General features: G+C 41.2%; 1 protein-coding gene across 2 annotated transcripts; it reads left to right on the plus strand.

Annotated features, from left to right (window-relative positions):
- The first annotated feature begins 1,519 nt into the window (after positions 1–1,519).
- Positions 1,520–55,422, plus strand: ralba (v-ral simian leukemia viral oncogene homolog Ba (ras related)). 2 transcript variants are annotated; one of them, XM_078403328.1, is made up of 5 exons: positions 1,520–1,625; positions 29,273–29,436; positions 34,187–34,395; positions 52,840–53,017; positions 53,620–55,422. In XM_078403328.1, the coding sequence occupies exons 2-5, from the start codon at positions 29,323–29,325 to the stop codon at positions 53,737–53,739; spliced, it is 621 nt and encodes a 206-aa protein (XP_078259454.1). In that variant the 5' UTR covers positions 1,520–1,625; positions 29,273–29,322; the 3' UTR covers positions 53,740–55,422. The 2 variants fall into 2 exon arrangements, with proteins under 2 accessions (XP_078259454.1, XP_078259455.1); XM_078403329.1 differs by having other exon boundaries at positions 1,542–1,625; positions 29,276–29,436.
- Positions 55,423–72,089: the final 16,667 nt, after the last annotated feature.

Here is a 72,089-nt window from a genome sequence, read left to right on the forward strand (position 1 = left end):
TGTGTTGGTCACTCTGGCACGAACAGCACGCCCAAGCTGATCCCACAAGTGTTCAATGGGGTTGAGGTCAGGACTGCTGGCAGGCCATTCCATCCTCTCCACTCCCAAATTCTGGGGGTAGTCTCCGAGAAACCCTGCTCTGTGGGGGCGAGCATTGTCATCTTGGAGGATAGAGTTCGGTCCCAGACTGTGGAGATATGGGATTGCCACTGGTTGCAGAATCTCATCTCGATATCTCTCTGCATTGAGATTGCCTCCAATGATGACAAGCCTCGTTTTTCCAGTGAGGGAGATGCCGCCCCACACCATCACACTGCCTCCACCAAAAGATGTTACTCTATCGGTGCAGCAATCAGCATAGCGTTCTCCGCGTCTTCTCCACACTTTGACCCTATGATCCAACTGCCGTAGGCAGAATCTGGACTCATCGCTGAACATAACGTTCCTCCACATGTTCAGGTTCCAGTGCACGTGTTGCCGACACCAGCGCAAACGGGTCTGATGGTGAAGGGCAGTCATGGCAGGCCTCCTAGCAGCCCTATAAGACCGGAGATCGGCTGCGTGCAGTCTGTTCCAAATTGTCTGGGCAGAGAGCCGTCGGCCATATCGTCCTGCAAACCTTGACTGCAAATCTGTAGAAGACAGCCTACGGTTCCTAAGTGCTGACAGGGTGAGGAAACGGTCTTCTTCGGGTGTCGTCTTCTTGGGACGCCCACTTCGCGGCCTGTCTCTGACATCCCCCGTTATATGGAACTTGGCCTTCACTTTGGAGATGGTACTAGGGCTCACTCCAAATAATGCCGCAACTTGGTTTTGCGGAACACCAGCTTGAAGTTGCCCTATCGCATGGGCCCTATCCAGATCAGTCAAACGTGGCATGCCGATTCTTGGAGCAGACACCTACTGACCATTGTAGCAGGGCCCATGCTCACAGATGCTGCCAATCAGGTGCCAATCAGGCACCTGATTGTCAGCACCTGGGGGTACCAGAAGCTCAAAACAAGAGTCAATAGCAACAGCAGAATAAGCTGTTTGGCATTGGCAGAGAAAATTTGGCAAAATTTTCATGGGCGCAACCCATATACTCAGCTCTGCTGCTCATCCCACAACTGCATGTTCCTTACAAATGTGGCACCATTTAAAAGGGAAATTAACAGGCTTTCCAACTGTATAAGATTTATTGCCAAGAAGCATTGTTACAACAAAGAAATAATCTACCAAACACAAATTTCCTTACTTTTTGTGCTATGTTTATGTGTGTGTGTGTATATATACACACACTGAACTTTTTCTTGTTTATTATATTGTTTACAGTGTACTATGTTTACACATTCCGTTGTGCTGCTGCAAGTGTGAATGTGTGAATGTTTTATCTGGGACACAAAAGACAACAAAACACTCTTGACTCTTGAATTTGGCTGCTCATCATTGACACTGGGAGGTAAGGGGCGGAACCATTATGCTGCGCCTCCCCCTCTCCCTCCCTCCCTCCCAGAGCGGACTGTTTTTTGGATGCGCACCGTCACTTCCTGTCCGCGACGGCGGGCGCAGCCCCACGGAGTGAAGGAGCGGCTGAGGAGTGCTCTTGCCGCATTCATGGTCTGCCCGCGGATAGCGTCCACTCCGTGAGTAGCCGCGCTCCCCGCCTCCGCTTTCGTGCGACAGCCGGGTTTTGGTGGTTTAATTCAAGGGACATTTTCTTTTTTACTCTTGACACTTCTTGAGGGGAGAAGAGCGGAGAGAGAGAGAGAGAAAAAAACTGGCGACCTCTCCACCGAACTTGATGGCTTGAGTGTTGATTGACGGCCCGCCCGGCCAATGATAGGGTCGGGACGGCCCTCTGGTCGGCGCGGTTGGCCAATAGGCGCGGCCGGTGGGCGGGACCTCGTCGGTCAGCAGGGTTGGTTGTGGCGCTCTCTTTCTTTCAAGGGCTCTTCCTTCCAAAGGAGCTCAAAGAACAACCCGCAGATCGGGCCATTTCAGCAGCTCCACATCATGCATTTCCTTCACTAATTGTGCATTTCTCTTTACCTGCATAAAGTTGACAGCATGCCAACGTGCAAAAGAAACGAAAAGATACTGGAAAGTTTCGCTCCTTTAAATGAATGGGACATCATTCATTCACATTGACTTTGACCTTTTTTTAAACTATCTTTGCAGCATTCATATCGTTTTTTATTGGCCCCAGTGCGTATTTGTTTTCCTTATAAATTTATCACCAGGCTGGCTTATCATTAAATGAGTCAGGTAATTGCTTTTGTGTCAAGTTGTGACGTGCATAGATGCAAAATTCATAAGAATATAATGAAAATTTATGGAAATGTACCATGTAATGTAATATTTTTTATTTTGTATTTCACACACCTTGATCCTATGTGCTTCAGCATAAAACATACTTATTGCTACCATGAACCCTGTCTGTCCACATGGCGAGGGTGTGCCCATATGTTTTTGTTAAGTGAATGTAACTCCACTGTGGTAAGTGGATTAGTAGAATTAAAAAATGAAATTCCGGGAGGTGTGATTTGTACAACCGAGTGATGGTGACATTTCCAAGTGTCTACTCTCCTTTTTCCAGATAAAGATTGTGGTTTTGTTGATGCTGTTAAACAATCCCTGGCATGTTATTGCAGATAAGGAGAATGCGCTGCAGCTAATATGTGATAGTGGTGAAAGGGGGTGCGTATTTAAGGCTACTGTTCAGTCGGATTATTTGCCTTGACTGGCATGGACAGTTTTGCTGTCATTCAATGTGTAATCACATTGTTTATAATGAAATAAGGCATTTATGGATTGTGGACCTTGATCATTCATTTTGACTCGGGACCCTAAAACTGCAGGCACTGGAATCTGGAGCAACAAACTACCTGCTGTAAGATAGACACAAAAAGCTTGAGTAACTCAGAGCGGGGCTGAAGAAGGGTCCTGACCAAAAACGTCACCCAATTCCTTCTCTCTAGAGATGCTGTCTGCCCTGCTGAGTTACTCTAGCTTTGTGTTTATCTTCGGTTTAAACCAACATCTGCAATTCCCTCCTGCACATCTGCTGTAGGAACTGAGTTGAACAACATGAGTGGGTTGGGTGCAGCGAGGTGGGGAGAAAAGAGTCAAACTATCTACTGATATTTGTTTTAACCCCACTGAATCCTAGAACTACCTTGAATACACCTCTTCTTGTAAGGATGCTATTCCTTTCACTCAGTTTATCTGACTCTGCCACTTCTGCTCCCAAGGTCAGTCTTCTGTTCCAGAAATGTCCTTTTTCAGGAAATGTGGTTTCTCTTCCCTGGTTGATGGTGCCCTCTCTTGAATTATTCTTTCTCAAGCATCAGTCCTCCTCTCTCCTCAGAATAAAGAGTTCCTCTAGCACTTGACATTCACTCTACAAACCCCCACATCCAGCGCACCATTTGTTATTTCCTCAACATCCATTTTTGTACCCCCTTCACCCCTCCTCCTGGTCCCATGCCCCCACTACCCACAGATTTTACCAATTGATTGCCTTATTTCCTCTCCATCCCCATCTAGATTTAGTTCTATCTGTCCTTTGCCTCTTCCCTTATGGTTCCAAGTATCACCTTGCAGATCAGATTTCAGCACATAGCCTTTGTGTTGCTTTTTGTCAACTTCCTAGCTTTCTCCACCTTCTCACTTCCCTCCTCCTCCCATCTGGCTTCATGTGCCTGCCACTTCCACCCCTTCGCTCCCTGGCTCCATCTGTCCATTATTGTTTGCTACTCCCACAGTTCAGCAATCACCTACTGGCACCCTCTACTTTTCATGCAAGCTATCTTCCCTTGCCCTCGGTCCTGATGCAGGGTTTTGACCGGAAACAAATCTGCCCCTTTCTGCCCCCCACCTCCAATCGAGATGCTGCTCAACCTGCTGAGTTTGAGTCAAAAGGCCTTCATTGTAATATGTACTGAAAATGGATCAATGAAATTTTTAATTGCAGCAACATTTCGGGTCTGTACACAGTACTCATGGTTAACGTAATAAATGTTAAAAAAGTTCAATAATTTTTAGAAATAAGTCCCGAGTGCAATTGAGACAGATTGTAGCTTAGTTGGTGCTTGTTACTCTAGCCATGTTGAATGTCATTAATTTAAATTCTTTGCAAAATGTGCAATAAAAATAATTGTCTTGGTAGAACAAATCTGTGGTTAATTTGAAAGTGGTAGAATCAAATGTGCTCTGCTATTCATGTCAGACTTCACAAATTTCCATCAAATGTAGTTGCCATTTTGTATTATTTTGCCTATCTTTCAAAGAAAGAAGCTTGCTTTTTAACATGCCATGGAATGATTCAATTCAAACTAAAGATTTTGTTTTCAAACTAAATTGACAGGACCCTATCATATACAGTTATTCAGTGTTTCCTAAGTTGTGTTTGATCTTTCTAGTGATTCATTTTAAATTTGTCCTTGTTTTCAATGAATTGATTTAACTAAATTGGAGTGTGAGTGGAGGAACCAACTTTGGAACTGTGCTTGTGACATGAAATTAAGGGGAAATGGGCCATTTTTCCCATGCTTGATTGATATGCCTTCACTTAGAATTGCAAGCATATAAACAAAAGGCAAGGGAAGAGGCACACTTGGATGTCTATTTAAGGTTGCAAATGCTCACTCAATTCCTTTTTGGAAATGCCTGATATCTGGAACTGTACTTCAGCATAGCTAGGTGAGGATGTTCTTGAAATTAATTTTGAAGGGATGAAAAAGAGAATTGAGATGTTGATATTGGTTTATTGTTGTGTACTGTGGTGCAGTTTAAAAACTTTTGCTTTGTACACTATCCAGGCAAATCATCCAAACATTACATTCAAAACATGCAGAATATAGTTTTATAGCTATAGAGGAAGTGTATATTAAAGAAAAAGTGCAAGGGTTGCAACAAGGTAGATTCGGGTGTCAGGAATATATCCTTGGTTTTGAGAGCTCCATTTGAGTCTGCTAACTGGATGAGTAACTGTCCTTGAAGTTGCCAGTACGTGTTTTCAAGCTTTTGTGTCATCTGCCTGATGGGAGAGGGAATGACTGAGTGTAAGTGGTCTTTGATTATGTTGGTAGATGGCTCATCACATTGAATGTGGTGTTGCTATGGTACGAGAAATAAAATATGATTGATGGCTGAAATGTAAGATTTGAAATAAATTATGCCGGTGATGAGCAGCAGGTCAAGAAAGATTCGATTGAGAATTTGGGTGTAGTCTTTTTCAGACCTAATGTATTGCTAAATAATTTGCCTGAAAATCTCTGCAATCTTTTAATGGTTGGGTCCAGATTTAATTCATTTTCTCAACAAAGCATCAAACTGAACAGAAAACAACTTGAAGCTAACTAATTTTCTCCCTTTATCCAGTTCGACTGAGAGACCTTGGTTGGACCTGAAACAATCATTTTGTTTCTCTTATTACAGGTGTTGTCTTATCTGATCATTGTTTCTAGCATTTTCAGGTTTTCTTTAAAAATCCTAATTGCTTTCCACTTCTGACCTCCTATTGTCGTTATTACTTGGTCAGGAAGCTCCGAAGACACATTCAAAGTGCTGGAGTTACTCAGCGGGTCAGGCAGCAACTCTGGAAGAAAAGATGGATGATGTATTGGGTCAGGCCCCTTCAGGCTGAAGAAGGGTCCTGACCTGAAACGTCACCGATCCCTTTTCTCCAGAGATGCTGCCTAACCTACTAAGTTACTCCAGCACTTTGTGTCTATCTTTGGTAAAAACCAGCATCTGCAGTTCCTTTCTACACAGGGAGCTCTGAAAATGGCCATAGAATGTTGGTATCATAGTCTAATCTGTCATTAATACATAGCTCAAGCAATATTTCCTGAAGGCAACTTAGGAATTGTTTTTTTTCATTGTATCTGTGCTGGGGGTCCTGAGACCAATTAGGATCTCCATTGCTACTTCAACTGAAATAAGCAAGCTCTGTATGGATTGGGGATGAAGCTGAACATATTCGGTTATAATAGGATGATGAGCTGAAAATTCACCTTAAAAGATTTTAATAATCCATATTTAAACCAACATTTTCCTTAATTATTTGTAATATATCTTCCAACATGCACATCTTTGAGGTTTCTTTCAGCATATTGGGGATGCTTATTTGAAATGTATAGTATGGTGTTCATTTTGAAGGCTTTCTTGGTCATGAGGTTTTGCATTTATAATCTATTTATTTCCTACCTTCAAAATGGGTCTGCTGGGGTATAATATAAAAATGCTGCAGGAACCTGACAAGTCGGGCATAGTTTTTTTTCTTCTGTAACTGACGTGACCATGTTACAATCTCAAATGTGCTTTTGATACCAAATAATTGCAAACGGCGGATTTGTGCATTACTACTAACAAGCCAATGAATAACCCGGTTAAAGTACTGAAGTGGACCATCATGCAGAGTTTAACTTGAACCTGATGTTTTATCAGAAACATATTGATTTGACCTGGAACCAAATGTAACTAGTTTCTATTAGGCTCTGGTTAGGGTAGGTTGTAAAGATGGAAATCTTGGGCAGTTCCTTCTCTCCTCCATACTTTGCTCTTGCCATCACTCTGCTATAAGTTAATCTTTGTCTCGTCTGTCCACAAGACCTTTTTCCAGAACTGTGGTTGCTCTTTTAATTACTTCTTGGCAAACTGTAACCTGGCCATCCTATTTTTGTGGCTAACCAGTGGTTTGCATCTTGCAATGTAGCCTCTGTATTTCTGTTCATGAAGTCTTCTGCAGACAGTGGTCATTGAAAAATCCACACCTGATTTTGAAGAGTGTTTCTCATCTGTTGGACAGGTGTTTGGTTTTTTTTCTTTATTATAGAGAGGATTCTTCTGTCATCAGTTGTGGAGGTCTTCCTTGGCCTGCCAGTCCCTTTGCGATTAGTAAGCTCACCGGTGCTCTCTTTCTTCTTAAAGATGGCACAGTTGATTTTAGTGCGCCTAAGGTTTGGCTGATGTCTCTAACAGTTTTATTCTTGTTTCTCAGTGTTGATAAACAGCAATAAAAGTTTCCAAATGCGATGGAAAGACTAGGTGACTTGGATAGATTAGGCGAGTGGGCAAATGCATGGCAGATGCAATACAATGTGGATAAATGTGAGGTTATCCACTTTGGCGGCAAGAACAGGAAAGCAGAGTATTACCTGAATGGTGGCCAATTAGGAAAAGGGGAGATGCAACGTGACCTGGGTGTCATGGTGCACCAGTCATTGAAAGCAAGCGTGCAGGTGCAGCAGGCAGTGAAGAAAGCGAACGGTATGTTAGCATTCATAGCAAGAGGATTTGAGTGTAGGAGCAGGGAGGTTCTGCTGCAGTTGTACAGGGCCTTGGTGAGACCGCACCTGGAGTATTGTGTACAGTTTTGGTCTCCTAATCTGGGGAAAGACATTCTAGCCTTAGAGGGAGTACAGAGAAGGTTCACCAGATTGATCCCTGGGATGGCAGGACTTTCATATGAAGAAAGACTGGATAGACTAGGCTTATACTCGCTGGAATTTAGAAGACTGAGGGGGGATCTTATAGAAACATATAAAATTCTTAAGGGGTTGGAGAGGCTAGATGCGGGAAGATTGTTCCCGATGTTGGGGAAGTCAAGAACCATGGGTCACAGCTTAAGGATAAGGGGGAAGTCTTTTCGGACCGAGATGAGAAAACATTTCTTCACACAGAGAGTGGTGAGTCTGTGGAATTCTCTGCCACAGAAGGTAGTTGAGGCCAGTTCATTGGCTATATTTAAGAGGTAGTTAGATGTGTCCCTTGTGGCTAAAGGGATCAGGGGGTATGGAGAGAAGGCTCCAGGTTACTGAGCTGGATGATCAGCCATGATCATATTGAATGGCAGTGCAGGCTCGAAGGGCCGAATGGCCTACTCCTGCACCTATTTTCTATGTTTCTATGTGCTGAGAGCTCTCTTGTACCTGCATTAAGGAGGCAATTAAACACACCTGAGCAATTACAAACACCTGTGAAGCCATGTGTCCCAAACATTATGGTGCCCTGAAATGGGGGGACTATGTATAAACATAGATGCAATTTCTGCATGGTGAAACAAATGTATAAAAATGGCCTTTATTAAAATCTGACAATGTGCACTTTAACCACATGTGATTTTTTTTATTTTTTATTTTACAAATCTCAAATTGTGGAGTACAGAGGCAAATAAATAAATGATGGGTCTTTGTCCCAAACATTATGGAGGGCACTGTAAATGTGACGAGAAAACAAATAAGTGAACTATCAAAAAATAATGAGCTGAGATCTTTGAAGGTGAAATGTCGCAAGATTGCAATATTAGCAAGTTCTAGTGCACAGTAAAATGGTGGTTAAATTACCAGGCTAATGTTCCTGAAGACTAGATTATTGTTCTGTTGCTGAGTTGCACCAAAGTCGCTGGGAATTTAAATTTGAGTAATTAAGTGATTTTTTAAAAATATGGCATGGAGTACGTCAGAAATGGTGACCCCTTAATTTAAAACCAAGTTCAAAGAAAGAACTCTTGGGATAACATAGTGAACACCGAGTTCAACAATTTCATTACCTTCCGCTGAAAAATAAAACGAGCACCCGCTCTTCAGGATTCAATTGAGGATGGGGAGTTTATGCTATCTTCCCACATACACACAGCCCATGAATAAGTACTTAAATATATAGGAAATCTGTTCGACTTGGAGTATAGCATCATAGACACTGTCAGTGTCCTAAGTTTTTGCTGCAACTTCAACCCCCATAATTTTCTACCAATTAAATGTCTTTAGTATGACAGAGGCTTTAGTTCTAAACCACTTGTACCTGCAAGAAACTAAATTGAAATGACTTGAAAGTTAGATATGCTGGAGTAACTCAGTGTACAAAGGCAATTGTAGATTGAGCACTTGCAGTCTATAGAAGAGTCTCGACCCGAAACGTCACCCATTCCTTCTATCCAGAGATGCTGCCTGTCCAGCTGAGTTACTCCAGTATTTTGTGTGTATCTTCGGTGTAAACCAGCATCTGCATTTCCTTCCTGCACATGATTTGGAAGTTATTGCTTTTGGTTCCTTATTTATTGCATCACTTTTTATTCTGTTCCCAGAATTGAAAGACAGTTCTGCTGCTTCACGAATTTCAGATTGAATTGACATGTTTTCATTGTGTGAACGAGGGCATTATATTTCTGAATCATGGTTCACTATGTTGCGTTTGTGTGGGCAGCTTCATAAAAAGCTTAATACTTGGATACACAGATTTGGCAGACAGGTTTTAATTGCTATCACTATTTACTTGTACTATTAAAATGAGGCTGCTGATCTGTCTATCTTGTAGTGTATTGTGTATAGTTTACAATTGCCTTTGTACAATATTCTCATTTATGAAATGCTGGCTTTTAAATGTTTAAATGATAATATTTTGATTCAATCTCTTTATGCAACCCAGCAGCAAAATAACAATGTGTCTAATTTTTGTGTGGGAGTTTTAACTATTAATGTTGCTCATTCATTGACTGTTGATTAGGCTACATTGTTACACATGCCTGCAATAATTACTTACCACTGCAATGCTGCTACAGAAGTGTCCATTTTATGAATATTAGGTAATATTTGGGTAAATATTGCATTGATATCTTAATGTTTTATCATATATCATATATATACAGCCGGAAACAGGCCTTTTCGGCCCTCCAAGTCCGTGCCGCCCAGTGATCCCCGTACATTAACACTATCCTACACCCACTAGGGACAATTTTTACATTTACCCAGCCAATTAACCTACATACCTGTACGTCTTTGGAGTGTGGGAGGAAACCGAAGATCTCGGAGTAAACCCACGCAGGTCACGGGGAGAACGTACAAACTCCTTACAGTGCAGCACTCGTAGTCAGGATCGAACCTGAGTCTCCGGCGCTGCATTCGCTGTAAAGCAGCAACTCTACCGCTGCGCTACCGTGCCGCCCAACAACCATTTTTCTTAATCATTCCATTACATTTTTGAATTTCTATCAAGTTATAGGATTTCATTGTAAAGAATTCCTAAAGGCAGGAAATGGTGTTGGTTAGACTGATGGGACTGAAGGCTGATAAATCCCCAGGGCCTGATGGTCTGCATCCCAGGGTACTTAAGGAGGTGGCTCTAGAAATAGTGGAAGCATTGGAGATCATTTTTCAATGTTCTATAGATTCAGGATCAGTTCCTGTGGATTGGAGGATAGCAAATGTTATCCCACTTTTTAAGAAAGGAGGGAGAGAGAAAAGGGGAAATTATAGCCCAGTTAGTCTGACATCAGTGGTGGGGAAGATGCTGGAGTCAATTATAAAAGATGAAATTAGGGAGCATTTGGATAGCAGTAACAGGATCGTTCCGAGTCAGTATGAATTACGAAGGGGAAATCATGCTTGACTAATCTTTTGGAATTTTTTGAGGATGTAACTAGGAAAATTGATAGGGGAGAGCCAGTGGATGTGGTGTACCTCGACTTTCAGAAAGCCTTCGACAATGTCCTACATAGGAGATTAGTGGGCAAAATTAGAGCACATGGTATTGGGGGTAGGGTACTGACATGGATAGAAAATTGGTTGGCAGATAGAAAGCAAAGAGTGGGGATAAATGGGTACCTTTCAGAATGGCAGGCAGTGAATAGTGGGGTACCGCAGGGCTTGGTGCTGGGACCGCAGCTATTAAAATATACATTAATGACGGATGAAGGGATTAAAAGTACCATTAGCAAATTTGCAGGTGATACAAAGCTGGGTGGCAGTGTGAACTGAGGAAGATGCTATGAGGTTGCAGGGTGACTTGGACAGGTTGTGTGAGTGGGCGGATGCATGGCAGATGCAGTTTAATGTGGATAAGTGTGAGGTTATCCACTTTAGTGGTAAGAATAGGAAGGCAGATTATTATCTGAATGGTGTGAAGTTAGATCTCAAGTACAATGAGATCTGGGTGTCCTAGTGCATCAGTCACTGAAAGGAAGCATGCAGGTACAGCAGGCAGTGAAGAAAGCCAATGGAATGTTGGCCTTCATAACAAGAGGAGTTGAGTATAGGAGCAAAGAGGTCCTTCTGCAGTTGTACAGGGCCCAAGTGAGACCGCACCTGAAGTACTGTGTGCAGTTTTGGTCTCCAAACTTGAGGAAGGATATTCTTGCTACTGAGGGCGTGCAGCGTAGGTTTACTAGGTTAATTCCCGGAATGGCGGGACTGTCATATGCTGAAAGACTGGAGCGACTAGGCTTGTATACACTGGAATTTAGAAGGATGAGAGGGGATCTTATCGAAACGTATAAGATTATTAAGTGGTTGGACACGTTAGAGGCAGGAAACATGTTCCCAATGTTGGGGGGAGTCCAGAACCAGGGGCCACAGTTTAAGAATAAGGGTTAGCCATTTAGAACGGAGATGAGGAAAAACTTTTTCAGTCAGAGTTGTGAATCTGTGGAATTCTCTGCCTCAGAAGGCAGTGGAGGCCAATTCTCTGAATGCATTCAAGAGAGAGCTAGATAGAGCTCTTAAGGATAGCGGAGTCAGGGGGTATGGTGAGAAGGCAGGAATGGGGTACTGATTGAGAATGATCAGCCATGATCACATTGAATGGTGGTGCTGGCTCGAAGGCCCGAATGGCCTACTCCTGCAGCTATTGTCTATTGTCTAAAGATGGAGCTATCTAAATTAGTTTGACAGATGATTAGCTTTTTTGTTCTTTTTGCATCTACCTATCTTTTAAAGATTGCTGGAAAATGAAAGAAACATGGTTGTTCAGGTAGTATAAGTGTAAAAACAAAATGGAAACAGTTAATGTTTTGGGTTGAAGAATTTCTCAGAATTCCACAACCTTTTGACACTTCATTAATGTGACAAACGCTTAATATTCAGAGGATCATCAGTCCAAGATTCTCATTGAAATCCTTTAGCTAGCTTTAACACTATAGTAATTGTTAAATGTGCCAAGTTCATATACAAAAGCAATATTTTTGCACCTATGAGTAGCTATAATCATAGTCTTGTTTTTGCTTAATATTTTGTTTGGATGGGGGAGGGAATCTTCTGCCCCATTGTAAACTTAACTTTTTTAGTTTTCTTTATCGAAACCGATTAACTTAAAAAGACAGCCTGGCAATGTGCAGGATACTTTGTGCCAATTTTGAACTGGCTCTTTCTGCAGTGTTTAGAAACTAATGGATATTACTCTTTTCATCAAAATTTGCCACTGTTCAGATTATTTAAATAAACCACTTGTGAGCAACATCATTTCTCCATAACATCTGGTACACAGCTTAATAGCTCGTCTGGGGAGTTGGTCACTATGATGGCCGGAAATATCGCTGAGAGGAATTTAAGGCAAGCTTTTCTTTTGAGCATAAAGGTGTGGATAGAGAAAGTAGTTTTGAAATATTTCCATAGTAGAAGTGCATACAATTCACTTAGCTTATTGATCATGTCATTGAATGCAAGGTAAAGAACTAGAACTATGTAACATGCTAGAACTATGTAACATGCTAGGTCAGAGCTGACTACATAGAGGGAGGGGAGAAGGAGTGGGGGGGAACAGGACGTAAACATTTACCCAAAGGATTCCCTGGGCAGGAGAATGTTATTTGGAGAAGCTAGTTTGGGAATGAAGCAGATGGGAGGAGATTTGAATGAGTGAATAAAAGCTTGAGGCCCAGGATGGACCTTTTTCCCCTGCAGAGATATTGATAAGAGAGAGAGAGAGAGAGAGAGAGAGAGTGTGTCATTCGACCACTTACTTTAAACCTTGGAAAGAGATTAAGGAAACAAACTGCATTTGGTGATGTGTATGTGTTCAAAAATGTGTAGCAGCTTGTGGCCCAAGAGCCTACCATTCAATACTCGATGTCAATACTGCTAAAAACACTGCATTGGCTAATCGTGCTGCTTGGTTCATAGCCTTTTAGGTCTCAGCCTGTGATGGCAATGCTATTTAATATTGTCACCAATGAAGCAGTTGCAGTGTGAAGCAGGGACGAGAAGAGGTCAGATACTGAATGACACCTAACGCCCTTAGCCTTCCACCATAAAGGCACAAACAGAGGCTTGATGGAATACTCTGCCTTTGTATCGGAAAGACAAATAATTTCCTCAGGAAGCTGGATGCCAACCAGGACAAAGCAAACAACTAGTGCTAACAAAATAGATAATACTGGAAAACTCTGCAGGTCAGACCGTACATGTGGAAAGAGAAACTCTTTTGTCAGAAATTGATTGGTACACTTCTGTGTATTATCCATCCTACTGACCCATAATGGCTACAGTGTGTACCATCTACAAAATGCAATAGTTATCTAGTGTACTCCCAACTGACAGGATCACTATGCTATCCCACAGTAGAGTTATCCCATATAGTAGAGCTGCTGCTTTTTAGCTCCAGCAATCCAGGTTCAATCCTCGCCTCTGGTGCTTGCTGTGTGGAGTTTTTTAAAACATGCCGGCTAGTAGGTTAAGTCACTTGCGTAAATTGTCACAACTGTGTATATGAGTGGTAGAACTTGTGGCATGGGTAAGTGGGTTTGGTGAAAATGTGGGGAGAATAAAATAACATTAGTGTAAATGGCTGCTTGATAGTGGACCTAAAGGAATGTCTGTGCTATACAAGTTTGAGTGTGATTCCTAGATGCAACACCTCAACGATCAGGGTAGTAGGCAGATTTCCCTCCGCATTGCATGCTATTCTGACTTGGAAACCTACAGTCACCTCAATCCTCGACTCCCTATTAGGCAGCACTGGGAATTCAATCAGCAGAGAGACTGGTTCAAGAAGCCAACTCATTGCCACCACATCAAGACAATGGGGGATGAGCCATAAATGGTGACTTTGTCAGCAATACCAGTTCCTGAGAAAGTAAGGTTAGGACATTCCTAAAACATCACCTATCTATGTTCTCCAGAGATTCTCCCTTATGTATCTATACACTGTAAGGGGCTCGATTGTAATCATGTATAGTCTTTCTGTTGACTGTACAGCACGCAACAAAAGCTTTTCACTGTACCTTGCTACATGTGATAATAAACTAATCCAAGATGCTGTTTGACCTGCTGAGTTACTCCAACACTTTTTCTGCAATTCCATGTTTCTCTGTGATAACTGTGTGCATTGTTTAAGGGCTGTTAAATTGCTGCCAATAAGAATTTCATTATTCTGTTGTTGGTAATATGACTGCTAAACACTATTTGCCTCAACAAATTGCTGAATACAATGGGGCAGGCAGAAGGAGAAAGTGTTAACATTTCTGGTTGAAGACCCTTTTTGTCAGAATTCTTTGAAGGATAAAACATATTCCAGTTGATCTCTCAACAGATGCTTCCTGACCTGCTCAGTTTGCAGCATTTCATATTTTTCAAAGTTCCAACATTTGCATTTTCTTTTCAGTCATGGTTGTAAGTAGGTATTGATTTAAGATTTGAATATGGAAGAGTGTCTGATAGGAAGTGATGATTTAAAATAAAACTAGCAATTCCTGTTAATGTGCAGCAGTTTAGTCAGTGTTTGGAGAAGAAAATGGTTGTTTCAGGTCATGTAATAGTCTGGAAATATATTTTAAGATAGAACATAGCACAGGAATGGGCCATTTGACTCCGAGTCAAATCCAGGAAGTATTCTGGTAAACCTCCTATGCATCCTCTTCAAAGCCTCCACATCTTCCCTGCAATAAGAGTGACCAGAAATGCACACAATACTCCAAATGTGGCCTAACCAAATGTGGCCTAACCAAAGTCTTGTAGAGCTGCATCATGCAGCTGCATCATTGTTGAGAAAGGCCAGAAGATTGGAAAGAGGGGCAAGGCTAGGTCTGTAGTAGGTTAAGCAACGCAGGGAAACACAGTAATAGAAACATAGAAAATAGCTGCAGTGGTAGGCCATTTGGCCCTTCGAGCCATTTAATATGATCATGGCTGGTCATCCAAAATTAGTACCTGATTCCGTTAACCCTAAGAGCTAAATCTAACTCTCTTGAAAACATCCAGTGAATTGGCCTCCACTGTCTTCTGTGGCAGAGAATTCCACAGATTCACAACTTTCTGGGTGAAAAAGTTTTTCCTCATCTCAGTCCTAATGGAGCAGAATAGTGGTAAGAGGTCTAGAAATGTTTAACGAGGGGTTACAATTGTGATAATTAAAAGAAAAGATGCTGGTAATCTGAAGTTGAAAGTAGAATGTGCTGGAAATGCTAAGTAGGGCAAGCAGCATCTGTGGAAATCTCTCCCGAGATGCTGCCTGACCTGCTGAGTTACTCCAGCATTTTGTGAATAAATCGATTTGTACCAGCATCTGCAGTTATTTTCTTATACTCTGTGGAAAGAAAGTCAGTGGCGCATCTTCATCCTGAAACATTAACTCTCTTTCGTCAAGCTGCCCGACTTGACTGTTTCCAGCACTTTTTATAGATAACTGAAGGCATTATATAGAATTTACTTTTGATAAGGATGTAGAGATCGGAAGCAGGTTACTAATTTCCAGCTTCTGCATTATTTTTTGGTGTTCTCTTGCATCTTTACTGTAGTGAGCAAAACATTTCAAATATTATTTGAAGAAATTACTTCAGGAACTTAGAGTTTTGAGGTAGTGTGGAAATGGGCCCTTGGGCTCATCGTCCACTCTGACCATCGATCACCCATACATTACTTCTATGTTATCCCTCTTTTGCATCCTACACATGAGGGACAATTTGCAGAAGTCAATTAACCAACAAACTTGCACATCTATGGAATCTGGGAGGAAACTGGAACACCTGGAGAAAACCCATGTGGTCATAGGGAGAATATACAAACTCACAGTTGGCACGTAGTCAGGATCTTTGGTGCTGTGAGGCAGCAACTCTACGGCTGCTCATTGTTTCACTTTGTAGAATTAGTTTAAAAATTGTCCCAAATTTACACATTGTGAATTTTTCAGTCTTGAAATACAGCCATTGAATTTTTTTTTATGTGAAAGAAAACCTGTAATGGAGCCAGAATATCTTTTTGGTCTTAGTCAGACCTACATTGCAGGGAATTATCAAGATTAGAGAAGGTTAGGATAAAGTTTTAGATAAATCCATATGTTGGAAGGACAGCGATTAAAGTTATAAATCATTTTAAGGATGACTGGGCAAAGAATCAGCAGTAAGCACAAAATTTAATGTGCTTAAATTATGATTTGGAACAGTTTGAAAGGCTGATGGAAGCAATTTCAGCAGTGCCTTTCAAGTGAGAATTAGATAGACTTTGAAAAATAAAATGCTGGGCTGAGAATGGATGGAATGTATTGGATGCATCTTGCAAGGAACTGTTGATCTGAAGAGTGTATTTTGAGTGATTGCAAGTCTCAAACTTCAGCAGGCCTATCAGTTTTTATTTGGATATAATCACTTTTGTTTTAACTTCTAAGTACTTGAATGAAGTGATACTTAATTTTGAACATCTTAACTATGCAGACCTGGCAAAGGACCAAACATCAGCAATGCAAGCATTTAGTGTTTGGGTTTGAACTGGCATATTCAAGGCTGTAATTCATTTGGCTTTTTGTTTTAAACAAATGCAAAAACATCACATGTACATAAATTTGTTGAGATGTTCATAATCTGGAGGTGCACAGATGCACAACAGTTGAGACTTTTTTCCACCTTGAGGTTTAGTCGGAACTGGCAGATATTGTGCAACTGCATTCTTTCACCTGCCCCTTCCAGTTTCTATAAATTGAGCTTCAGAATCTCTGTCTGTCACCAAGGCTGTCTATATCCACCTCTCCAATATTGCCTGTCTCGTGATCATGCCTGTTAACAGGTTACAATCTTTATTTCTTAACTTTTCACACTTGGCTATTCCGGTACTTGATATGCCTTCACATTCTGCCATGGGCAATTAATCTGAAGAAGGGTTTCGACTTGAAACGTCACCCATTCCTTCTCTCCAGAGATGCTGCCTGTCCTGCTGAGTTACTCCAGCATTTTGTATCTATCTTCAATTTAAACCAGCATCTGTAGTTCCCTCCTACACATGGACAATTGTTTGTTTAGTTGTCTACCCCTTTAGTAATACTGCACTCCATTATCAAAACCTACTTATAATCACACCTGTTCTAATATATTGGTTTCAAAATCTGTTGGATTGCTTCTCCGACATTGGGAAATGGTAAAATGTTAAAAGGAGCCATATAAAGCATGATGCTGATTGGAAAATAGGTATGATTTGGTTAAATTAAATATTCATTGATATACTGTAAATCTTTTAGTTGCATTAGTGTGACAGTGCAGTGCTGCCAACTCCTATGTTATTCAGGCGTCTGATGTCACACTCCCAAAACGGTCACAAGAGCAGAGCACTGTTGTGGGAAATTATTATCATCTTGACACTTTGGAGATGGGTGAGTCATCCTAATGATGACTGGTCATTTCTGGCCCAAGATGACTGTGTGATGATGGAGGTTTTGTGATAGAGAAGCCCTGGATAGCAGCACTAGCATAATTATCCCTCTGACTACCTTGCCCTGTTAAGACGGCTCCTAACCCAGCCGTGGTCCGATATTGACCTCTTGAGCTACATTGGAACTCACAATTGGGACTGGAAGCAGCTCCTGCTTGAACTCAAGTGTCTGCATCAGAAGAAACAGCAATGTTGCATGGCTGTTAAATCGTAAGCTTGTTATGATCTTGATCGAGTCAGTCAAATATGGAATAGCACGCTGATTTATTTTCCTGATAAATTTCATTATTCTGCTTGACTGAGTGTGCAGTTATCACATCCTATTTGTCATCCTTTTTTTTGCTCATGCCTTATTTGCTCCACTTAATACAATGTCTTATCCACACTAAATCGCTTTTGGGGGGGGGGGGGGTAATATTTAGATTTATACAAAAATCATTACATTGAACTTCATAAAAGTATTTGCCCAACTGATATTACATTGGTAAACATGAAATCTAATTTGTACAGCATCGCAGAGGATGTAAGGAATGAGTCTTCTGGGATGCCAATTCATTAAGGAATGTTCACCATGCTGGGACGTTTTCAAGCAATTCCGTGGGATCTTTGGCATGCTTAGGTAGACATCCCTGTGGAAATCTGAAAGGTGGTTTCTCTGACAATGTTGTTCATTGGACAACAAGGACAATCCTTGTTAATGTACTGATTTGTAACAGTAATTAAATTGGCAATAAGTCAGTAATCTGAGTGTTTCTAGAAACCAGGAGCTGCGGATGCTCTTTCACAAAAAAAGATAGTGCTAGAGTAGCTCAGCAGGTCAGGCAGCATCTGTGAAGGACATGGATAGGTGAATTTTGGGTCAGGACCCTTCAGAATGATGAGGGGTGGGGGGGGGGGGGGAAGAATGCTGGGGGGAGGAGGGGGAGGATAAAACATGGCAGGTAATAGGTGAACATAGATATATAGGGGGGGGGGTGATAGTTGGACAAGGGCCAGAGATGAAAAGCAGAAGGGGTGAGATGTCTTAGATGGACCTCTCTCCCATGTCCCCTCTGTCCTGTAGTTCTGCCCTCGCTCTTCCTACCCCCAGAAGGAATAAGGATAGAGGTCCTCTTCTGCCACACCATAGCCTCTGCATTCAACACATCGTCCTCTGACATTTATGTCCTTTCCAACGTGATCCCACCAGTCACATCTTCGCATCTCCAACCCTTGATGCTTTCCCCAGAGACTGCTCCCTCCACAATTCCTTGATTCAGTCATATCTTCTCACCCAAACCACCCCATCCTCGGGTAACTTCACTTGCAACCATAGGAGATGTAACACCTGCCTCTATACCTCCTCCCGGGACTTCATCTTGGGACCCCAGCAATCCTTCCAGGTGAGGCAGAAGTTCACGTGCACCTCCTCTAACGTCATCTTCTGTGCCCAATGTTCCGGATTGTGACCACCTGTACATCCGAGGGATCAAGTGCAGGCTCAGTGATTGTTTCGCCAAACACTTGCGTTTGGTCTGCCAAGGCCTGCTGGATCTCCCGGTTGCTGACCATTTTAAACCCCCTTCCCATTCCCATGTCTTTCTGTTCTAGTCTTTCTCCATTGTTAGAGTGAGGCCATGCACAAACTGGGGGAACAGCACTTTGTATTCCACTTGGTTAGCTTACAGCCAAATAGCATGAACATTGAATTCTCTAATTTTAGGTAACCTCTAACACCCCTTTTTTCCCTAAACACCTCTCTTTCCATGTGCCTTACCTGGACTGGTATCTATTCCTCCACTCTCCCTTGTCCTTGATTCCTTCCTTTGGGTTTAAGATTCACATCTCTTCAATCCTTTTGTCTCACACCTTCTGTTTGTTAATCTCTTGCCTTCGTCCAACAATCTAACTCTCAAAACCTCCCTTCACTGTGTTCACCTATTGCCTGCTGCCTTTCTCTTCCAGCTTTCTTCCCCTTTCCCTACCCACAATCAGTCCACAGAAAGACCCTAACCCAAAACATCACCAATCCATGTTCTCCAGAGATTCTGCTGACATGCTGAGTTATTCCAGCACTTTGTGTCACTTTTTTTTCTATGCTTGCTTACGATGTGTTTGCATTCCACTAAATTAGTCATCAGGATGAGCCATAATCCACAATCCCAAGTAATCTCTTGGGTGAATTTAAGAAATTCCAAGGAGCTTCCACAGATGTTTTACAAATGGTCAACCCTTGGGTAGTATCAACTATTTGTTCAATATTGTTGCTGTTTGTGGAATCATATTGCATTAGTTGGCAGTTGTTTTCATTGGAGTTCAAAAGTGAAAGATGATTAGTAAAGTGGCGTGTAAAGCTCTTGGGGATATCTTGAAGGGATCTTTCTCTTTACGCCTCCGTACACTGAGAATGGGATGCTAGATTTAATGCCTGTTGATGCCTGAAAGTAGCACAACATTAGTTAAGGCAAATAAGGCAGCATACGAGATTCAGGCAGTTTATTTAATTCCTGTGAACTGTTTGCACCAGAGTTTATCCCCAGAAGCCCAAAAAGAATAATTTCAGTGAGGGTTCATTGACATCTTATTGTCTTCCTCTGAGTAGTTATGATAATACAGAATCTGAATGATTCATGTGAATAGCTAGATTTGATAGATTTGATGTATCATATGGATGTTACATTGTTTGTAAAAATACTTTTATATTGCGGCACGGTGGCCCAACGGTAGAGTTGCTGCCTTACAACGAATGCAGCGCCGGAGACTCAGGTTCGATCCTGACCACGGGTGCTGTACTGTAAGGAGTTTGTACGTTCTCCCCGTGACCTGCGCGGGTTTTCTCCGAGATCTTCGGTTTCCTCCCACACTCCAAAGACGTACAGGTATGTAGGTTAATTGACTGGGTAATGTAAAAAAAAAATTAAAAATTGTCCCTAGTGTGTGTAGGATAGTGTTAGTGTGCGGGGATCGCTGGGCGGCGCGGACTTGGTGGGCTGAAAAGGCCTGTTTCCGCGCTATATGAAATAATATGAAATATTTTACAAGTAACAATAGAAGAGATTGCCTTGTCAGATTCCAAAGCAAATCTCTTGAATGGCCTCCCACTGTGAACTGATGCCTGCTTTTATAGCAGAGCGTCTGATAATTGCAAGAGGTTATGCAAATGTTTTATTAAGACTGTTTTTTGAATTATTAAGCTGCCTCCGAGTTCCTATATTTCTGAAAATGTTTGCATTTCTGTAACTTCTATCTTAATTTTTATTTTAAAGGAATTATTACAATACAATACAATACAATACAATACAATATATCTTTATTGTCATTGTACCCAGGGGTACAACGAGATTGGGAATGCGCCTCCCATACGATGCACTAATTTAGGTAATTTAGACAGCAGCAACCCAACGAAACGAACAGTTGTAACAGTTTTGGACAGGGTAAAGTGCAAGTTGATCTATGCGTTGTGGCCATCCGGCTCAGCAGGACCGGTTCATAGCAGCTATGGCCCTGGGGATGAAGCTGTTCCTGAGTCTGGAGGTGCGGGCATAGAAGGCCTTGTATCGTCTGCCCGATGGAAGGAGTTCGAACAGACTGTTGCAGGGGTGTGAAGAGTCTTTGTGGATGCTGGTGGCTTTTCTGAGGCATCGTGTGTTATTGGGAGAGTTTGGATAAAATCAGACCATCCTTAACCCAGGGAGCCCCTGTACTTGCATTTACATGCGGTGTATAAAATACCCCAGCCTTGCCTGTCATCACAACTGTTTTTTAGAAAGGCAACTATTTTGGCCATAGTCAGAATGATTTTGATTTATTGAAGTACAAGAACGATATGGCACTATTTAAAAAGGTACCTGGATAACCACTTAGAACCATAACCTTCAAGGCTTTGGGAAGGGGAGTAACATAAGCAAGCTTTTTTGGATAGCATAGATATAAAGGCAGAAATACATTTCTGGTGTTTTTTTTCTTTTAGAGTCATAGTCATAGAGTGATACAGTGTGGAAACGAGCCCTTCGGCCTAACTTGCCCACACCGGCCAAAATGTCCCAGCTACATGAGTTCCACCTGCCAACATTTGGTTCATATCCTCCAAACCTGTCCTGTCCAACTGCTTCGTAAATGTTGGGATAGTCCCTGCCTCAACTACCTCCTCTGGCAGCTTGTTCCATACATCCACCACTCTTTCTTCCCTTTAAATCGTTTTTTTTTTTGTCTGATTATATGTGAAGTATGTTAACATTTTTGAAGATGTGTAATCACCATCATATTGTTCCAAAAATCCCTCAGGCTTGGCATGTGGATCCCATTTCTTGCACTCTCTTTAAGCATGCCAGGTTCACCAGAAATACTCCTTTGTGGTGTTTTAACAATTAATTGAATGTTTTGGTGGAGTCATAGGAATCACATTGAGTGTCCCAAAAATCTGCCAATGCAGTGCCAGAAGTACTGACAATGCCAGACTATTGGTGTTTTACTGTTTTTAATTTTGGTGCAATTGTGTGATTTGCAATTGTTGTACTGCACAGTGCAGAGTAATTACCAGACAGTCAAGTCAATTTTATTTGTATAGCACATTTAAAAACAACCCACGTTGACCAAAGTGCTGCACATCTGATTAGGAAAAAAAAAAGAAACATACAGTGGCAGGCAGCCAAACACAGCCATCTTGAACAAAATGTTTAACTAAAGCAGAATGGTGTCCTGCGGCCGCGCCGCACCGGGCGATGGAAGGCCCCGCGGCCGAGCCGCACCGGGCGCTGTTCAGTCCCGCGGCCGAGCCGCGCCGGGCGATGGAAGGCCCCGCGGAAGACACCTAAAAAAAAAAAGAAAGATTTCCCCCACCCCCCCCCCCCCACATACCCACCCACCCTCACCACCCCCCACACCCCCCCCCCACATGCACAACCAAAACAAAACACCCCACCACCAACACACAAACAAAAAGGACAAAGGACAAACAGACTGCCAGCGAGAGATTCTGTGGGTGGGGGTTATTTCCTATCTTTGTTGAGTTGAGGGTAGGTGCCAAGGGTCTTTTTGGGGCTGTTTGGGGTGATCCAGTGCCGTTCCGTGTTAGGGTTAGGTTTGGGGGGTGGGCACATTGGCCATCTCTGGCGTGCCGTCTACCTTGCAGGGACAGTGTACTACCATTCTGATTTAAACTGTTTGGGTGAAACTGTATGTTCCAAACTTCTGTAAAGGACTGTCCTGTGGGAGTTAACTCTGTTTTATGATGCAGTTAATTTAGTTGTCTTTTACTGCCAAATGTCACTGCACCCATTAAATGTGATTTAATTGTCAAAATTCCATATGTTCAGACAACAAGCTGGTGAGGACATATGTCAGCTGTTTGGGAATATTTGCCTGGTGTGAAGATTATTCCATTTGTGAAGTATTTTAATATTTGAAGTCCGCTAGCTCAATAGAGATCAGTTTAATCTAATGCTGTCATCAACTGTTGAAAATCTTTGAGTGGTGCATTCTGACCTTGGATACACTGCAAAATATTTGGTATTAATTTCCCGTTGGGATTAGCCATGGCTCAGTGGGTATCATAGTTGCAGGATTCTGGCCGTCATAGGTTTATTCAACTCTAGCTTTAGAGATGATCTCAAACCAGAGGCTGATATTGCAGTCAGGTGACCATCTTATAAGATTTTTTTAAAATTGCTCCAGTAGGAAAAATGCTCATGGCACCTTCCTGAACAGCAGTTTCCTGAGTCATAGTCATAGATCATGGAAATGAGCACTTTAGCCTAGTTTATCTACCAACCATGATGCCCCATCTATGCTAGTTACACCTGCCTGTGTTTGGCCCTTAACCCATTAAAACTTTCCTTTCTTTAAACCAGTCCAAAATGTCTCAAATGTTGTTCTGCAGAAGTTTGGTAAGCAGCTGTCATCTTTAAGATTTTGCTGTTAATAAGTTGGTTGGCACTTTCTTTGCATTGCTGTCAATTCTTGCTATGGAAGTTACTGCTGTAGAGTCATTTGCAATGTATTGACGTTATGAAAACTGACTTATAAATGCAAATCTTGAGAAACTTTCATTGGTTATTTTCATATTCCTAAACTGCATTTCTCCGCATGCACACTTGAGTTAAAACTCCACATTGCTAACATCAGATCAGCTTTGAAGGTAAATTCTCATAACAGCCAGCTGAGGAGTTGTTTCTAGATGGGTTCTGAACTTGTGCAACAATCAACTGGCCAATGTTTTTAACCAACATTTTAAATCTGTCACTTCATCGAGCTACTGTCCCCATCTGCTTTAAGGAAGCCTCCATCATTGCAGTCCCATAGGAAAAAGTGGCCTGTCTTGATGAATACTGTACCGTAGCCCTAACATGGACTGATGTGAAGTGCTTTGAAATATTGATAATGGGCCACATTTGTGGCAAGCTTCTGGACAAGCTGGACCCCTTGTAATTTGTGTATAAGAGAAAAAGGGTCTACGGAGGCATCATCTCTCTTGCATTACATTCAGCCCTGCATCTCTTGGCAATGAGAACACAAGCCTGTCCCCATCAACAGAGCTGCTTTAGAGATAGTCAACTGCTTTTGTACTGCGGCATCCATATCACCAACCCAATGTGGTCCTTCATTCTGCAGTGATCAAGAAAGCACATCAGCATAGTTACTTGTAAGAAAATAACTGCAGATGCTGGTACAAATCGAAGATATTTATTCACAAAATGCTGGAGTAACTCAGCAGGTCAGGCAGCATCTCAGGAGATTAAAAACAATTTTTTTTTAGTTACTTGGACATCCGAGAGATTCTGCATGTCCATGATGATTCTGTCTAACTTTTAAAGATAACTTTTATAGAAAATATTCTTAGGGGGTGCATCTCTGACCCCTGGTATGTCAAATTACAAGGGGTATGGAGAGAAGGCAGGTGGTACAGGCTACTGAGCTGGATGATCAGCCATGATCATATTGAATGGCGGTGCAGGCTCGAAGGGCCGAATGGCCTACTCCTGCACCTATCTTCTATGTTTCTATGTAACTGCTCTGCTCTTGAGTGCCGAAACCTGTAGAAAGTGGTAAATTCAAGTTTGCCACGTCCTTTCACCTAGTTGATCTCCCTGATGCAACTAATCAGGAAGGCTGGAAGTATTGTCAAGGATGTCTGCGACTTTAGCCCTTTGCTTCTGCCTTCATGGAGAAGGTACAAGAACTTTATCTCGGATGTCTGGCTCTCAAGATCAGTTTCTTCTACTGCTATCGAAATCCTGAATTAATTATTAGTTTCACGTCCTCTTTATGAAGGTGTTCCCACGCATAAGGGATAAATCTGCAGTAAAGAAAGCGGTTAAGTTAAAACTGGGGCAGGTCACATTACCACAGTGATATCCATTCAGTCTGTCTGGATTATTCTCATCTGATTTGTCAATAAAATAATGTGGGAGTGTTGGGTCATGGTCTCCCTGCAACAGCCTCATAAATCTTCAACGAGAAGGTGTTCTTTCACTTTGCTATGTTGTGAAACTGATCATTTCTAGTTACAACCGATTTTGTTGCTTGCAGTTGTAACAATACTGTTCACAAAATAAATTTGTTCTCTGCTTGCACAACTTGATTCTGAAATGAGTTTTCCTATAAAAGTACCCTCTGCTTTCAGACCTTGTACAAAATTGGATCCATGCATTGATGATTTTAAAAGTGCACATCCAAAATTGTGCAATTAACAGCAAAGAAAGTATAAAGATGAACACATTGAATCTGAACTGAGCCAATAATTAAGAATTTTCTTCTGTATTTGGTTGATATTTGTAGTGGGAAGTGCAGGGTATACTGACTATATTATCAAACATTCTCCAAGGCACTGAAGGGCAGAGTTGTTCCAAATTGCATTTGCCTGGACTGACGTCATTCCCATGATCTTGTGAGATGATCATTTTGATTTTTATCGTTGACTTCATGACCTGTGGTCATATTTTGCCATTAATTTGCTTCTCCCGTGCCCTCTGTGACTTTCCCTGTATCATCTCTGCCAGCCCCTAATTATTGACCTCCAGAAGTTTAGATTTTAAGTCCATTCAGGTGAACTCAATTAATGTCAGTAAAAATCACTACCAATCAGATTATTCTGAAGATGGTACTGCTTAATAACAATGCTGCGGACTTTGCTATTGATCCTGTACCAATTAATGTGCTGCCTCATTCAAACCACTGCTAGCCATTGTATTGCTAAATATGTAGAAGTATTTAAATACACGAAGGCCTGATAATCCATGTTTAATTTGCAAGCCCATAATGGACCTAATAAATTAAGAGTTCACCAGTGATTTTTTTTTTGTTTCCTTTTTCCAAACATCCTGTGACTAAGTGGTAAGGAAAGATTTTCAGTTTTAAATGGAACAAAGAAGGTACAAAAAATGATTTGAACAAAATGCTGGAAGGATCCATCAGAGCAGGCTGCACCTGCAGGAACAGTGAGAGATCCCTTATCAGAACAACACAGAAAGATAATCAATTTCTGAGGGCCATTATGCTAAGTGATGATAGTGTTGCTTGAAATTGAAGGGAAGGGAAACTATCCTTGCAGTAAGAAGCAATGATGCATTTATGGGACTTTGTTAGGCCACATTTCGAAGTATTGTGTGCAGTTCTGGTCACCCCATTACAGGAAGGATGTGGAGGCTTTGGAAAGGGTCCAGAGGATGTTTACGAGAATTAGGAGGTATAAACTACAGGGGATTTTTGGACAGGCTTGGATTATTTTCTCTGGAATACCAGAGTTCGAGGGGACACCTAATAGAAGTGTATAAATTTGAGTACGTGTAAGAAGGGACTGTAGATGCTGGTTTAAAGCGAAGATAGACACAAAAAGCTGGACTAACTCAGCGGGACAGACACAAGCATCTCTGGAGAGAAGGAAAGGGTGATGTTTTGGGTCTCTGAAGAAGGGTCTCGACCCGAGATGTCACCCATTCTTCCTCTCCAGAGATGCTGCCTGTCCCGCTGAGTTACTCCAGCTTTTTGTGTCTTATCTTTTGTATAAAATTGAGGCATAGCTAGGGTATACAGATGGGGTATCTTTTTCCCAGGATGGAAAAAAACAGATATTTGAGGCCTTAGCTTTAAGGTGAAAGGGGCATATTTTAAAGTGGGTGGTGAATGCCTGGAACATACTGCCAATGGTGTGATGCTTGAAGCAGATACATTAATGACATTTAAAAAACTTTTGGATATACATGGAATGGAAGGATATGGGTTATGTGCAGGTAGATAAGTGATGATATTGGCATCATGTTCGGCACTGACATTGTGTGCAGAAGGGCCTGTTCATGTGCCTCCTGATGATGATAAATCCGTAATAAAATCCTGAAAAGTAGCTGCCAATTTACACCTTGAGTCACTTCTGTGACATTTGTCATTGTCTCTGGGGTGCCAGCACAGCCTTTAGCTATGTGCCGAACAAAATGTGCTTCAAGACACCAAGTTACAACTGGTGTAAAACTATTAAATTGTCAGGAACATATGATAATACCATTAAAACACGTGTTAATTATATAAAATTCTCTATCACTGATGTAGCCCTGTATGCTTTTCTTTTTTTATTCATTCCACCAATGAAACATTGGCACAAGGGCAAAAACTATAAACTATATTCGGATTAATTTATTTTTATTCACACCATGGTCTAATGAATGACCTTCTTGATTCAAGTGACACTGATAGTAGTAAACAATAAATCCACCTAATGTAGGATCAGCTGGCTGGTGCAGATATTGTAGTGCAATCTGAAGTAGTATAAAAAATGTGTGAAGTGCAATAAAGGGATACCAAATGAGAGAGTTAAGAGGAAGAGTATGTGGCAGCACCCTTCACGGAGTGTGAAAGAGGTGACTGGTTCATTACTAATATTTGTGGGGTGGAGGTATTATTGAGTCTGGGCTTTCAATGTCCTGTATCTTCTCCCAGAAGGTAGAAGGGGAAAAAAAGTAATGGCCACAGTTGCAGGTAACCCCTACAACTGGGCAGAATTCACCACTCTTTACAGGTTCAGGCAGTCATGAGCAGTTGCCATAATAGGCTGAGATGCATCCTGTCAAAATACTCTATATAGCACAGAGAACATCTATAGCAGTTTGAGAGATTTTGTGTCGATGTGCCAAACCTTCTCGGATGTCTTAATAAATACACTGATGTTTTTTCTGATTACCACATCACCACATCATTGTGAAGGAACCAGGTTAGATTGCTGGTGATTTATGGACGTGAAGAAAGTTGAAGCTATTGACCATCTCTACAGCCGTACTATTGAGGTCAGGGTTGTGCTCAGCTCCCCCCCTCCCCCACCCACCCACCTCCGCCAATTAGGTCAACAACCATTTTTTATCATCTTGCAGACATTAAAGGCTGCGTTGATGTTCTGATGCTACAACACAAGGTTCTCAATCTATTTTAGCCAACAACAGCAATGTCATTGTTGAACTTAAAGATTGAATTGATGTGTACTTGGCCAGAGTCATGAGCGTGCAGGGAGTACACTCTAGGGACTGCAAGGGTCTATGCACACAAGCTTGAGAAGTAAGTGCTGAAGGTTAGTGGGGAGGAAATGTTAGACCAATCGTAACTGAAAAACCCTGCACCGTCTGCAAAGTAGTTCCCTTGAGCACACTCCATTGAATTTGGTAAGTGACAAATGGATTACCTTTCACATCTTAGACAGCTGGTGGGACAGGGATGAGCCTCATCATATATCAAAGCCTTTGAGGAATGGAGCCAGTTGCATGCAGTCAGAATGACTCAATGCCTTGTTAATCTGGGAGCTTCATTTCACAATTGTAGATTTATCGCAGGACCCTGTCAGAATAAATAGTGTGGTTGGAGATTTGGCTCTTGACATTTGGATTATTGGCAGTTTTGCTTGCCTCTTTGGTAATTTTTTTAACCCAACCAATGTTTGAGGATCATTATTCTTTTGCGACTCTGCTTATTGACACTAGTTCAATGTTCTTTTTCTAAGGAATTTACATGCCACTTAAAGTTAAATTGTTATATTATTATTCAGTTGTGAATGATCACAGCATGGTTGTAACTACAGTTTGTGAAATTTGGGTGGAAAAGATTACTGGTTGGAAGCCACTAATATTTCTATTTTTATTTAGCCTTTCATTGTTTTTGATTCAATGCTCCCCATGCAGTATTTTGCACTTCATTTCACTTAAGCAATGTTTCTTGTAACCTTCAGAGCAAGAATGTTAAAGATATTGTAATTAGCATAAAGATTTTGATAAGCTAATTCTGAAGTTTTGAATTGTGCTTTCCAATACATCTATATATGATATCTTTTAATGTATTTTTCTAAATGAAATTGTAAAGAAAATGCACAGATGCCCCATTGTTTAGTAGTTGCCAGGGTTCATTGCTTGCTTAATTATACTGTGGAGGAGGTTTTGATGCCAATTTGATAAATGACCTGAGCATACTTATCCCATACTTAATCTCTCGATTGTTTTGGCTGTGATCCTGTGTTGACTAATCATGGAATATGCAGCTGAATCAGTTGGTGTTCTAGATTAGTTATTTTCTGAATAAAATGATACAAGTTTAAAACTGTGACCTATGGTGTGTTAAAAATTTTCCTCAACATTTTGACGTAATTTCTATATCTCAAGTGGCTGTGACTTGCAAAGCAAACGGAATCCCTGCAGTTTTCCTAACTGCCTCGCATGAATTTATTCAAAGTTAACTGGAACAATCAATATGCCAGCATATTTATATTATGTACAGCATTTGCAAACAAATCTGAAAGTTTTTTGCTTTTAAAACAAAAATCATCTATCTTGTTCCTGTAGCTCAAATAATCATGAACTATCAAGTATTTGCTTCTGTTAATTTGAAATCTCTTTTAATTCAGCTGCTACACAGTGAAATGTTGTTTTTATTTGCAGCAGAGCGTGTAAATCAAGAACGAGTTATCCATTTGACAATCCAGTCTAAAATGGCGGCTAACAAGAATAAGAATCAAAGTTCGTTGGCTCTGCATAAAGTGATTATGGTAGGCAGTGGAGGTGTAGGCAAGTCGGCACTAACATTGCAGTTCATGTATGATGAGGTAAGATGCATATTATTTACAACTTTTAAAAGGAACAGTAACTTTGTTTGGATAAGGCAAATTTTGTAGCTTTCCATCAATGGTTATTGTAGCATCTTGACCTGTTGATACCTTGACATATTAAGTTTATTATAATGGAACAATATCCCTTTATCTGATTTAGTAGCTGGGAAGTCAAACAAATGGGAAGCAGAGTAAAAAAATCCTCAATACCTATCCAGACAATTATTGTGCATGTTTTCGTTTCATACACGTTGGTTCAATTAGTTGGTAATTTTCATCTTCTAAATTTTTGTTTTAGATATGTACTATTTCTGGAGCATATATACTCGGGTCCATGATATAGTATACTTAATTAGATATTGTCTTGCTATTGGCGGATTCTAATAAATTATTCTTTATTTTTCCTTGCAGTCTAGTCACGCGCTTGCAGTATAAAGGCTTAAGGGGATGTCACCTGCAAGAGACAAAGTCATTGCAAGGCCAAAGAATGTTATCTCTTGGAGGCAGTCCAAAAAAAAAAAATCACTAGACTAATTACTTGGATGAGAGGGTTGTCCTATAATGAGCTGCAAAAGAAATTGGATTTATTCTTGAAGAATGTAGGGTGAACACATTGAAACAAAGAACCTTGAAAGCGTGACAGGGTAGATGCTGCTGTTTCCATGAGTGAAAGATCTTGAATGAGGGACATAGTTATAAGATATGGGGTGATCAATTAAAACTGAGGTGCGTAGGAACTTCTCTCAGGGGATGGTTAATCTGTTTTACCCTGGAGAGTTGTGGAGACAATATCGTTTAAGGGCATTTAACAAGGAAGCAGATACATTTTTTGAAAGATTATGGAATTGAGAGCTGTGGGGAAATGGCTGAGTTGAGGCCAAGGCAGGCAGCGACGATCATGTCATGTTTGAGAAGCTTAGTAGCCATGTCTTAATCTGTTGTCTTGATGGCTAGACTGTGTTCATTGTCCTTTAAATTCTGCTTAGACCTTGCTCTGGCTCTTGACTGTAACAAAGGATGCATCAGAATACTTTGTACTGTTTTATTTTTATGATTGAAAGTTACAGCATGGAAACAGGCCCTTCAGCCCACCGAGTCCATGCTTACCATTGATCACGTGTTCATACTAGTTCTAAGTTGCCCCACTTTCCCATCGCACTTGGGGCAATTTTAGAGGCCAATTAACCTACAAACTCTCAGGACTTTGAGATGTGGGAGGAAACTGGAACCCCCAGAGGAATCTCGCGCAGTCACAGGGAGAATGTGCAATCTACACAGGCAGCACCTGAGTCTCTGGCACTGAGGCAGCAGCTTGACTAGCCGTGCCTCTTTTTAACTGTTCACTGCCAAGTTTTCTTTCACTATTGGCCATGACCAGAGTATACTTGAGTGGGGGATAGCACCGAACAGGTTAAAGATAATTTATAAATCAATATGCAAGGTTTGAAAGGGGGGGATGTTCTTGATTAAAATTAGGTTTCTTGTAGGCAATAGACAATAGGTGCAGGAGGAGGCCATTCGGCCCTTCGAGCCAGCACCACCATTCAATGTGATCATGGCTGATCATTCTCAATCAGTACCCCATTCCTGCCTTCTCTCCATACCCCCTGACTCCGCTATCCTTAAGAGCTCTATCTAGCTCTCTCTTGAATGCATTCAGAGAACTGGCCTCCACTGCCTTCTGAGGCAGAGAATTCCACAGATTCACAACTCGCTGACTGAAAAGGTTTTTCCTCATCTCAGTTCTAAATGGCCTACCCTTTATTCTTAAACTGTGGCCCCTGGTTCTGGACCCCCCAACATTGGGAACATGTTTCCTGTCTCTAACGTGTCCAACCCCTTAATAATCTTATATGTTTCAATAAGATCCCTTCTCATCCTTCTAAATTCCAGTGTATACAAGCCTAATATGCTATTGCATATTTTGAAAATGAAACTGCTTGGGTTATTATCCCCCACCAAATCCTGAAGGCCATTCATCATACTAAGTTACAAACAAAAAAACAACCTACTGGAGGAACTCTGAGTTGAGCAACATCTATGTGGATGGGAAAAGGGTGTGTAAGAGAGAAGAAATTGGCAACCTTTTGGTTGACACTCTGCATCAGTCCTCAAATAGATTTTTGTTCTAACGTCCAGCATCTGCAGTCTCTTGTTTGTCCAGTTATATTTGGTTGATGAACTATTTGTGTGGTTATGCCTTGTTCCTTTAGGACTTGTTGATAGTGATAAATTTGTGGTCAACAAAATTATATGGAAGGTAGTTTCCTATTTTAAGTTAGAGCAGTACAGCACAGAAACGGGTCCTTCAGCCCAACTTGTCCATGCCTAACAAGTTGCCCAACTGAGTTAGTCTCACTTGACTGTACTTCCAAACCTTTTCAATCCCTCAAAAAATTCCTATCCATGTCCCTGAAATATTAAAAAAATATATATTCTAATTGTACCCACCTCTACTACTTCCTTTGGTGACTTGCTACATGTGCGCATTATCCTCTGTGGAATGGATTGCACCTTTGGTTCCTTTTAAATCTTTTCCCTCTCACCTTAAACTTGTGCCCTCTAGTTTTAGACTCCCCTGCCCTGGGGAAAAGACTGACTATGCCCCTCATGATTTTATATACTTTGCGTTCACCTCTCGGCCTCCTACAATCCAGAGGGAAAAAGACCCAGCCTCTCCTTAAAACTCAAACCCACAGACACCTCTAGATCTTTTTGGACCCCTTCTCGTTTAATTATATCCTTCCTACAGCAGAACGACCAGGTCTGCACACGGTATTCAGGCCTCGCCAAGTTTTTTACAGTTGTAACATGATGTCCCAACTCCTGCTCTCAATACTCTGACCAATGAAGGCAAGCATGCCAAACATCTTTGTCTCCAACCTTTCTACCTGTATTCCGACTTTATAGGAACCATATACCTCTACCCCTAGGTGTCCCTGTTCTGCAACACTTGCCAGGGCTATTCCATTTACTGTGTTGTAAATCCTGCCCCAGTTTGTCCTACTAAATTAAATGCCTCCCATTTTCTGAATTAAATTTCATCTGCCATTTCTCAAACCACTGGCCCAATTGATTATGAACACATTGTAATTGTAGAAACCCTCCTTCACTGTCCACTCTAGCACCAATTTGCAAACTTGCTCACCATGCCACCTACATTTGTACCCAGATCGTTAATACAAATAATGGACAGCAGGTAGTCATCTGGATACCGTTGCATCTGTCCAAACCTAATGTTCTGTGATTTATAAATGTATTTGACAAAACCTGAATATTCATGTTGCATTTTCCAATACAGACAAAAGAATGTTTTTCTTGCAGCAACATAAATTGGAAGTATTATAAACGTTTTGGTAACAAATTTGTGCTGTCATATCAAATGCTTGCTGCTTTGGTGACTTCTGTGAAGATGTCAATGCTTTTTGAATTTCCACTTATGAAGGATGCAGGTCTTGGCACATGGAACCAATCTCCTACTCTCAACATTGAGCATTACCAGCAAAGTATTGTAGACAAGTACAGAATAACTTCTGCATTCTTACATTTTTGGAAGAGCACCCTCTGCTGTACCAATGTGAGACTTGCCATTTGTACTTCCCAAATCAACCATTACGTGACCCACCTGAGTGAGATTGATCTTACAAGCCAAATGTAAAGAGGCAGTTTTTTGTGCACCCAGAAAATATTGAATTGCTTCATTTTGTTAATGCAAGACTGAATTCTTTTGGTTTGGGAAAAGTATTGTTAATCTTTCATTTGCTGCCATATATAATAACAGATGATGAATATAGCAGTATTCACCTTTGCTCATCTTCATTTTCTGAAAATTTTAAATAAATTGACTGGCACACTTAGTTGATCTCACGCATTTGAGGAAAATCCATCATTATAGATTCATTAGATGAAGTATGGCTGTCAATTTAAAATTATTTTCACAGGTATCATCTCAAAGATGAGAAGCTATTTGCCTCACCAGAAGCAGTCATGGTGATACTTTTAACACTTCCGCAATATTAGCTATTGATTTGTTTTAAATTATTGAACATAAAGTACAGCACAAGAGCAAGTCCCTTTGGCTCATAATGTCTGAACGTGATGACAAGCCAATCTGATCTTATCTGTCTGCACATGGTCCATATCTCTTCATTTCCCTGCATGTCCATGTACCTATCTGCAAACCTCTTAAACACCATCGTATGTGTCTCCACCATTCCTGGCAGCACTTTCCAGGCACTCACCACTTGTGTGTTTTAAAAAAGCAAAACCTGCCCCGGCACATCTTGTGGTTCTCCTTTGTGCTCCTAGCCAACGTATTATTCAAAACATTTGGGGTTGTAGTGATGATTTTGATCTGCTTAAATACATGCATTTTGAATTAAACATGGAAGTTTTGTGTTGGTGTAATTTGTCTGAGTCATTGCTTTCCTCATCTAATATTTCAGATTGTAGAACTTGAACATTTTAAATTACGCCTTTTTAATTAAGATATTTTTATAGCTTTTGTGTTATGTTTACTAATTTGTGCACATCAAATTTAATTGGACAGTGAGCAGTAAAGATATATGATCTTTATTTTGATTATAATCGATTGAGGTGGGATGCAAAATAAAGATACTCAACTAAAGGGTGGGATAGGAGGGCATATAAATAAAGAATTGGAGAACGTGGTAGGAATGACAATCGTATGAGATCTAGGAATGGGACAAACAATGTGATACTATAATATTTTAATTGTCTCTTGCAGTTTGTTGAAGACTATGAGCCAACTAAAGCTGACAGTTACAGGAAAAAAGTTGTCCTGGATGGCGAGGAGGTGCAGATAGACATCTTGGATACTGCTGGGCAGGAAGATTATGCAGCCATTCGGGATAACTATTTCCGTAGTGGGGAGGGTTTTCTTTGTGTCTTCTCGATAACTGAGCAAGAATCATTTACTGCCACTGTAGAATTTAGGTAAGTAGTTAAAGATAACCTGATTCTTTGCCTTGCAGCATTTTTAAAATGGCAGTTGTGTATTACTTCATCCTATATTCTTGATTATTGTAAATGTTTGTGTTAATATTTTGTAATAAGGAACTGCGTGTGATTTCTGTGCAGCCTTGTCAATTTTTAAAAAGGATGCATTTTGGTAAAATCGTAGTACTTTCAACAATTGTAGCTAAAAACAATTTACACTGAGTTTTGCAGTTAGTAAAATAAAGTAGGTTGACTATCTTTGAGCCTTTTTTGATTAGATTAATCTAACAATGCAGTCCCTGGTCACTTGTTTCTCTGGGGGTCATCCATTCAATTCTTAACCCATCTGTTTTCTATTTTGGCTTTCTTTGATAATTTATCCCATAACTTCTTATAAGAGTTTGGTTGAAAATCAACTGCCCTTTTATTTCTAAGCAATCCTAACCTCCCAGTATTTGATGCCCTTCCAAATAGTTTTGTCTCATGCTTGGAAACCGTTGCCATTTTTCATTCTGTTGCCAGGGTGGGGGGAGTTTTCTGAGAAATCTAAACATAGATTTATTAGTCCAGTAATAAATGCAGTGTTCCGTTGGGTGAAATTTTCCCTTGACCAAAGTTTGGCGAGTGTAGCCTATGTGGCATGGGTTGTGAGATGTTTGCAGTTGCGTTTAACTCTTATGGTGCTCTCCTGGTCACCCTTCAATAACCTCATCAAAAATGTTAGTACGTATAAATGTTTCTTAAACGTTGCAATGGCCACTTGCCTCAACTACCTCTTCCGGCAGCTCCTTCCATCCACCCATAACCCTCTGTGAAAAGGTTACCCTTCAGGTTCTTATTAAATCATTCCCCCCTCACCTTAAACCAATGCCCACTGGTTCTCAATTCCCCCCACTCTAGGTAAGAGACTCTAGAGTGGAATAGAATCTATTCCTCGTGACTTTGTGCACTAATTTATTTGAAGATAGCTTTACAATACTTCAGTACAATTTCCACGTTGTTGCAGGCACACTTGGAGTGACTTAGCTGTCATTATGGTCTGTCAAACTAAAACTACAGTTTGTTCATTGTTCCTTGGGAAGTTAGCAGATTAATTATCCTTAAAATAAAATCCAACTCAACATTGTGGTAAGATGGTACTTGAAAGTTTATACTTTTGCATTTATATTCCACCTTGACCCTTCATTTTTCCTCTGCTCCTTGGCATGATCTACAGTTTCCATTGGCAGAACTATCCCGTTCTCTTAAGAGGCAACATTATGAGTACTTTTATCTTGATATACCAGGAATCATTTGTGTAGTGCATTGCAAGAGCTCTTTCTCCAGAGAGTTTATTTTGGCAAATTGCCTAGTGTAGATACCTTGAATGAAAATAAACTGAGTTGACAACTTGGGTTTTCCACAAGTGCTGCAATTACTCTTTGATATATGATGTACTCTTTTTAAAAAACAGCAGCTCATTTGAACTTCAAAAGTTTAAGATCGGACCCAAGGCTAAAGAAAGCAGATGTGTGGTTAAAATTTAAATAGTCTTTTAAGATCAAATGCAACTAATTCGACCAGCCCACTTCAAGCTCCATCTCTTGTTGTTGCCTGATTCCTTGTGCGCTTCATCTGCATTCAGATATATTTTTGATGCTTTGGAAGCCTGAAAGGTTTGGGGAAAGCCATGTGCTTTGGACAGTGTGTCTGATGGACCAGTGGAGTGGACAAGAGTTGGGGTGGATGGGAAGAGCAGAGGAATCAAGGAAAGGAAGGCTGAAGCAGGAGGGTGTTGGAAATGAGGGGGCAGTTGTAGGCTGAGGAGAGTTTGGAGGAAAACTGGACGAGGCCTGTGATGGCAAGCACCTCGAAGGAAGACGAGGAAGTGTTTGTGCAGCAGAGACTGGTTTGCAATGAACAAAACAAAATTACCAGAGGAATTCTGCAAGATAAGCAATATCTGTGGAGGCAAAGGGATGGTCGATGTTTTGGGTTGAGACCCTATATCAGGACTGAGTTTGGAGGGGTGATGGCCAGTCTAAAGATGTGAGAGAGGGGAGAGACTGACTGGTGGAACCAGCTGAGTGGGGATGATGGGCAAATAGAACTGGCTGAGTGAAGTGGTGGAATTTAGAGACTGAAGCTGTTGGGTGATATTTCTAGATTGATAAGGAAGGGGTGATAGGCAGATGGAACCATGTGGGAGAGAGGGATAGGAAGGGTGACCCAAAAGCAGCTCTGCCAGCTTGTTCCACATACCCATCGCACTTTGTGATGAAATCTCTCCTCATGTCCCCTTTAAATCTTTTCTCTCTGACCTTAAATTTGTTCTCTAGTTTTAGCCGTTCGTGTTAACTATGCCTTTCATGATTTTGTACACCTCAAAATGTCGCCCTGCAACTTCTTGTGCTCCAGGAAACATAGCCCCAGCCTATCTTGTCTCTCCTTGCCATTCAAACTCTCCTGTCCTAGTAACATCCTTGAGAATCTTCATACTGGCCACCTTCCTATTGCACCCTGTCCTGATGCAGGGCCTTGGCCCAAAATATAAACCCTCCCTGTGCTTCCATAGATGCAGCCTGACCTGCTGAGTTCCTCCAACAGTTTGTCCATCTGCAGTTTTAGTGTCTGATGTACAATGATCCTAGATCTCCTTGCCATTGGACCCAGACCTTGCCCTGCCAAGACTATGTGGTAGTTGGTAATGGGCATCTTCCACTCCTCCACTGGAGTGGAAATGACTCGTTTTTCTTGTTCTTGGATTCAAAGGTTCTGCCTTGAAATTGCCAATGAGCAGCATAAAGCCACTGAACAACTCTGATAGATTATCATGGAGATGCTGGCAGTTCTTGGAGCTGCTAGATTCCCTACCAATTGGTAACTCTTTGGATTCCATTTCCAGGTAGAAGTTTCGTACATAGTGGCAGCTTCGTGGCTGCAAGTTTATTTACAATGAAAAAATGTACACATGACTTCTGCAGTGAGGCCATTCTGGTAACGGAAATTCATCTTTGCAGAATTTTCAAATCACCACCCAAAAAGTTGTGGTGTGGCATAAAATTCCTGCACACATAATTTGTGTGGGTTGGTGCGGCTAATAAATACAGCAATTTTTTCCAACTTTAATTTCTTGACATGTATGTAGAAGACACTACTCATTATAGTCAATCGCAATACGGGCATTTTTTTGGGGGCACAACTCTCCTGCCCACCCCCCATGTGGGTTACCTGTGTGTGACTTATTGGTTTTTCCAGCCTTTGCACTGGGCAATCAATTAACAGCTTACTTTCCTGACTCTATCTCAGGAGAAAGGAATGACTTTAAAGGAGACAAGCCTCTGTTAACAGTTCTTGAATTAATATCTGAATTGCATTACGTTTAACTTCTTGAAATATTTAAAGTTGTGTGATTACTTGAAGATTTTTGTATGTTTGAATGCCAGTAATTTGTAAATATTGAAGTTCATGGATAACCTTGTCGGTCTGTAAGCAAGTTACATAGATACATAGACAATAGGTGCAGGAGTAGGCCATTCGGCCCTTCGAGTCAGCGTCGCCATTCAATGTGATCATGGCTGATCATCCACAATCAGTACCCTGTTCCGGCCTTCTCTCCATACCCCTAGATTCTGCTAGCCCGAAGAGTTCTATCTAACTCTTTTGAATGCGTCCAGTGAATTGGTCTCCACTGCCTTCTGAGGCAAATTCCACAAATTCACAACTCTCCGTATGTATGGTTTGACTGGTTCTCAAGGGTATTTGAGTGGGATTTGTCACTCACTGCCAGAAAGCATTGTGCTGTTTGAGGTCTCGCCCAACATATTGCACCTAACTGCATTCAGAAAGTTGATGCTCGATTATCAGCTCCAGATACGTGGGGGTCTAGTACTTGAGGGAATGCTGAGCACGAACCTCTTGCTGCTGCCAGAAAATATTGTGCCATAAGGTTTACACCAAAAACATTATTAACTCCTAGCATGCAGGTTTTGTATAGCTCAAGGCAACTTCAAAATAGTTCTAAGCTAACTCAATAACTTTGAAATTTAAAGTACAAAGTTACTTCTAATTGAGCTTGGCTTGAGACACGTTGAAGCCATGGTGTGATAAAATGGTGCAGTAAGGTAGATTATGAGAAGGATTTTGTCCAAGAGTGGATCTTCTTCTGCCTTAACTTAAAACATCTAGAAAATGGCACTTTATAATGTATCATTTCTCAATAAGATTCTAATACTTGTGGAAATTGGTCCATCGCCCCACCGAGTCCACACCAACCAGCGATCCCCGCACATTAACACTGTCCTACACACACGAGGGACAATTTATATTTATACCAAGCCAATTAACCTTTGGAGTGTGGGAGAAAACAAGTTCTCAGAGAAAACCCATGGGGTGAACGTACAAACTTTGTACAGACAGCACCCGTAGTCATGATCAAACCCGGGTCTCTGGTGCTGTTAGCACTGTAAGGTAGCAACTCTACCTCTGCACCATCATGCCGCCCTAAGTTAAGAGGCTGCACCTCCAGTAAGGGAGTATGGTTTACGAATCTGATTGTTGTAGGGACAAAGCTGTTCTTGAGTCTAGATGTTCAGGCTTTCAAGCTCCTCTATCTTCTCCCAGAAGGTAGAAAAGAGAAAAGAATGGCCAGGGTCGCAGGCAGTCTTGATGATACTTCAAGTCTTTTTGGTACAGCGCACTGTGAAGATCGACAGGATGAGTCAGAGTTTATTGTTTTGTTGTATTACATACATTCCCAGTAATACATTCCACAACTTTGGAATCTATTAGGTGTTGCTGGTAAGATCAGCCTTAATTATCCTTCTTTCATTGCGGTTGAGTATGTGGTGAGCTGCTATATCCATCAACATATTTTTCAGTGTGAAGTTATACCCACAGCTATTTGGTATACATTACATAATGAGTCAATAAATTATAGGAGTAGAATTAGGCCATTCAGCCCATCAAGTCTCCACCATTCAATCATGGCTGATCTATCTTTTCCTCTCAACCCCATTCTCCTGCCTTCTCCCCAAAACCCCTGACACCTCTACTAAGCAAGAATATATCAATCTCCACCTTAAAAATATCCATTGACTTGGCTTCCGCAGCCAATGAATAACAATGAATTCCACAGATTCACCATCCTCTGACGAAAGAAATTCCTCCTCATTTCCTTTCTAAAGATATGTCCTATTCTGAGGCTATGGTCTCTGGTCCTAGACTCGCCAACCAATGGAAACATCCTCTCTGCATCCACTGTATCCAGGCCTTTCACTATTTCCTGAATTGTATTCCAGAGGCAAAGGAATGGTAATTATTTGATGTATGAGATGTCTTTTGAAGGAAATTGTGTGGTTGGTGATGATTACGTATGCCTGAAACTCTTCATAATGTCGAGATTGTGGATCTGCATCTGATGTAGTAGTTGAGTAGGTGAGTAACTGGTGGATTTTGTTGATGGTACACACTGTGGCCAGTGTTTGGTGGTAGAGTGAATACTTGGAGTGATAGATGGGATACCAGTCGAGGTATGTTGAGCTGCTTTTGTTGAGGCCTCACTCATTCAGAGAAGCAGAGTATTCTATCATACTTCTGACAACTGCCTTGTAGATGGTGAAAAGGCTTTGGGATCTCATGTGAGTCACTTGCTGCACGATATCTTGTCTCTAACCCATCCTTCTCAGTGGCCAGCATATTTGGCTGATCTAGTTGAGTTTGAGGTCAGTGGTGATTTCAGTGTTGATTGGGATTGCAGTGGTAGCAATGATAAAGGTTGGAATTATATTTTGACGTATTTGAGATTGAAATTGCCTAGCACTTGTGATATGACTGTTCCTTGCCCATCCATGCCTGAATGTTACCTAGATTTTAATACATGCAAGGTTGGTTTGCTACATTTATTGAGGAATTATGAATGGGTTTAAACATTATGCACTCACAAGTGAACATCTCTTCTGAATTTGGGGGTGGGTGGGGGGGGGGGGGGGGATATGAAAGGTCATGATAAACCAGCTAAAGATGTTTGGGCTTCTGACAGTGCTCTTGGGACCTCCTTCAGTGAAGTTGTAGAGCTGGACTGATTAACCTTCAACCACCACAACCATCTTCCTATGCACAAGGTACAACTGCACTCGTGGGGTGCTTTTGACAGACCAAAGAAGGGTACCAACCTGAAACATTGCATGTCCATTTCCTTCATGCTGCTTGACCTGTTGAATTCCTCCAGCATTTTGCTCAAGATTCCAGCATCTGCAGTCTTTTGTTTGTCAAGGCTTTTTCTGCTTGATCCATGTTGACTTTTGCCAGGACTCTTTCATGCTGTACTTGGTCATTCTTGCCACCTCTTGAATTCAACTCTTTGATCTGTTTGGACTTGGCTTTGAGACCTGGAGCCATTGTCCTGGCGATAACTAAATTGAGCATTGGTAAGAAAGGTTTAAATTGTAACTAAGAATATAAATTGCTGTGCAATTCTCAATGAACAATATTTCAAATACAAAGTACTGCAGGTGTTGGAAATTGAAACTAATTAGCAAGTACTGGAAATCAATGGTTCTTTAGTGTCGCATGTACAGAGGTACAGTGAAATTTTTCTTTTACATTGGGCGCAGCAGCATCTGTGGAAAGAAAAAAGTAAAAGTCCATGCCCATTTCTTATAACATGCTTTTGTTAGCTGAAATGTAATATTTACTCTTATTAGCATGAGATATCATGGATGGAATTGAATAAATCATTAGTGTGCAGGTTTGAAATATCATTAGACTTCATGCACTAAACTGTGGCCCATTCAGTTATAAAATGCTGGTAACGCTCATTTATGCAGCATCTGTCGAAATAAAAATGGTTAACCGCACAATGACAGTAGAGCTGCTGCCTCACAGTGCCAGATACCTGGGTTCAATCCTGGTGCTCTCTGTGTGGAATTTACGCGTCCTCCCTGTGACTGTGTGGGTTTACTCCATGTGCTCCGATTTCCAACCTGACCCAAAATATCACCTATCCAGGTTCTCCAAAGATGCTGCCCAATCTGCTGAGATACTCAGCACTTTGTCTTTTCTTTTGTAAGCCAGCATCAACAGTTCCTTGTTTCTGCATAAGCTTGCATGATATCATTAGTTCCACCCTCTCTCCCCATATCCTCAAAATTCAAGGGTACAAAATTCAGTTACTTAAAGCTGAATTGAGGGGCATCATTATATTTTGCCCATATTGCATGAATACTCTCACAGGGCAGTTTTGGGCACAGGATTTTTAATCTTATGAACAGTGGTTTGTGTTGAGGTACAGTTGTAATGTGATTGACCATTGGTTCAGGAGTAGTGGTGGGAAGAGGATAAAGAACCCCCTGCAAGATTGTTCTCTTTGATGATTGAGTTTGCATTTATTTGATGTCCATCTTACACAAGCATTACCTATTCAGCAAGTTACAGCTGGTGTTTATTCATGTAATGCTTTAACATACATTGTCTTCGTCTTCTAATCCTGGTGGCTGGTAATGACTTGTTCGTAGCTGAAGTTTAGTTATTTTAAGGTGTCAGCTGTAGTGACGGAAGAGAGATCTAAGGATTTTTGGAACTCCCTGTTTACGTTTTTCCCCCATGGTAACTATAAATCAATCTCAAAGTTTTTTAATCCCCTGAAGGATTTCAATCTTTAAAAGTCAGATGGTTATGCAACTCCTGGAGATATTGGCTTTATGCTAGAAAACCTTTAAATATCCTGTTGCATTTCAATTTAACTTAATGTTGTTATTTTGATTTGAGCTGAATGGCTAGCTTAAATTTTCTTTGCATATAGCACAAAATTAGGCCATTTGGCCCAACTATTCCAACATGGTATATTCAAGCTAATCCAACTAGTAAACCTGCATCTGTAGTTCTTCGTCTGGTCCCATTTATCTGTGCTTACCCCATATCCTTGTAAACCTTTCCTCTCAATATACTTGTTCATATGCCTTTTAATTGTTATTGTACTTTTATCGACCAATTTCTCTGGGCAGCTCTGTGAAAGAAGTTACCCCTCGGGTCTCTATTAAATCTTTCCTCTCTCACCTTAAAACTATGCCCTCTGGTTTTTTGACTTCCCCTTCCCTTGGAAAATGACTGCACATTTTTATTTGTGCCTTTCATGATTTTTGTATATCTCTAGAAGATTACCCCTCAGTCTCCTGTTCCATGCAACAAACGTCCTAGCCTGTCCAACCTTTCCCTACAACTCAGGCCCTCGAGCCCTGGCAACATTCTGGTATGGGTCCTGACCTGATGTATTGTCTGTCCGTATCCCTGCTCAGATTCAGCCTGACCTACTGAGCTCCTCCAGCAATTTGTTTTGTCTTTAATATTCTCAAATCTTTGCACTTCTTCCAGCTTACTGATGTTTTTCCTATCGCAGAGTAACCAAAACTGTACGTGATATTCCTTGTCCTCGTTAAATAACAACACTATATTAATGGCCTCCAGTCTTCCAGAACCTTGCCTGTGGCTAAAGATGATGCAAATACATCTGCAAGGGGCTCTGCAGTTTCTTCCCTAGCTTCCCACAAGGTTAGAGGATGCACTTGGTCAAACCCTGGGGATTCGTTCATCTTGATGAAAATTAAGGCCGGGAATACCAATTTGGCAGCTTGTTTAGTTCTGGAGATCATGTTTGCCTCAATTCCTTAGCTTAAATTATCTTCACAATAAAATTGGATAAAATATATTCAATAAATTTCTTGCCTCTCCACATTGACAACCATCAGTTTTAGTGGTTGGAGAAATGCTGATCTTTAAAGGGACTTATTCTCTCACTTTTAACATGCCTGTAGAATCTCTTGGAATTTTTCTTTGTCATGCTTGCCAGATCCATCTTGTGCCATTTTCCCCCTCCAGTGTATTCCTAAACTACTTGTCCTTGACTAGATATTTGCTTGCTTCTGACTGCCTTGCTTCGATGTATGCTTTATTTTTCCTGACCTCAATATCTCTTAAATCAGGGTTCCCTACACGTCCCAGCCTGGCCCTTCATCCCAATAGGAGCATGTTGTGTCTGAACTCTTCCTATATTGCACGTTTAAAAGCTACCCATTTGAACTTGAACTTGATGAGATCTCACCCAATTGACCTCCAAGTTCATGTTTAATAATTCACCTTGACACAATTTAGGACTTTGTGGACCAGTCCTATCTTTCTCTCTAACCACTTTTAAACTGATAGAATTGTGGTCACCGGTCCCAAAGTGTTTGCCTATGACACTTCACTCATTGCCCTACCTAGTTTCCTACGATCAGGTCCACTGTTGGATTCCCTATATATTGATTAGGAAAACTTTCTTGGACACATTGAGCAAATTCCAGACCTTTGTACTATGGATGACCCAGTCAATATTAAGGTTGAAATCTCTCAGTAATAATAGCCTATTATTCTTATTGCTATCTGTAGACTCTCTGTGCATCTCAGATTCCTCTAACTATTGGGGGACCTGCAACTACAGCCCCATCACTGATCATCTACTTCACCTTTTCCGAGCAAAGGTATTTTATTAGCTTCTAATATTATCAAACAAAAGATTGTTTAATTCCATACTACATCTTTGAACTAATTGTGTAAGGGGAGGATACAGAAATTTGCCCTTAAAGGGAATGCAGTGGGGTGGGTTGAGGGGCTGAAACATATCTTGAATTAATTGAAACATGTAACAGTCACACTTAAAAAGACTGCTGGAGTGATTAGAACGGGTGTGAAGGGTTATGAGGAGAAGGCATGAAAATGGGATTAGGAAGCAGAGATCAGCCATGATTGACTGGCGGAGTGGGCCAAATGGCCTAATTCTACTCCTATAACCTGTGAACGTGATTCAGCAACTCGGGCAACGTCTTTGGAGAACATGGGACAATGACACTTTGAGTCAGGGCCCTTCTAACAGTCACACTTGGACATTATTGGAATAGTTAAGCAATCTTGGTGTTTAAAAAAAAATATATATAAGATTATTGTGAATAAAACATATTGCGATTTTTAACTTGTGCATTCAGCCATTCAACTATTTTAAATGCTATTAACTTACTCGTACTGGTAACAGTTTGTAATGGAGAGAGTTTCATTTATATACTGACTTTCAGATTCCAAAATAATTACACCCTTCACGAACAAATCCATTCTTTTATAATGAAGATTGACACAAAATGCTGGAGTAACAGCGGGCATCTCTGGAAAGAAGCAATGTGTGACGTTTCAGGTTGAAACCCTTCTTCAGGTTATTTTTTTTCTCCAGAGATGCTGCCTGTCCTGCTGATTTACTCCTTTTTGTGTCTATCATCGGTTTAAACCAGCATCTGCGGTTCCTTCCTACACATTCCTTTATAATCTTTTATTTAATACATTTTAAATCTTTATACAGATGGACATGGATGTTCATATTACTTTCATGTACTGTTACTCCAGTAATTGCTCGGTTGTTAATTGATAATTCCATTCTTTTAACGAGAACAAAGCCTTACTGTTGGAAGCTGGTTTAGAGCTGCCTGGCGCTAACAAGCCCTCTGCTGGTTAATTTGCAGTACTACTCTATTAGTCGGGTCACTCTAAAGTTCCTATTCCCTTTCTGGTAAATTGAGTTTCTCTGGCATATATGCAATCTTTGCATGTCCCCTTAACAGGACATTGTGGGGAGTTTAGATTCAATATGTTACTCTGTTGGGGACAAATATAACAGTGTATAATTTAAAACTCTCTTCCTAAATGTCTGAAGAAGGGTCTCGACCCGAAACGCCAGCCATTCCTTTTCTCCTGAGATGCTGCCTGACCTGCTGAGTTACTACAGCATTTTGTGAATAAATACCTTCGATTTGTACCAGCATCTGCAGTTATTTTCTTATACTTCCTAAATGAAGGAGCTATGATAACTTCTCTTGCAGCCTTGTGCATGTCATAAGTGATAGGAGCAGAATTAGGCCATTCGGCCGCTCAAGTCTACTCTGCCATTCAATCATGGCTGATCTATATCTCCCTCCTAAACCCATTTTCCTGCCTTCTCCCCATAACCCCTGACACCCATACAAATCAAGAATCAATCTATCTGCCTTAAAAACATCCATTCATAGCCTCCACAGCCTTCTGTGGCAGAATTCCATAGATTCACCACCCTCTGACTAAAGAAATACTTCCTCCTTAAAGGTAAGTCCTTTAATTTTGAGGCTAGACCTAGTCCTAGACTCTCCCACCAGTGAAACATCCTCTCCACATCCACTCAATCCAAGCCTTTTACTGTTTGGTACGTTTCAATGAGGTCTCTTCATTATAAGTCTCTTCCAAGTCTCTTTGCACCTCTATTTCTGAATTCTCTCCCCATTTAGAACATAGTCTATGCCTTTATTCCAACTAACAAAATGCATGACTCCACACTTTGCTTCACTATATTCCATCTGTCACTTCTCTGCCCACTCTCCCAACCTGTCCAAATCCTTCTGCAGATTCCCTGCTTTCTCTGCAGTACCTGCCCCTCCGCCTATTTTCATATCATCTGCAAACTTGGCCACATGGCCTTCAATCCCCTCATCCAAATTATTAATATACAACGTGAAGAGTAGCTGCCCCAGCACCGACCTCTGTGGAACTCTGCTAGTCACTGGCACCCCCCCCCCCCCTTTATTGCCTTCTGCCATCCAGCCAACCTTCTCATATACACGATGTTATTCATATTCTGTCCTTAAAAATACTTCTGGTTTTAATTAGAGGAAGTTCATAAGTTTGTAAAAGAAGTCAAAGTGCTGGACTGGGCCTTTTTTTTTTAATAGTCCAGTTGCAGGTTACTAACTACTTGAGAATATCTGTAATGCTAATCATTTAGAGGTCCCAAATGTGTGAAATTGTCTTTTCTTTCAAAACTTTCTGAATTGTATTTCAAACCTATAAAGATGGTCCCAAAGGTATTTCAATGTTTTCAATGCCAATTAATTAATCTTGACATGGTCTCCCTTGCAAAAGCAAACATGTAAATCAATTGTACTCAGCAAGATACCAAGAACAGCAAAAGAAGATTAAATTGTACTTTTAGAAGTTAAAAGGATAACAGGAGAAATTCCTACTCTTCAAATATTATGGAGTTGTACTGCATGGAAATTAGCCCTTCAGTTCATGTCCATTCTGAAAATCCAAGTGCCCTAATCCAAGTAACCCCATTTAATAGCATTGGTCTATATCCTTGTATATTAGACTATTCCATTCTTTCATCAGTTATTTAAGTACCTATTGTCTCGGGATCTGATGCATCTATCAGAGTATTTATTTTGTAAAGACACCCTTTCTTTCACAATCTGTCAGAGATCTATGACACCCTCCTCAACCCCAAAAGCTTCCTCTCCATCCCATCACGGATAGCTCTGGTCATGATTGCCTGCACAATAAAATTCTCCCCCCACCCCCCCCCCCCGCGGCTTCTCCATCAGTTTAATTTTAAATCTTTTATCCTTTATCAAACATATAGATGAACGTCGTTTTGGCCCATAGTTTACTATAGTATTTGATCAACTGCAAATTGCACACATTTTCTAAACCATCTTTTCGATTGTTTTGTGGTTTAATATAAATTGAGTGTTATTTCATGTGAACTCCTTGGGACTTTGTCATTTAACCAGGCATGTAAAAATCCTAGTGGCTATGTTGTAGGTACAATAGAACATGTTAACATGCAGGTTAGGTTTCTATTCATGCTACCTGAAGGACTACTGTACTAAACATTCTCTACGTAGCAAGTATAACAGTATAACAGCATAACAGAGCTTTATTTGTCATTCGGTACCAAGGTACCGAACGAAACTACATAGCAGTCATACAAAAAAAGAACACAAGACACATAACCCCAACACAAACGTCCATCACAGTGACTCCAAACACCCCCTCACTGTGATGGCAACAAAACTTCCACTCTCTTCCCCACGCCCACGGACAGACAGCTCGTCCCCGACGGACCCGCACAGTCCCCGCAAGGGGATGGAAGTCCCCGCAAGGGGATGGAAGTCCCCGCGCCCGAGTCGCACCGGGCGTTGAAACGTCTCGCGGCCGAGCCGGGCGATGGAAGGCTCCGCGACCAAGCCTTGCGCAGCTAAGTCCCGCGGCCGAGCCGCACCGGGCGATGTTAAGCCCCACAGCCGAGCCGCACCAGCGATGTAAAGCCCCGCCGCCGAGCCGCACCAGCGATGTAAAGTCCCGCGGCCGAGCCGCACCGGGCGATGTTAAGCCCCGCGGCCGAGCTGCACCGGGCGATGTTAAGCCCCGCGGCCGAGCTGCACCGGGCGATGTTAAGCCCCGCGGCCGAGCTGCACCGGGCGATGTTAAGTCCAGCGGCCGAGCTGCACCAGCGATGTAAAGTCCCGCGGCCGAGCTGCACCGGGCACTGTTAAGTCCAGCGGCCGAGCCGCACCAGCGATGTAAAGTCCCGCGGCCGAGCTGCACCGGGCACTGTTAAGTCCAGCGGCCGAGCCGCACCAGCGATGTAAAGTCCCGCGGCCAAGCCGCACCGGGCGATGAAAAGTCCCGCGGCCAAGCCGCACCGGGCACTGTTAAGTCCAGCGGCCGAGCCGCACCGGGCACTGTTAGGCCCCGCGGCCGAGCCGCACCCCGCGCCGTGAGGAAGAGACCTAAAAGTTCCACCCCCCCCACCAACATGTGATGAGAGAGGCACTTCAAATCAAATCTGGATCTTAATTTACCCGTATTTTCTAATCTGAATTAATCCAGCACTACATGTTGTGATAAAATTTCTTGAGATTGATTGCGAATTCATTGATCTAGAATTACAAAGGGGTTTTAGAGTGCTGGTGCAGGATTCCCCAAAGGTTAATTTGCAAGTTAAATCAGTGGTAAGGAAGGCAAATACAATGTTAGCATTTTTTTCGAATGGACTATAATATAAAAACAGGGATAAAATTATGAGGCTTTATAAGGCACTGATCAGACTGCACTTGAAGTATTGTGAGCTGTTTTGGGCCACATACTGAGGAAGGATGTGCTGGCATTGGAGAGAGTTCAGAGGAGGTTTACTAGAATGATTATGGGAATGATTGGGTTAATGTACAATGCCCTCCATCATGTTTGGGGCAAAGACCCATCATTTATTTATTTGGCTCTGTACTCCACAATTTGAGATTTGTAATAGAAAAAATCTTGATTTATAAGGGTGCGGAGGGTTATGGGGCGAAGGCAGGAGAATGGGGTTGAGAGGTAAAGATAGATTAGACATGATTGAATGGCAAAGTAGACTTGGTGGGTTAATTGGCCTAAGTCTGCTCCTATGACTTATGAACTTATGTATTTAACTCTGGATGCATTTGTATCCAACTGAGCATCACAAAATCTGTAAAGAACGTCATAGCAACTACCATCATAGCATTAATTTCAATGCTGCCCTTTGTTTTGAATAAGGTGAGTATTCATCTTGTGCTTTGTGGATCTTGACTCCATTAGCTTGCTAAGCTGATGTAGTCTGTCCCTGTAAAGATGTATGGTACACAATTTTGCACCATATATTTAATTGGAATACAAGTTTGCATGATCTCATGCCGGCAAGTGGTAAATGAGCTTCATGCCACACTTTGAACCTCTGTTTCTACCTGGCTAAATCTTTAAACTGTGTATTTGTGGATTAACCTGCCTTGTCACAGTTGCGTGTGAGTCTTGTTGCAGGAACGCAAAGACCAGGCAGGCGATCAGATTCTTTGATTATGGGACATTTTTGTTAACCATTGCTGGAAACTAAACACGTTACATCTAATCTGATGTCCGTCTTTATTTTCTCAGCCTTGCAAAAGTTATGCATGACAACTTTCACGGTATCAGGAATTTGAACAATTCCTGGTGTCTGGTCATTGAACTGTGCGTGTAGGGAGCTGAGGAATGTGAGCTCAGTATAATAACTGAAAAAGAATGTGGGATTAGACTGGTCTTTGAGTGGTGAAATGCATGGTTGGTCAGGTGGCTCACTTCTGTTCCAGACATTCAATATTATTGCATGAAACTCTAAATGTACAGATTAACCGATGGAGAATAATTTAAATTGAACCATAGCCGAATTAAGAATTGTAATGGATAAATCTGTACACGGCTTATTTTAACTCATTTGTGAGGGATAAAACTGATTTCACTGGAAGAGACACAAAATGATGGGGTGACTCAGCCGGGCAGCATTTCTGAAGAAAAGGAACGGGTGATGTTTTGGATCTGAACCCTTTTTCAGGCCCGAAATATCACCTGTTCCTTTTTTCCAGAAATGCTGCCTGACCTGAGTGACTCCAGCATTTTGTCTATCTTCAGTGTAAACCAGCATCTGTAGTTCCTTCCTACACATTCCCTTGATAAGATGGATGGAATTTTCTGGTTTTCACTGCATATGATAGCTGAAATATTGTGACCAATTTAAGCAGCAGAATCAGAGAATTTGATGGACCTGTTTTCTCCAATCATTGGTCGTTTCAATTTTGAGCTCGATTTTCTGAATGTTCTTGTGTAAAATAGGCAAATTATTGCTTTGATTTCTATCTGCACAGAAAACAAGATTTTTAAATCTTGTTGACAATGCTTTAACTTTCACATTTTACGGTGTCATATTTGATGGCTGAAGTGCTTAATATTTTTCTTATCCGAGTTGGGGTCTTTTTCATCAAATTAGACCACCAGCAAAAACACTAACCCCGACTCCCCAAGTTATACCAATTAGTTTTTATTCTTTCATTATTTTTTATCTAATTCCCTGAATTAAGTTCTAACGTTGACAGTTCCTCATAGTTTAAGTTCATACCAAATCTTCCCCTTTCTGAATCCGTATCAACTGCTGTTTACACGTTACCTCATTTCACTTGTGATTATCCTTATTTTCAGAGTTGACCTAATGAGCCTGCACTTGCCTGCAGCTTTCTCATTTCTTTGAAGAAAGGCAGTAGTTAGTCTGTTTCTGATCTACTGTTTGTTATCTTGCCAGCTTCATAGTATCACTGACAAAATAAATCTCATCTCCCTTCTGCCTAAACTTCCTGTCTCAACTTGCTTTATTACTTTAAAAAGAAAATATTGCATCTTTTCCCTGTCACTTTTTTAAACCCAGTTTTGCTACATGCAAACATTGCTTGGAGAACAGGACTTGGCTTTCAGAACAGATGCTTAGCAGGTTGGGCAGGAGCTGCAGAAAGAGCAAAGGGGATAATTCTGGTGCCATCCAGTAACCAAAGAATTAAAACTTGAAATTTTAAGTGGTTTTCCATTGACATCATCATCCCTACCTACATGTATGTTCTTGTACTAATATTTTTAAAAGCTGCTACTCCCCAGCAGGTGTATAAGATCATGAAGGAAATAGATCGGGTGAATGGACAATTTTTTACCCAGAGTAAGCGAATCAAGAACCAGGGGACATGGGTTTAAGGAGAGAGTGAGGAGAGATTTAATAGGAACCTGAGGGCTAACGTTTTCACATAGTGATGGATATATATATATCTGGAACGAGTTGCCTGATGAGGTAGTTGAGGCAGGTATAATAATAAGTTAAAAGATGGATACTTGGAAGCGAAAGGTGTGGAGGGGTATGGGCCAAACTCGGGCAGGTGGGAATAGTACAGATGGGGCATCTTGCTTGGCATGGGCAAATTGGGCCGAAGGGCCTGCTTCCAACCTCGGTGACCCCTTTACTTCTGTCAAAATCCCCTTTCTAGACCTGTGGTTCTTTCCTCACTACCCTTTGTCTTAGATGCTGCCTTGTAATTTTGCTATTGCCTATTTTGTTTTTAAATCTCATTCCAGCACCAATCTTTTCAAATTTTCATCTCCAGTTAACCTATCGGCAACTGAAGTTAAAGGAGTCTTGTGAAAAAAATATCTAGTGGGTAGAAATTAGGAGAGCAAAAAGGGGCCAGTATATACTGATGGCAATAGCTTAATGAGAGTCTATAGGGTGGCCAAGAAAGAACAGGTTCCCTTGGGGTCTTAAGAAGTAGAGAGACTTGGACACTAATAGAAACATAGTCTCCATATCCATTCTATCCAAGTCTAGGACCAGAGGCCATAGCCTCAGAATAAAAGGACGTGCCTTTAGAAAGGAGATAAGAAGGAATTTCTTTAGTCAGAGGGTGGTGAATCATCAGAAATCATTGTGGAGGCCAAGTCAATGGCAGCACGGTCGCGCAGTGGTAGAGCTGCTGCCTTGTTGTGCCGAAGACCCAGGTTTGATCCCGACTATAGGTTGCTGCTTTTACAGGATTTGTACGTTCTTCCCGTGACCATGTGGGTTTTCTCTGAGATCTTCGGTTTCCTCCCACACTCTAAAGACATACAGGTTTGTAGGTTAATCGGCTTAGTATAAGTATAAATTGTCCCTAGTGTGTGTAGGATAGCGTTAATGTGCGGGGATCGCTGGTCGGTGCGGACTCAGTGGGCCGAAGGGCCTGTTTCCTCGCTAAACTAAACAGTGGATATTTTTGAGGTGAAGATTGACAGATTCTTGAATAGTCTGGGTGTCCGGGGTTATGGGGCGAAAGCAGGAGAATGGGGTAGAGAGGGAAAGATAGATCAGCCATGATTGAATGGTGGATTAGACATGATGGACCGTATGGCCTTATTCTGCTCCTAGAACTTATGAACTAATCTCTGTGTGGAGATAGGTGATGTGGGCCAATTCTTAAATGAACACTACTAATCTGCATTTGCCATGGTGGACTTGGAAGATGATGAGGTTTTAGATTTTTTGTTTAGATTTAGAGATACAGCGTGGAAACAGGCCCTTCGGCCCACCGAGTCCGCGCCACCCAGCGATCCCCGCACATTAACACTATCCTACACACACTAGGGACAATTTTTTAAAAACATTTACCCAGTCAATTAACCTACATACCTGTACGCCTTTGGAGTGTGGGAGGAAACCGAAGATCTCGGAGAAAACCCACGCAGGTCACGGGGAGAACGTACATACTCCGCACAGACGGCGCCCGTAGTCAGGATCAAACCTGAGTCTCCGACGCTGCATTCGCTGTAAGGCAGCAACTCTACCGCTGGTATTGAGGTATATAGAAATAAGAACGTGTGGATTGTAAAATCTCTTCCCCCCCCCCCGCCCCATGGTAGAAGTATGAAAACTGAGGATGTGGTTTTAAGATGACTGGAATGAGTTTTAAAGGGGATTTGTGGAAGATATCTGGAACTTGCTAACTTGCTGCCAATGGAAGTGGTGCAGTCAGATACAATCACTGTTTAAGAAACATTTAGACAGGCGCTTGCATAGGCAAAACATATAATGATGTGGATCAAATGCAGGCAAATAGATTTGGTGAAAATAAGCAAAATAATCTGCCTGACTATGACGGGCTTGTGTTGCAGAACTGTCTCTAATATCACATCAGTATTGTTATCACTGCTCTATTGTCATCTAACTGGTTTTTTAAAACTTTTTTTCAAATTGGTATTGAATCTTCATTGTAATTATGGAATGATTATTTTTAGGGAGCAAATTCTCCGTGTGAAAGCAGAGGAAGATAAAATCCCATTACTTTTAGTGGGTAATAAGTCCGATTTGGAAGATCGGAGGCAAGTTTCTGTTGAAGAAGCAAGGAGCAAAGCAGAAGAATGGGGAGTTCAATATGTTGAGACTTCAGCAAAAACGCGAGCCAATGTAGATAAGGTGAGGACTCTGTTTATTGGATAATTTAATTGCTTAACTATGTAGGTAATGTTTTAACTTGGTGAATACGGAATCAAGAATAATAAAGGACTAACTCTTTGGTATTCTTCTTAATGCAGACTGAACCTTTTATCTTTTCCAATACAATTGCTTTGTAACTAGTTTCCAGAATAGATTTCTTTTAAACCTCATACCCATGTTATTTGAGCAGACTTCTCATTAGATCTGCCAATTGTGTAATGTGGATCATTTCCTCAAAGGTACAATTGTCGGTAGTCGCGGAATTGTACAGCGCAGAAACGGGACCTTCGGCCCACCTCGCCCATGCTGACCTATTGGGGTGGGGGGAAGATGGTGGGTGGTTGGTGGTCTGACTCTTTCATCCAATTGGCAAGCTTACCTTGGATTGCATGCAACCTAACCTTCCAGACAAGTCTACTGTGCAGGGCATTGGCCACATGGACTATCAACAAGATCATTGACAATGTCTCCTGCCCTGCTCTCAGCAATCCTCCTTCAAAAAACCTCTTCAAAGAAAAACTCTTATCAGATTTGTGAAACGCTATTTGTATATTTTTTAAATTAAATTATTTCTGCTTTAGGTATTTTTTGATCTGATGAGAGAAGTCCGAGCAAAGAAAATGTCAGAAAACAAAGATAAAAATGGAAAGAAGAGCAGCCGAAACAAAAAGAGCCTCCGAGAACGATGTTGCATTCTGTGAATATTTTTGTGTGAGTGGGTAGATTATCAGCAATTTGAACTTGGGCACTTGTATTCATTTAGCCACTTGGTTTGTTTATAATTGGTCACTGTTTATTTTATAGTAAAACAGTGTTCATTTTGAATATTGGGTAATGCTGGATACATTGCCAGTACATTGCTCTTTGAACTGTCAAATATGTTGTATCCTTTAGACCTACTCAAAATTTGTATTTCTTTGCTTTCTTTTTCCTCAGCCACTTAACTTTAAACAACTGCTCATATCAACAAAATGTGCTTCCATCTCCCATTTAGATTGCTTGATTTATTTGTCCATCTAACTGTTAATTATTCAGAGCCACTGTACAAAATTATTCTGGGAAATTACAGGGCAGATTTCAAATACTTCGAAGTAAAGAGGCAGGTTTATAAAAAGGCAGCATAGTGAGCCTGTTGTTCTTTAGTTCATCAAAGTATGATTTCTTTTTAATGTGAAAACCTTGTGATTAAAATGATATTTGATAGTAGAGAGAACACTGGTCATCCCCTTTTATATATTGCCATTTGTGGTCTTGCTAATTGTGCCATTCATTTGAGGGAGAAGGGAATGATTAACCCCAACTTGCTTTTAGTTACTGTAACCCAATGGTAATGTCACATTTATGAAAGCAACTACTGGTTTTTCGATCAGTCCAGAAAAGCAGTTCACCATGCACAGCATGATCATATTTCTGCTATTAATGCTCATTTTTTAATTGTCACAGGTTGAAAATATTTTCTTGACAATTTCATCCCTTAGCTTAATACCCCAGCAAAATGAAAAAAACTTTATGGGTCATTTTAGACCTAATTCTCTACTAACACTTCTCACTATTGTAACTTGCCTTTCACTATAATACATTGAATGCACAATAGCATTTGCAATGTCCCTGAAGCCTATCATGTTGCGTTCTCTGCATCCACATGGTGAATTAAAAGTGGGTAGAGTCCTTGGTATCAAGGTAGGGGGACACGTCACTTGAATATTCCACACCAGCACATTAATCGGGAAGGTATTATGTTTTGCATTGTCTGACTTACTTTGGTCAAGTATCATGAAAAGTTTGAACTATTTGTTGAAACTAATCATGTCTTATAACACGCGACTATTACATGTGAAACACAGCAATTATGGCTTAAATGTATATTATCCTTTATCTACTCGTGTCGAAGAAACCAATATCCAGTTCTTTCAAATGCTTCAAAGGATACAATGAATGTGTCAAGTGGACCAATATCTTGCGGTTTTTAACATTTGTAAAGGAATGAGATTGTATTGTATTAGTGTGTCTGTAATAACATGCGACTGACTATTCTGAAGTTTTAAGAATGATTTCTGAATGGTGGTAAATTGTTAGTTTGTACATTAAAACACTACAGCAATTTATTTTCTACATTTGCCTTAACACGAATTGCATGCAACTTGAATTTCACCCTCTTGTGTATATAACTGAATCTTTCCATGATCTTATTGCAACTTTTATGTTGAATGAAAGGGGTTGAGGTTCTATGCTAATATTGAACTGTGATATTGTATTTGCCAAATAGCTACCAGATTGTTTACACTGTTTAACAAGACTAATAATTTCAAGATTCATTTTTTTCAATCAAGATTTGTCATCAATATTTGAAATATTTCAACATGAAGATTTACAAATAAAAGCTAGTAGCATAACTTGACTAATTATTTTTTTTGTCTCTGCATTCCTTCAATCTCCAGTATTCATCTTTATCATTCCTTGTGACATTTCTATTTTTCATGTGTGAGATATAGAAGATTAAAAACAATACCTCTGGATCTGAATTAAAAAACCTTTTTGCCTCAGTTGCCAATAAATGAAGGATTGTAAAGAGCTACTCAAAATGCATTCTGAGCCAGCAGAACAAACATGTGTACTTTATTTCTGATGCCATTTCTCTTGGTAGGTAATGTTTCTGTTGAAGCCAGCAAGTTGACTGTTCAGAGTCCCTTTCAGTACTGTTATACATTGCTAATCTAGGAGCTATTTGCCTTTTCAAATTACTGCTTGGCAATCCACTTTGTGCCATCAATGCATTTCATTTTCCTATCCAACTTAAAGCATGAATTTTAAATCTTATGGAATTTTCAAAATTAAACTTGTATGTTGCTATGGGTGTAACAGTATTTTGAAATTTTGCTATTATAAAAGACAGCTGGACAGCAAATCTTAAGTTAAAATGAAATTCAACTTGCCCCTTACCTGAATATGGGGTTATATCATCAAGGAAAATTACTGTTTCTTGAGGTACAATCATGCCTGTTTTTAGCCATTTGTTTTTCCATTACATTTAAAAAAAATATTTAATCTAACACTAATTTAATGTTGAAATTTTATGCTATCGGACAGTTGGGAATTTTACTTGGTGCACCATCTGAAACCTTTTAGATAAGATAGTATTAGCCTCTCGCTCCAGAAAAAAAAACCTCCATTTTTTTCCAACTGCTCTTTGCAGCTGAGGGGGAGACCTGATGGTTTGTAAAATTGAGGCATTGTCATAAATGTTCATAAATGCGTAGTCGTGAGGGTTTATTTTAATGAGAAGATGAGTTGAACTGTTCATCTGGAAAGTGGTGCCAATGGGCAACATGTCAAGTTGGGTTTGGAAAGCACCTTCTCATTTCAGATGAGAACTCTTAAAACAGATGCTAAAATCTGAATCCACAAATTGAATGAAGAGCAGAAGGACAGTTTTCTGGTTGTCTCATTCAACATTCTAAAAGAACATTCTAAAACAGCTGCTGGCTTACCAAAGGCTCATAAATTGTTCATGTAATCTCAATACAGTTCAGTATATTAATCTAATGTAAATCTGTGCTGGGCATATCGGGGCCATATGTAAAGTTCTAATATTGGAGTGCAGTGACTAGTGGGGTACCGCAAGGCTCAATGCTGGAACCCCAGTTATTTACAATATATATTAACGATTTAGACGAAGGAATTAAATGTGACATCTCCAAGTTTGCAGATGGCACAAAGCTGGGTGGCAGTGTGAGCTGCGAGGAGGAAGCTCTGAGGCTGCAGGGTGACTTGGATAGGTTGGGTGAGTGGGTAGATGCATGGCAGATGCAGTATAATGTGGATAAATGTGAGGTTATCCACATTGATGGCAGGAACAGGAAGGCAGATTATTATCTGAACGCCTTCATAACGAGAGGATTTCAGTATAGGAATAAAGAGGTTCCTCTGCAGTTGTATAGGGCCCTGGTAAGACCACATCTGGAGGATTGTGTACAGTTTTGGTCTCCTAATTTGAGGAAGGACATCCTTGTAATTGAGGCAGTGCAGTGTTGGTTCACGAGATTGATCGCTGGGATGGTGGGACTGCCATATGAGGAAAGATTGAAAAGACTAGGCTTGTATTCACTGGAGTTTAGAAGGATGAGAGGGGATCTTAAAGAGACATCTGTCTATATCTATATCTAGGGGTGGGGAGGGGGAATGGGGGTCAGGAGAGGGAGAGGGGGGAATAGGGGTGGAGGCAGGGCTGTGGGGTGGGGCAGGGGAGGGACGTGGGGATAGGGTAGGGGGGGTGGAGTGGGTCAGTGGAGGGGAGGAGGGGAGGAGGGGGTATAAGAGGGATTGAGTGGGGGGGGGGGTGTTGAGGGTGCTACACCAATACAGGAAAGGCTTTGAGTCCAGGGCTCACTCAGTGACGACACCCTCTCCCCTTCCCTGTTCCCCCTCTACGAGGAATGGGCCCAACGGGTCCACTTGGTCTAGTATAATATAAAATTATAAAAGGACTGGACAAGCTAGATGTAGGAAAAATGTTCCCGATGTTGGGGGAGTCCAGAACCAGAGGTCACAGTGTTAGAATAAAGGGGAGGTTATTTAAAACTGAGGTGAGAAGGAGTTTTGAGAAACAGAGTTTAGTATTTGGAATTTAATAATGTAGCATCTATTTTTTGGCATTGCCTATTGTCCTACAACCATCTCTGTCTATCACAACCTTTTACCAATAGACAATAGGTGCAGGACTAGGCCATTCGGCCCTTCGAGCCAGCACCACCATTCAATGTGATCATGGCTGATCATTCTCAATCAGTACCCCGTTCCTGCCTTCTCCCCATACCCCCTGACTCCGCTATCCTTAAGAGCTCTATCTAGCTCTCTCTTGAAAGCATTCAGAGAATTGGCCTCCATTGCCTTCTGTGGCAGAGAATCACACAAATTTACAACTCTGACTGAAAATGTTTTTCCTCATCTCCATTCTAAATCTCATTGAAAAAAAGCTCAAGAAAGCTGGCCAGACTTCTTGAACTTTCCTACCTCTTCCCTTTAAAGTTCTCAATCTGTTATAGAGTCATACAGCGTGGAAACAAGCCCTTCGGCCCAACTTGCCCAGACCGGCCAACGTGACCCATCTACACTAGTCCCACCTACCTGCCTGTGCTTGACCCATATATCCCTCTAAACCTATCCTATCCATGTATCTGTGTAAATGTTTCTTAACTGTTTTTTATCCTGCATAGTCAACCTTGTCTTTAGTAGCGAGCATGAAGAAAAGATGGCATCCAATTCCTAATTCTCCATCTCTGCGGCCAAAATTGTGGTATTCACTTCAAACTTTCCACAACCTTTTAAAACATGAAAGTCCCCTCTTCAATGATTTAAATGAAAAGTTGTTCTTCCTGCAACTATCCGCACCTGTTTTGTAGTGGTGGCTGATTGCCAATAAGGTGAAACAAAATATTCTAATAGTTGTAAGTACCTGTCAAGGACTGTACTTCAATTTCAGTAATGAATTTTACACTCGTTGAACAGATGGGGAATTGCTGCTCACCCAGCATCACGGAGAATATAATGTGACGGAAAATGAAAACGATTAGTTTGAATAAATTGTACCCATGTGGGAATAAGCAAATTGTTACAAATTGTCTTTGTCATCTTGATAATGTAGGTTTCATGTGACAGTTGTCCCAAGGCTGTTCGCTTTGTAATTCTTCTTAAAAGTCACTCACTAAGCCCAAACTGGGCATTCTGATAATTGATTGCCTTCACATGAAGCCTATCGGTAACAAAGATGAAATAAGATGTGCTGATATAAAAGTAATATATACATAAAGTAATCCTTTTATATATATATATTAACCACAGTTGTCTTCCACTCAGCTATTAAGTAGAAATCCCCATGACAGTGCAGCGACATTTGTTTAGGAAGGAACTGCAGATGCTGGTTTATTAAACGAAAGATAGACACAAATTGCTGGAGTAACTCAATGGGTCAGGTAGCATCTCTGAAGACATTTTGGGTCGCAACCCTTCTTCAGACTTTATGTTAAGGAAATTTCTGAACACCAAACGCAGCATGCTAAATTGGAAGAACAACAAAATTGCCGCTTGATGTTTGGGATCCCGCACAGCGAGAAGAAAAGAGATAAAAGGACGTGTGTTGTTTATCCTTTGATTATATGAGGAAAATACCATGAAAAGAGGAAGGGGTGTTCATGGCGATAGAAGAATGAACCCAGATTTTCCCAGAAAAAAACCAACCTTTACATAATTCTGAAAAGGGAGTGTGGAAAGAAGTGTTTGGTGGTAAAATTGCAATGGAAAAGCCCCAGAATATTAATGTCCTTTTGAGATTAGGAGCACTTCCTGCCAAACAGAGAACATTTCCATTTATATTCTGGAGGTTGACTTGATAGAAATATGTAAAATTGAGAGGGGTAGACAGTTAAAACCTTTTCCCAGTGTGAAGATGTTCAACACTATGGTTGAACTATATGGTGAAAGTGGAATATTTAATATGGCAAGTATTTTACACTGAGAGTGGTAGGGAGGGGCCTGGAATGCAGTGCCAAGGATGGTTGTGGAGGCAGAGATGATAGTGGTGTTTAAGAGACTTAGAAAGGCACATGGAAGTTCAAGGAATCGAGGGATATTGGACATATGCAGGCAGATGAGATGAGTAAATTATGACAATTATCCTTGTCTTTATTTTTATTTATAATGAATGTCTCTTGCTATCCACTTTGCTGCTGTAACACTGCAAATTTCCCTGGTGTGGGACAAATAAAGGAATATATTATTATTATTAGTTTAACTTGGCATTGTGGTTGTCGTAAACATTGTGGGCTGAAGTGCCCATTCCTGTTCTGTCCCATGTTTTACCTTTCACACTCACAGTATACCCTAGTGGTTCACAAATAATAAACAAAAACTCAGTGGAAATTCTCAGTAGGTCATGCAGCTTCTGCAGTGAGAGAAATACAGAATTAATGCTTCAGATCAATGATCTTAAATCGGGGGTTATGGGGAGAAGGCAGGAGAATGGGGTTGAGAGGGAAAGGTAGATCAGCCATGATTGAATGGTGGAGTAGACGATGGGTCGAATCGCCTAATTCTCCTATGATTTATTAACTTATAATTTGGGAAAATTAGAGATAAGCAGGTCTGGAGATGCAGCTTCCACACTTACCACTTTTCTTGATATTTCCAGCATTTTGAATTTGATTTCAATTTCCCAGTAAATGAGCATGGCTTTTAATTGCAGAGGTAGCAGCCAGAGTTCCAGACCATCGATTGGAGAAATAAGTTTGAATCCCACATGGCAGCTAGGGAATTTGAATTCAAGTAATCAAAAATTATTTGTAATCAAACAATTACAAGTAATCAAACAAGGGGAGTTGAGTGTAGGAGCAAATAAGTTCTTCTGCAGCTGTACAGGGCCCTAGTGAGACCGCACCTGGAGTACTGTGTGCAGTTTTGGTCTCCAAATTTGAGGAAGGATATTCTTGCTATTGAGGGAGTGCAGCGTAAGTTCACTAGGTTAATTCCCGGAATGGTATACCAATAGTATAGGAATAGTGCAATGGTGTAGGAGTGGGGATAAATGGCTCCCTTTCAGAATGGCAGGCAGGGACTAGTGGGGTACCGCAAGGCTCGGTGCTGGGGCCACAGCTATATACAATATACAGCAATGAGTTGGACGAAGGGATTAAAAGTACCATTAGCAGGACTGTCATGTTGAAAGACTGGAGCGACTAGGCTTGTATACACTGGAATTTAGAAGGATGAGAGGGGATCTTATCGAAACGTATAAGATTATTAAGGGGTTGGACACATTAGAGGCAGGAAACATGTTGGGGGAGTCCAGAACCAGGGGCCACAGTTTAAGAATAAGGGGTAGGCCATTTAGAACTGAGATGAGGAAAAACTTTTTCAATCAGAGAGTTGTGAATCTGTGGAATTCTCTGCCTCAGAAGGCAGTGGAGGCCAATTCTCTGAATGCATTCAAAAGAGCTAGATAGAGCTCTTAAGGATAGCGGATTCAGGGGGTATGGGGAGAAGGCAGGAACGGGGTACTGATTGAGAATGATCAGCCATGATCGCATTGAATGGCGGTGCTGGCTCGAAGGGCCGAATGGCCTCCTCCTGCACCTATTGTCTATTGTCTATTTTTTTTATCAAGTCTAGACCCTTCACTGAAGATGGTTCTTGACCTGAAATGTCACCCATTTCTTCTCTACAGGGATGCTGCCTGTCTGGCTGAGTTACTCCAGCTTTTTGTGTCTATTTTCGGTTTAGACAATAAACAATAGACAATAGAATATTCCTTCCTCTGGCTTCACAATTCTTACCTCTTCTCTCCTCATCTCATCGGTGGATTGAAGGGCCTGTTTCCACTCTGTATTTATTTCTAAGGTCTAAAGTCTAAAATGTCTCCCCACAGTCTCTGACTTTGCAGAAAAATCAATCCAAGTTTGATGGAAAAAGGAGTATAATGAAGAGAAACATAAGGCTGTCCACTTAGGCAGGAAGATTAGAAAAACAGAGTTTTATTGAAATAGTGTGAGACTATGATTTTGCATTCAGAGGGATCTAGGTATACTTGCATAGCAAACACAGTAGGTTTGCATGCAGGTGCCTCAAGGAATTAATAACACAAATGTATGTTGGTTTTCACTGCAAAGATGAAGTACAAGAGTTAGGAAATATTGCCGAGGGAGTACTTTCCTATAAAGAGACCACTGGAGTACTGCATATCATTTTTTCTCTCTTTATTTTGGGAAGGGTGTACTTGTCTCTGAAACAAGGCAGCAGAATTCAGGATGAGAAACCTGCCTGATATGCAAATTTGGGGCAAAATAGGCCTAAACTTAGAAGCACCTGGTCTGGATTGAGATGATCAGATTATGAGGGATTTTTTTGCAGGCCTGATGAAACAAGGATATTCGGTGGGGAAGTTCTTGAACTAGGGGGCCACAGACTATGTATAAGAGGGTCCACCACTTAAATCTTGGAAAGGAGTTTTCTTCTTTTAAAGAAGCTTCTTGCTGGAGAATCTTTGGAATATTCTACATCAGGGGACCGTGGCAGTTGGTTGTTAATGATATTCAAGGCAGAGACAGATAGATTTTTGGACTGCATATGGCTATTTGGTAGGGTAAATGGAATTGAGGTCAGCCATAAGATCAGCTGTGATTTTATTAAAGGGTGGAAAAGGCTTTGTTGGAGGGCGGCACAATGGCACAGCATTAGAGTTGCTGCCTTACAGCGCCAGGGACCCGGGTTCAATCCGGACAATCCGGATGCTGTCTGGATGGAGTTTGTATGTTCTCCCTGTTCTAGGTTTTAGAAAAATAGGCCAGTCGGCCCTTCGAGCCAGCACCGTCATCCAATATGACAGTGATTATCTAAAGACCGGCTGATCATGGCCGATCATCCAAAATCAGTACCCCGTTCCTGCTTTTTCCCCATATCCCTTGATTCCTTTAGCCCTAATAGCTAAATCAAACTCCCTCTCTTATCCCCTGGTGCTCTGGTTTCCTCCCACACTCCAAAGACGTACAGGTTTGCAGGTAAATTGGCTTGGTAAAATTGTGAATTGTCCCTAGTGTGTGTAGGATAGTGTTAGTGTATGGGGATCGCTTGTCGGCACGGTCTTGGTGGGCCATAGGACCTGTTTCCATGCTGTTTCTCAACTAAACTAAACTAAACCTTGAAGATCATAATATCCACCTCCTTGCTCCTGTTGAATTCTCTGCACTATCATTGACCTTTAGGGTTTTTTTCCTGTACCTTTAAATATTTATTTGTTTTTTCTGCTTCTGTGAATTTCTCTTAGCTACAGGAGTGCCACTGGAACTGGGTTGGGTTGGGAATGGGTCATGGCAGAGTCAGAGCACTTGAGCAAAAACCCAATGTGTACTTTAACAAGTCACATCAAACATCTCACAATGATAGTGCGTAGATTAGTAAAGGCGGGAAAGGGAAACCATGACAAATAATCAAGATTCTAGTTATTATTTTAAAAGACACTGTAATTATAAACAAGACACCAAGGACTTAGTCTGCAACAATAGTAGATAGGTCTCCTTGCCAGAACACATCGGTCCAAACTTGCAGTAATCCATATTGAGGTCACTTTTGGATTACAAACTTACTGAGAATTTTATATCGTTGCCTTGGAGAAAATGCAGGAACGCCAAGAGATGAGATGTTTAGAGATGCAGCCAAACGAGTAAGTGTCGGCCGGTGTACCAATACTATCCTACACACTAGGGACAGTTTACAATTTTTTACCTAAGTCAATTAGCCTACAAACTTGTATGTCTTGGGAGTCTGGGAGGAAACCGAAGCACCCGGAGAAAACCTGCGCGGTCACGCTAGTTCCATGTTATCCCGCTTTCTCATCCACCCCCTACACATTAGGGGCATTTTTTTTCAACAGAGGTTAATTAACCGGCAAACCCACATGTTTTTGGCATGTGGTTGGAAACCGGAGCTCCAAGAGAAAACCCACGCGATCACAGGGAGAACTTGCAAACTCCACAGACAGCATCTGAGATCAGGATCAAATCCAGGTCTCTGGCACTATAAGGCAGTAGGCCGACTGGATATGCCAATGTGCCATCCTTAATCAAATTTGGAATATGTTTGGATGTGTTTGGAACACTGATCCATGTTTTCGGGGGATAGTGCAGGGTTAGGCTGGTCTGGTTTTGGAGCAAGGTTAAGATCAACTGAACATGTCTTGATAAATGCTGTTTACATTAATGAAGTGGATGGTTATTGAATTCAGACAAGGAGGCCCACTACGTTGGAAGGAGAAGGAACATCAAAAATAACATGGGGATCTGTTAAAAGATCAATTTAATAAAGCTCTAGCAGGTGATAAAAATGGATTTAGACAATAGACAATAGGTGCAGGAGTAGGCCATTCGGCCCTTCGAGCCAGCACCGCCATTCAATGTGAACATGGCTGATCATTCTCAATCAGTACCCCGTTCCTGCCTTCTCCCCATACCCCCTGACTCCACTATCTTTAAGAGCTCTATCTAGCTCTCTCTTGAAAGCATCCAGAGAATTGGCCTCCACTGCCTTCTGAGGCAGAGAATTCCACAGATTTACAACTCTGACTGAAAAAGTTTTTCCTCATCTCAGTTCTAAATGGCCTACCCCTTATTCTTAAACCGTGGCCCCTGGTTCTCGACTCCCCCAACATTGGGAACATGTTTCCTGCCTCTAACGTGTCCAATCCCTTAATAATCTTATATGTTTCAATAAGATCCCCTCTCATCCTTCTAAATTCCAGTTTATACAAGCCTAGTCGCTCCAGTCTTTCAACATATGACAGTCCCGACATTCCAGGAAGTAACCTAGTAAACCTACGCTGCATGCCCTCAATAGCAAGAATGTCCTTCCTCAAATTTGGAGACCAAAACTGCACACAGTACTCCAGGTGCGGTCTCACTAGGGCCCTGTACAACTGCAGAAGGACCTCTTTGCTCCTATACTCAACTCTTATTGTCATAAAGGCCAACATGCCATTAGCTTTCTTCACAGCCTGCTGTACCTGCATGCATACTTTCAGTGACTGATGAAGAAGGACACCCAAATCTCTTTGTACTTCCCCATTTCCTAACTTGACACCATTCAGATAATAATCTGCCTTCCTGTTCTGACCACCAAAGTGGATAACCTCACACTTATCCACATTAAACTGCATCTGCCATGCATCTGCCCACTCACACAACCTGTCCAAGTCACCCTGCATCCTCATAGCATCTTCCTCACAGTTCACACTGCCACCCAGCTTTGTGTCATCCGCAAATTTGCTAATGTTACTTTTAATCCCTTCATCTAAGTCATTAATGTATATTGTAAATATACATTATATTTGCATGTCGGTTTTCACTGAAGGCAACAGTCAAATTCCAACCATAGTAAATTGGTCCTAGCATGTTTCAAAATTACTCAAGAATGTTAAATATAGAAAGCATAAATATAAAATTTTCACAAGATTTCCAGTGAAAATGGGATCTATCCCAGAAATGTCAAACTATATTCTTACCCAGATTAGGGGAATCAATAAGCAGAGGACATAGTTTTAAGGTGAGAAGGGAGAGATTTAATAGGAACCTGAGGGGCAACCTTTCACACCCAGAGGGTAGTGGGTATAAATGTTGTATTTTAAACGTTGTTATAGTACCAGCCAGAGGAGATGGTTATGGCAGGTACCATAACAACATTTAAAATACATTTGGACAGGTACATGGATAGGAAAGGTTTAAAAGGATCTGGGCCAAATGCGGACTGGTGGGTTTAGTGTAGAGGGGGCATTTTGCTCGGCATAAGCAAGTTGGACTGAAGGGTCTGACCCCATGCTGTATAATTCTATGACTGAAGGGGGAAAGTGGCAACGAGGAAGCTAATATTTTTCAGAGTTTTATAAATACCAGAAATGTACATGGACTGGATGACAGAAAATGTAATTTGTTTATTGTAGGAGCAGTCCAGTAAAAGCCTTCTAATTATAAGGTACATTGAACAAGGCTATAATTACCACATTTATACCTTACACATTTTTAGGTAATTACATACACTTGAAAGACTTTAAAAGATGAACCAAATAAACAGTTAGAGGAATACAGCAGGTCAGGCAGCATCTGAGGTGGGAAATGGACAGACAATGTTTCCACCCTTCTTTGGACTGATGCAGTAAAGGGGAGATCATTGGTAGAAAGAGGTGAGGGGAAGGGGTGGGGTAAGAACTGGGAAGTGATACAGCACTCTCTCCATATTTTTCGAATCCCTTTCCAATCAACGAGTAACGTGAGGTGAAGGGAAGACAGACACAAATAACTGGAGCAGGTCAGACAGCATCTCTGGAGAAAAGAAATAGGTGACGTTTTGGGTTTTCAGACTGAGAGTCAGAGGAAAGGGAGACGAGAGATATAGATGGAGATATAGAGATATATTGAACAAATGAAGAAAGATATGCAAAAAAGGAACGATGATAAAGGAAACATGCCATTGTTAGCTGTGGGTTAGGTGAAAATGAGATATGGACAATGATTTGGGGGGGGGGGGGGGGAGAGAGAGGGGATGCAAGGGTTACTTGAAGTTAGAGAAATCAATACTCATACCACTGGGTTGTAAGCTGCCCAAGCAAAATATGAGGTGCTTTGTGTTTGGCCTGAGATGTGGACATAAAAAGGATAGAGGGTAATGGAGAACGTTTATATGAAGGAGGCCAGGTTTCCAATGGTAGAGTTACTGTTAGCACGGATTCCAAGCCAATCTTTTCTTATAGACCAGATAAAGGGTTGAAAGTAAAAGGAGATAAAAAGCTATAGGGACCATCGGAACACAGTTACCAGACTTGGAGGGCATCTACAACACACGATGCCTCAGAAAAGCCACCAGCAGCCACAAAGACTCTTCACACCCCTGCAACAGTCTGTTCGAACTCCTTCCATCGGGCAGATGATACAAGGCCTTCTACGCCCGCACCTCCAGACTCAGGAACAGCTTCATCCCCAGGGCCATAGCTGCTATGAACCGGTCTTGCTGAGCCGGATGGTCACATCGCACAGTGATCCGGCACAGATCTACTTGCACTTTATTCTGTCTTAAAACTGTTACAATTGTTTCGTTGTTGGTTAAATTAATTAAATTATTGCATCGTATGGGAGGCGCATTCCCAATCTCGTTGTACCCCTGGGTACAATGACAATAAAGATATATTGTATTGTATTGTATAGCAACAGAATTTTAAGAGTAATTAGCAATGTGGACCATTTAACTGAATGGCTTGTTCTTGTGCTGTAAATCAATGAAAATCCATGGACCGAAAGAAATGATCCCATAATGACCATTTAGATAAACACATTAACGCACAGAATAGCCAGCAGCGCCTTAACATTTGGTCGAATTCTGTAATCCTGTAAATGATAACCAAATTAAAATGTTGGCGGCAATTTTTCTCAGATGTTTCATCGGGGATTTTGAAAGACATTGTGAAAATGTCATTCATATGGGGCCGCGAAAAGAGCCTTGTGGCCCATGAGATAATTGCCGGATGATTTATGCGGATTGTGAAGCAGCAAGGGTAGGACAATGACAAGGAGGTAATGCTCAATGTAACTAACAGTAACATGGTTTTCCATAAGAATCTATTATGGAACCCCTGGCTATATGTGATTTCTGCGCATAAAATGGATTCGAGCATCTGGAGTATTAAATTTTCTGATCTGAAAGCAAGTCAAGAGGAGACCGACTATCTTCAGAGGGACTTGGTCCAATTACTTAGATGGGAGTGAGATAGGGCAGATAGAATTTAATATGGATAAATGTAGGATAATGTGCACAGGATCAAGTAACAACAAACGGGTACGACTTGAAAGGGGTTCCATTGGCATGATGGAGGTCTTTGAAATAGAAGAAAAAAAAAAGAATTTAGGAGTGATCGTGTTCTGAAGGCATCTGGTCGGTGTCAGGCAGTTATTAAAAAGGTAATTGGGTATTCTGGGGTGCATCTGGAGGTCAGAAAATGTAATACTGACATTATACAGATCGACGTTGAGACTTATTCCAGGCAAAAAGGTGCAGTTTTTATATCACCTAATTTCAAAAAAATATACGGATACATTAAAAGGAGATTTGTAGAAAGACTTACCATAGTGGTTCTGGGCCTGAGGAATGACAATCTCCCGAGAAAAGTTCATTTCACTGCAGAAAGAAGGTCTATGGAGAATTTACTTAACATAATGAAAAGCATAGAATTTACTACGTAGCGGAGAACATAATGAAAGCAGGAAATTGGGAAACTCTGATTAACTTTGTGATTTTAATAAAGTATGTAAAGTTTGTCTGTGATAATTCGTAGCAGATGACGTACTCTTTTTTAGAGATATTTTGAAAGGGATGATCGAGAGGCAAGAAATTGCAGATGTTCGGAATCTGAAATAAAAACACCCCATCTTTCATCCCAGCAGACTTTGCATTCAACAGATCTTCCTCCATAATTTCTGCTGCCTTCAACGAGATTCCAACGTCAGATGCATCTCCCCCCTCCTCCATCAGCATTCCACAGGGAACATTACCTCCATATCTCCCTGGCTTCTTTCCTTCTCCACTGACCATCTCCTACTTCTCCTTCTTCCTTCTCTCCTTCCCATGGCTTTCTCCCGTGCGGCCGCAGGAGGTGCAACACCTGTCCTTTTACATTTTCCATTCCCACCATCCATTCCCGAAATATCCTTCCGGGTGAAACTGCAATTCACTTGCACTTCATCCAATCTCCTGCATTGTATTCAGTGCTCACAGTGTGGTCTTCAGTGCATTGCAGAGACCAGGTGCAGATTGGCTGAATACAGAGCACAGAAACAAAGAAAACATAGAAAATAGATGCAGGAGTAGGCCATTCGGCCCTTCGAGCCAGAACCGTCATTGATTACGATCATGGCTGATCATCCAAAATCAGTACCCCGTTCCGGCTTTGTCCCCATATCCCTTGATTCCCTTAGCCCTAAGAGCTAAATCTAATGCTCTCTTGAAAACTGAGAGAACATATGTGTAGGAAGGAATGGACTGTTGCCTTGCCATTTAACCCTTGATTAAATGTTATGTCTGTATGCTTAGTTATCACCTTCTCCTAACTTACCATGAACTATTCTACATTTTCCTTGATCCCCATCCCCTTTGATGTCTCGTTTTCACACCTTACACTTCGTCATCTCTGTTCCTCCCTCTCCCCTGACTCTCAGTCTGAAGAAGGGTCTCGACCCAAAGCATCACCCATTCCTTCTCTCCAGAGACGCTGCCTAATCCGCTGAGTTACTCCAGCACTTTGTGTCTGTCTCCAGAGCACATACTGTATGTTCACTCTACAAGGTTGACACTGAGCGCCCAGACACTCCCGGAGTTTGTATGTTCTCCTCGTGACCTGCGTGGGTTTTCTCCGAGATCTTCAGTTTCCCCCCACACTCCAAAGACATTACGGGTTTTTAGGTTAATTGGCTTGGTATAAATGTTTAAAAAAATGTAAAATTGTCCCTTGTGTGTGTCGGATAGTGTTAATGTGCGGGGATTGCTGGTCGTTGCGAACTCAGTGGTCCAAAGGGCCTGTTTCCGCGCTGTATTTCTAAACTAAACTAAACCAAAGTGAATGGACACACAGATCCTGCATCAGATCAAATTATTTTGTTAAATATTCAGTCAAAGGATGCGGGCAGCAAATAATTGCCCGTGCCTCGTTGGCCAGGAGAAGGTGGTGCTAAGCTGCCTTCCTGATTCACTGCAGTCCTTGAGGTGCATTGCAGAACAATGCTATTAGGCAGGTAGACACTAAAAGCTGGAGTAACTCAGCGGGACAGGCAGCATCTCGGGAGAGAAGGAATGGGTGACATTTCAGGTCAAGACCCTTCTTCAGACTAGTTAGGGGATAAGGGAAACGAGAGATATATAGACGATGATGTAGAGAGATAAAGAACAATGAATGAAAGATATGCAAACAAGTAACAATGATAAAAGAAACAGGCCTTTGTTAGCTGTTTGTTGGGTGAAAATGAGAAACTGGTGCGATTTGAGGGAGGGATAGAAAGAGAGGGAATCTTGCATTTCCCTTATCCCTAACTAGTCTGAAGAAGGGTCTCGACCCGAAACGTTGCCATTCCCTCTCTCCAGTGATGCTGCCTGTCTGGCTGAGTTACTCCAGCTTTTTGTGTCTATTTTCGGTTTAGACAATAGACAATAGACAATAGGTACAGGAGGAGGCCCTTCGGCCCTTCGAGCCAGCACCGCCCTTCAATGTGATCATGGCTGATCATTCTCAATCAGTACCCCGTTCCTGCCTTCTCCCCATACCCCCTGACTCTGCTATCCTTAAGAGCTCCATCCAGCTCTCTCTTGAATGCATTCAGAGAATTGGCCTCCACTGTCCTCTGAGGCAGAGAATTCCACAGATTCACAACTCTCTGACTGAAAAAGTTTTTCCTCATCTCAGTTCTAAATGGCCTACCCCTTATTCTTAAACTGTGGCACCTTGTTCCGGACTCCCCCAACATTGGGAACATGTTTCCTGCCCCTAACGTGTCCAACCCCTTAATAATCTTATATGTTTCGATAAGACGTTAAACCAGCATCTGCAGGTTATTCCCACACAATGCTATTAGGGAGAGTCTGCTGGGAGAACCCCACATTGGAAATACTGGGGAATTCCAAAAGGCTCCCACTCTATTCATGTGAAGTCTGGCAAAGCAGCCTATATTGTAAAATTGCTGGTGGACCTTAGCCAGAGTTCATGGACTCTCACATTTGCGGTGGGTGTCCTGAACTTGCTGCTACTTGTGATGAGAAATGAAAGCAGTTCTTTCTCAGTAGGTTTCAGCTCAATGTCATCATGATGTTAAATGCAGGGCTGTCATTGCACGACATGAAAATGAGACGAAATGTGGCAAAAATGAAATAAAACCAGCTCTAGGAAGCAGAAGCAGACATGAAAGGAAATAAATAGAGACAAAAATCGGAGTGTTAAATACCATACCTCTGTATCATCTGCATTCCTATGTGTAGGGAGGAACTGCAGATGCTCATTTAAACCGAAGATTGACACCAAATGCTGGAGTAACTCAGTGGGACAGGCAGTATCTCTGGATAGAAGGAACGGGTGATGTTTCGGGTCGATACCCGGTCTCGACCCAAATCGTCACCCGTTCCTTCTCTCCAGAGATGCTGCCTGTCCCACTGAGTTACTCCAGCATTTTGTGTCCATCTAGATTCCTATTATAATTGAGCTCACAGTACTTACTGCGCATCTTTCCAGCAACGCAAGAAATGGCTTGGGAAGAAGATGAGCAAATATCAGGGCATATTCCATAATATTGATTGAAACATACCAAACAACACACATCTTCTTATCTCCACCTAATAGAAAAGTATTGGCAATAACAGGGTGAATAACATATGCACTCCTAACTGAACGCAAAACACAAAGTGCTGGGGGATCTCAGCGGGTCAGGTAGCATCTGTGGAGGTAATGGACGGGTGACATTTTGGGTTGGAACTCTTCTTCTGGGACCCTTCTTCTAATTGAATTCAGATTCAAAACATCACCTGTGCATTCCCTCAACAGACTTTGTGGTCCTCCAGCACTTTGTGTTTTGCTCAAGATTCCAGCATCTGCAGTTCATCGTGTTTCCACACTCCTAACTAAACAAGGATTCTGATTTTAAAACAATAGCTCGACGATTCAAGCAGTGTTTAGTAAATGCTCTAGCATCTGGCTATCGTTCTGAGTAAACAAATCTAGATATTGCTTGACATTAATAGTTATTCTTTGGAATAAGTGGTTGCATTAATTTCTAGATTTAGGCTGTATGATGGATTTGATCAATTTAATTTAATGGAAGTTTGCACAACAATGGCTCCATAAAAATAATTGATAAATCCACATGGTTTGTGGAAGGAGAGTATTGTGATTGATGTACAAATAATTGAATAATTAAAGATAATAAGTAATGCAGTGATATAGAACTGCAGGAAATCGAGGAAAGATGTATGAAAATTGCTTTTTGGGGGGATTGATTTCTCAAATCTTCACAAAAAATCATTTTTGATCTGTAGATCACAGATAATTTGTTTTCTCAGCTCAATTAAAGTCGAGGATTTGATTATAAAAGGAGAAAGTAAGAGACTGAGATGTTAATGGAACAGAAGAGGCAATGCTTTGGGCTTTAATTAGGAGGAAAAATATTAAAAAGGTTTATCGTAATTCAAAGATAAAATAAATAATTACTTAATGTTTTGAATTCTGTGGTGATAATAGAAAGGATACTTAAATCAGTCACTAACTCCACCCATCTATACCCACCCCACATCTGGAAGTGTCCAAAGGAGCATAGAAAATAGAACAGTGCAGCACAGAAAGAGGCTCTTTGGCCCACAATGTCTGTGCCCAACATAGTTTAAGTTTGATTTTGAGTTTAGTTTATAGTCATGTGTACCGAGGTGCAGTGAAATGCTTTTATTGCGTGCTAATCAGTCAGCGGAAAGACAATGCGTGATTGCAATCAAGCCATCC

This window comes from Rhinoraja longicauda, chromosome 8 (genome assembly GCF_053455715.1).
Source record: "Rhinoraja longicauda isolate Sanriku21f chromosome 8, sRhiLon1.1, whole genome shotgun sequence".
NCBI classification, from domain to species: domain Eukaryota; kingdom Metazoa; phylum Chordata; class Chondrichthyes; order Rajiformes; family Arhynchobatidae; genus Rhinoraja; species Rhinoraja longicauda.

Coding starts and splice junctions, on each gene's coding strand:
- ralba (XM_078403328.1), top strand. CDS start 29,323: ATGGCGGCTAACAAGAATAAGAATCAAAGTTCGTTGGCTCTGCATAAA. Junction 29,437..34,186: donor TGCAGTTCATGTATGATGAG/GTAAGATGCATA, acceptor TGTCTCTTGCAG/TTTGTTGAAGACTATGAGCC. Junction 53,018..53,619: donor CGCGAGCCAATGTAGATAAG/GTGAGGACTCTG, acceptor TTTCTGCTTTAG/GTATTTTTTGATCTGATGAG.